At 37.7% G+C, this 72,089-nt stretch overlaps 2 protein-coding genes across 4 annotated transcripts; one reads left to right on the top strand and one right to left on the bottom strand.

Annotated features, from left to right (window-relative positions):
- Window positions 1-16,471: 16,471 nt before the first annotated feature.
- LOC126966292 (U4/U6 small nuclear ribonucleoprotein Prp31) lies at window positions 16,472-55,603 on the bottom strand. 2 transcript variants are annotated; one of them, XM_050810279.1, is made up of 9 exons: window positions 55,585-55,603; window positions 55,013-55,148; window positions 54,263-54,467; window positions 53,785-53,927; window positions 49,050-49,234; window positions 48,404-48,544; window positions 44,983-45,132; window positions 37,235-37,459; window positions 16,472-16,643 (listed from the first exon to the last, which is right to left on the bottom strand). In XM_050810279.1, exons 2-9 carry the CDS (start codon window positions 55,101-55,103, stop codon window positions 16,533-16,535), a joined length of 1,251 nt encoding a protein of 416 aa, XP_050666236.1. In that variant the 5' UTR covers window positions 55,104-55,148; window positions 55,585-55,603; the 3' UTR covers window positions 16,472-16,532. The 2 variants fall into 2 exon arrangements, with proteins under 2 accessions (XP_050666236.1, XP_050666233.1); XM_050810276.1 differs by lacking the exon at window positions 55,585-55,603 and adding an exon at window positions 55,239-55,577.
- Window positions 55,604-55,939: 336 nt separating this feature from the next.
- LOC126966403 (probable nuclear transport factor 2) lies at window positions 55,940-64,736 on the top strand. 2 transcript variants are annotated; one of them, XM_050810426.1, is made up of 5 exons: window positions 55,940-56,204; window positions 56,488-56,559; window positions 58,008-58,106; window positions 58,815-58,941; window positions 64,213-64,736. In XM_050810426.1, exons 1-4 carry the CDS (start codon window positions 56,097-56,099, stop codon window positions 58,923-58,925), a joined length of 390 nt encoding a protein of 129 aa, XP_050666383.1. In that variant the 5' UTR covers window positions 55,940-56,096; the 3' UTR covers window positions 58,926-58,941; window positions 64,213-64,736. The 2 variants fall into 2 exon arrangements, with proteins under 2 accessions (XP_050666383.1, XP_050666373.1); XM_050810416.1 differs by lacking the exon at window positions 58,815-58,941 and having other exon boundaries at window positions 55,953-56,204.
- Window positions 64,737-72,089: the final 7,353 nt, after the last annotated feature.

Genomic DNA, 72,089 nt, shown 5'->3' with positions numbered 1-72,089 from the left:
AGGCATGTCCTGTATATAATACTAATAATAATATATTATCATAATATATATTCTGATATGCTTGAGTCTACTCAAAGACGTCTTCTCGTATACGAGCTGACTACATAATATGAGGATTGGCTTTCTTACTTCAAGTTACTGAGCCTTGAGAGTCGTCACAATTAGGCTATCCTAACGACTTTATTCAAAATACTCGATGGCACAATTTCTACTACGCTCTTGTTGGATATTCATCTAAGAGTTTCCAAACGGTATTCAAGACATAAACAGCCTTTTACAGTGGTAAAAGGCTGTTTATGTAGGCCGTTCTGCAATAATAACGTGTCCTTCCATAACCCTATCTATAGAATTTGTCAATAAAATGCCCTACCACCCGATAATAGTGAAGTACCTGACATCCACAGTTCATATGATTGTAAATGGAAATCTAGTTTTTATAATTTCCTTAATTAGTTTAAATTATTTCAAAAAATCTGAATATACCTTAACCATAATTATTCAAGTCTATTTGTTGAAATATATATTTTCTCTTGTCTTTTTCTTTTGTAATATTACTTTAATAGTTATTCCTTTCTGCTAAACATGCTGTGTACACACCGTCGTGTGTAATTATATATTTGTTAAATAAAGATATAAATAAATATCGGCAATCTTTATTACGACGCGACGCTAGCCGGAATCTACGCGTGTAATTTTATTGTAACTGTGTAGTTAGTATTTACATTAGATTTTCCGTAAAAGTTACATTTTTATTATTATTTTTGTTAGTTTTGTTTTCTTGACTCCTTTAAAAAGTGTTTTTTTAAGGGAATCTTCATTTCTCAGGATAAATCCTTTGAAAAACAAAAGGATTCGCCGAATTTCCAATCCTTTATAAATATTCGAATATTCAATCAAATATGTGATATGGCCGGAAATGGTCGACGTTTTTAACATTAAAAAATCGAATTTGAATATAAAAAAATAAAATAATGAAGTTTTCATTTAATTCAATTCCCGTTCGGGCCAGGCAGCCGTCAGAGACCATACAGCCAAAAGTTTCTAAAGAAAGAGCCAGTCTAGTTACTTAACAAAATTGAACAGAAACAAAACGAGATAATAACGTAGATGTTATACGTATATGATTACTGTCAGTATTAATATTTCTTTTGACCGCACTTTATTGTTGCCAAAGAAAGCGGTAAGTGAGCGTTACATTAATTCATAAATTAGTAAAACCATTTTATACTTTTTAGTTTTATTTTCTTTTTATGTATAACGTACTTAAATAAGTATAAATTAACGAGAGTACATCGTCGTGACGTATTATAGAGTGTGTGATAATGAAAGTGAACCGTCAAGCAGTTTACATATTAACGTTGCAAGGCGCCCTTGAACTGTGGCAACATATTGTGGATTACTAAATCTAAGTGATTCTAGACACTCTCCGCAGATTGTTGCTCGAGGATATCTAATTAACAAAATATGATTGTTACAGGTGAATATACTGGGGAGATTGTAATAGTTCAGAAGAATTAATAGAGTTGGACGTTATTTTAGTTAATCCATTGCTATTCAAAATGTTATAAATGACAGCTCCTAATGATGGTTCGTCTAGAGACGAAACACTTGTCTGAGAGATTTAACGGACTCGAATTAATCATTATTTATAACATTTTCAATAGTATATTAAAGGTTAAGGTGGTTTGGTAGAGGTTAGATACATGAACGTAGATTAAAATTAAATGAATTATAGCGCGAATGTGAATGGAAGTGTTGTTAAAGGTCGAGCTGGAAGAAAATTGTTACGATTACGAGAATATATTGTTAAATGGAGACAGGGTTGGCCTCCGGGACCACAGCGAGGTGGTGAATGCTACTGCATACTAACGACTCACATGAAACCTACGTGCCTGCCCACTAAACACCACCTGAGGTTGGCTTTTGGCAAGTGTCCGCTAAGCCTTCAGCCAGCCGTCCATGCCACCGTTGCACATGAGGAATGACACCCTGGCCCATACGGCAAAAGAGAAAGCCGATCTCTTGTGCACTCTTTTCGCCTCCAACTCGACTCTTGACGACAACGGAAAAACACCGCCGACCATCCCGCGGTGTCAGAGCTCTATGCCTGAAGTACAGTTCAAACAGAAAACTGTTACGAGAGCTCTGTTTTCGAGCTAGAGGGTCACCAGTTGATCAACGACCGACAATACGGGTTTCGCCATGGTCGGTCGGCAGGTGATCTTCTGGTATACCTGACACATAGATGGGCTGCGGCTATTGAAAGCAAGGGGGAAGGCCTGGCAGTTAGCCTGGATATAGCGAAGGCCTTTGATCGTGTATGGCACAAGGCGCTCCTCTCCAAACTTCCATCATTTGGGCTTCCCGAGAGCTTGTGCAAGTGGACCTCCGGCTTCTTCACTGGGCGTAGCATACAGGTCGTTGTCGACGGATATTGCTCGAACCCGAAGCCGGTAAATTCTGGAGTGCCCCAAGGCTGTGTGTTGTCTCCCACGCTGTTTCATCTGCATATCAAGGATATGTTGGACACCTCCAACATTCATTGCTATGCAGACGACAGCACTGGTGATGCCATATACACGGGCCATGCAGGTCTCTCTCGGGAATCGTCGACCAGTGCCGGGAGAAACTTGTGTCTTCTATCGAGTCCTCTCTTGAGAAGGTCGCGGAATGGGGAAAATTTAACCTTGTCCAATTTAACCCCCAGAAGACTCAAGTTTGCGCGCTTACCACTAAAAAAACCCCATTTGTCGTATCACCGCTCTTCGACAACACTTCCCTCAAAGCCTCGCCTAGTATCGGAATACTGGGTCTCGAAATCTCGAGCGATTGCCAATTTCGTGGTCATCTGCAAGGCAAAGCCAAATTGGCTTCAAAGAAACTGGGCGTCATTAATAGAGCACGCCAATACTTCAAGCCGGCCCACATACTAGCGCTCTACAAAGCGCAGGTCCGGCCACACATGGAGTATTGCTGTCATCTCTGGTCTGGCGCACCCCAGTATCAGCTCGATCCATTTGACCGCATGCAACGCAGAGCAGCTCGAATTGTCGGGGAACCAGTGCTCTGTGAACGGCTGGATCACTTGGCGTTGCGTAGAGATGTCGCTTCATTGTGTGTCTTCTACCGCATTTATCACGGGGAGTGTTCCGAAGAGCTGTGTAACCTGATTCCTGCCGCCGAATTCCACCTTCGCACGACACGCCACAAGTTAGGATATCATCCTCACCATCTGGATGTGTGGCGGTCCTCCACAGTGCGGTTTTCAAGGAGCTTTCTTCCACGTACTACAAAGCTGTGGAATGAGCTTCCTTGTGCGGTGTTTCAGGGACGATACGACATGGGTACCTTCAAAAAAAGCGCGTACACCATCCTTAAAGGCCGGCAACGCTCCTGTGATTCCTCTGGTGTTGCAAGAGATTGTGGGCGGTGGAGATCACTTAACCGGTGACCCGTACGCTCGTTTGTCCTCCATAAAAAAAAAAAAAAAAACCTAACCCAAACTAAACCCAAAGGTGCAAGCGGCCCTTGGGCGTATCCGCTGGGATAAAGCGCAGAAGATACTATCTAATTGGAACTATGGAACTAGTGACATCAGAAGGATGATTACATAGGGGGAAAGAACCAAGAATAATTTTTTCCATCCAGTTTTTCTCCATTTATCGACATTCATAGCCGCACAGAACCTTATTTATTGTGTGAAGGCTTATGCTCATTATTTTCAGTCTTTACTTAAATTCTGTTTAGTTATCTTATTCTGCAGTGGTTATTCTATTACAATAACTATGTTTTATAAAACGTCTGTGTTTTGTGCCGCTCCATTATTCTTTATATTCTCTCTAAAATAAGTAGGTCTCTAGAAGTGTCAAATATCTGGACAAAAACCCGTCACGGTGACTACGTTTCCAACATTAAATTATAAGAAGTAACTTTTCAAAGTCATTGTTAATCCATTAAAAATACCGAACAAAGTCACACAGTTAAATAGCTTAGGACAAATATTTTTTTATTTAATCTAACTGCGATACAAGTATCTTTATTCAATCTGCTTACTGCTTGTATTATGTACAACGTATTATAAGAATCCTGAATGTCTCATCTTGAGCCACAACTGCCACCTAGTTAATGTTGTGCATACATTGATAAATTATAATTATTATTAGTGTAACCATCCATTCACATCCACTTTTTATTTAATTATAATAAAAGTTGAACTGTTCCTGTGTGTGTGTGTGTGTGTGTGTGTGTAGGTATGTGTGTGTGTGTGTGTGTGTGTGTGTGTGTGTGTGTGTGTGTGTGTATACAAGTGTGCTGTTACAATAATCATTGTTATATGTTTGAGCAATACGGCATACAACTGAGTTACAAGCATGATTCATTCTTAAATTGGTAATTAAAATCAAATATAAAAATAAATTTCATTGCAAGTCACATAAACACAAAATGGTGTTACAATAAGATTAGACAATATGTGAAGCCCTGCACTACAAGGGCAAAGCAACAATTTACAGCGGTTACAAACCAAATAAAACTAGGAACTTACACAAATAATATAGGAAAAGTAATTATATTTAAAACCATAATATTATATTATTACTAGTTCTCACAATTATTATAGCTTCAATATTCGGTTAGATAATAGCAGAATTTTTCAAATAAATATTTTTAAGTTAATAATTAAATAAGAACGCTTCTTTTAATTTTTTATATAGTTAAGGGTACGATTATAAATGTTTAGGTCTCGATTACTCTTGTGCGATGGTCGTTTGAGGTAATTTTAATTTCTATTACGTATTGCCTTTGTTATTGTGTATGGTAGAATGTAAGTCCATATGTTTACGTTTTTAGCGCCTATCATTAAAATCAAAGTCAAAGTTTTTATTTGCCAGTATTTTATTGTAATGATGAACAACATTTATATGTAATGATGTTACAATTTTAGTAGAAGGCATATGTTTCGTTTGACAGACATGCAAATATTTTAGTGGTTACGTTTGATGATTAATAATATAAAGAAATAATTGACTCATTTAAGTTAGCTAAAGTCAAGTTATGCTTAACTTACGATACAATATAGGTATTTACCTACACTTTATTATTATTGGTACGAAGTAGTAAAATGCGGCGCAGATCAATCTACCATGTCCGCATGGATGCTGTAAGCAGATAAATATTACGTCTGCATCTTGCGTGCCTATATTATGTCGTCTCGGCCTTTTTTGAGTTTTCATTCAAAATTTAAATTGAATCTAATCAGAAGTTTTGCGTTTTACCCGAACATATATAAAAACAAACAGACAAAAACTCTATAAAGTACTTTTCTGTGTTCGGTTTTGTTGAAAGAACATTATTCATTGTACAATTTTTACTTTTAAACAATTTTATTATAAGTATATTATAGATATGCGGTAAGTTATAATGTTACAAGTTTAGCAATCCGTGGCCACCACTGCCTACTGGCTCACCGTCTCATATTACACAATACCAAATTGAAATTCTAGAAGACCTCGGATTTGAGACGAAATACGTCTGTCTGAGTTTCCTTATTAGAGCCAGTTCTTTACGGACAATATACGAAGGCTTGATGTTTTATTATATTTATATAAACTTGGGTAGGTACTACTACAGACTTACAATATATTATGACTTCTGGCAAGATAGAAAAGAAAAGCGACTCATTTTAACTATAACCGATTTTGATTGACACGTCGTAAACTGTCCGCTACGCTTAACAAACCACTAGCTAAGGCACACATTGACAAAATCTATATGTTAGTGTATTGTAAGTGTATGGGTAGTACGCATTAACAATAACAAACTGCAGTAAGGATATAAAAAATGAAACAAACCACGTAGTTACGTTTAATTTAAATACCAAAATCGCTGAAACCTGAAAACGCTGCGGGGCTCGAACCTGCTCCTTCTGGATACGCGCCAGCATTAGAACATGGAAGTATTTTATGTTTCACTTATAAATCGCCGTAGCTAGAGAAATTACTGTGCTAATGAGATGTTACATAATGTCTAAAATCTAGCTATAGATGGCTTATGTCACAATTGAGATGCCGCTTACAAATTTTGGGTTCAATCAATAATCTACATTTGCACGGACCGTGCGATTGCGAATCATCATTCATTGCGATCGTTTTTGATTGCGATAATTTTTTTGCCAACGTTTCTCCCCTGCTCACTCACTCACCTCACTTTTGTGGGCCTGTTCTCATTTTCAAACACCCATTCACAAGATTGCTGTTTTTCTTAGGGTTCAAAACAATAGAATTTTGAGGCCTGGGAGGAATCACAGAATGCACTTGCTATCTTCTGTGATTTATCTAAGGCTTTTGATTGTGTTCAACATTCAACGCTGGTCAGGAAGCTATGCCATTATGGTATAAGAGGATCTGCACTCGATCTTCTGATCTCATATTTAAATAATAGGATTCAGAGGGTCGAGGTGAATGGCAGGAGATCTCCTGGGACTCCTCTCGGTATGGGGGTACCACAAGGGTCTATTCTTGGACCCTTCCTCTTCCTAATTTATATAAATGATCTACCTAACCTTGTAGAAAAAAAAGACAAGGTGGTATTGTTTGCGAATGACACTTCACTTATATTCAAAGTGAAACGAAGCCAAGTTTTATATGACGAAGTAAACAATGCTCTATCTGACATCGTGTACTGGTTTAGCGCCAATAACTTATTGTTAAATAATCATAAAACCAAATATATTAAATTCACCGCGCCAAATGTCAAAAATGTAGATGCGAATTTTTTATTAAATGGAGAGGTGGTAAAACCAGTGGAATCTGCTATATTTCTTGGCATTACTCTTGATTCCAAATTGCAGTGGTTGCTGCCCCATATTGAAGGATTGGCGAATAGGCTTAGTTCTGCAGCATATGCAGTTAAGAAAATCAGACGGTTAACTGACATAGATACGGCGAGATTAGTATACTTTAGTTATTTTCATAGTATTATGTCCTATGGTATATTGTTATGGGGCAGTGCGGCCGATATTAATACTATCTTTGTGATGCAGAAGAGGGCTATTTGCGCGATTTATAACCTAGGTCCTAAAGAATCATTAAGAGAAAAATTTAAAGAAATAAACAATTTGACTGTTGCTTCTCAATACATTTTTGATAATGTTTTGTATGTTCATAAGCACATTGAGGAATTTTCTAGAAACTGTGACATTCATAATGTTAACACGAGGAACAAACATAAACTTGTTATGCCTACTACTCGGTTGGGTCGAGTTAGTAAGTCTTTTGTTGGGCGATGTATATGCTTCTACAATATGATCCCAGAAAATGTGCAGAGCAGATGTGTTACGAAATTTAAAAGAATTGTTAAAAAACGTTTGTGTGGGAAAGGTTATTGTAGCATAAACGATTTTCTTAATGACACCACGGACTGGGATTAAGGCGAGCACCCTCAGGCTCTTTAATTATTAATGTTTATTGTACGATATTACATTGTAATCCATATTTTATATAAAAAAAAGCCCGCTGAGTTTCTTGCGCCCATTCTTCTCAGGTCTGAGGCGGTCTCTTTTGAATGGGTGGTAGATTTTGACGTTCAATAAGTGATTGTGAATCCTGTTTTGAATAAAAATATTTGAATTTGAATTTGAAAATTTGATAAATCTCCGTTTCGTCTCCTGTGACAATGTCATTAACAGAATTAGAATTTCCGTGGTCGTACTTCATTAGCATCTGTGAGCACCATTCCACGCGAGACCACTTCTTCTCCGCTGTCAGTTCATGAGGGATCCAACGACAACAAAGTTTCCAAACTTTCAATTCTTCGTGTAAAATTTTCTCCTCGTAAATAGTCCTCTAATTGTCTCATAGGTAATCCGCGGGTTTTCTCCAATTAACCGCTTAACAGTAGCCACATTATTTTCATTCTTCACGAAATTCGTCATGTAAAGAAACCCAACCTCTCTCAAATTCAGCAAACCATCGCCTCACGGTGCTCAAGCAAGGTGCTTCTCTCTCTAAAGCATCTTGAAGACGAGCGACACAGTCTTGCTAAGAGAGAGAACTTATAAAATCATCGCTCCAAAATATTTTCGATTTAATTCCATTTTCGTTGCGTACGTAGAACTTTGATGTGTGATAAAAACAATTGACAAATGATTTCCCGCCAATTGCTTTTTATTACTAAGAAAGTTGCAACGTTTCAAAAAAAATTTTTTTTTTTTTTTTTATGGAATAGGAGGACAAACGAGCGTACGGGTCACCTGGTGTTAAGTGATCACCGCCGCCCACACTCTCCTGCAACACCAGAGGAATCACAAGAGCGTTGCCGGCCTTTGAGGAAGGTGTACGCGCTTTTCTTGAAGGTACCCATGTCGTATCGTCCCGGAAACACCGCACAAGGAAGCTCATTCCACAGCTTCGTGGTACGAGGAAGAAAGCTCCTTGAAAACCGCACTGTGGAGGACCGCCACACATCCAGATGGTGGGGATATCGTAACTTGTGGCGTGTCGTGCGAAGGTGAAATTCGGCGGCAGGAATCAGGTTGAACAGCTCTTCGGAACACTCCCCGTGATAAATGCGGTAGAAGACACACAATGAAGCGACGTCTCTACGCAACGCCAAGTGATCCAGCCGTTCACAGAGTACTGGGTCCCCGACAATTCGAGCTGCTCTGCGTTGCACGCGGTCAAATGGATCGAGCTGATACTGGGGTGCGCCAGACCAGAGATGACAGCAATACTCCATGTGAGGCCGGACCTGCGCTTTGTAGAGCGCTAGAATGTGGGCCGGCTTGAAGTATTGCCGTGCTCTATTTATGACGCCCAGTTTCTTTGAAGCCAGTTTGGCTTTGCCCTCCAGATGGCCACGGAATTGGCAATTGCTCGAGATTTCGAGACCCAGTATTCCGATACTAGGCGAGGCTTTAAGGGAAGTGTTCTCGAAGAGCGGTGATACGGCAAATGGGGTTTTTTTAGTGGTAAACGCGCAAACTTGAGTCTTCTGGGGGTTAAATTCGACAAGGTTTAACTTACCCCATTCCGCGACCTTCTCGAGAGAGGACTCGATAGAAGACACAAGTTTCACCCGGCACTGGTCGACGTTTTCCCGAGAGAGACCTGCATGGCCCGTGTATACGGCATCACCAGTGCTGTCGTCTGCATAGCAATGCATGTTGGCGGTGTCCAACATATCATTGATATGCAGAAGAAACAGCGTGGGAGATAGCACACAGCCTTGGGGCACTCCAGCGTTCACGGGCTTGGGATTCGAGCAATAACCGTCGATAACGACCTGTATGCTACGCCCAGTGAGGAAGCTGGAGGTCCACTTGCATAAGCTCTCGGGAAGCCCAAATGATGGAAGTTTTGCGAGGAGCGCCTTGTGCCATACACGATCAAAGGCCTTCGCTATATCCAGACCAACTGCCAGGCCTTCCCCCTTGCTTTCAATAGCCGCCGCCCATCTGTGTGTTAGGTATACCAGAAGATCGCCAGTCGACCGACCATGGCGAAAGCCGTACTGCCGGTCGTTGATCAACTGGTGACCCTCAAGGTATACCAAGAGCTGGCGGTTAATTATGCTCTCCATAATTTTGGAGAGAAGGGAGGTAATAGCAATAGGCCTGTAGTTTGCCGGATCCGAACTGTCTCCTTTTTTTGGGATCGGATGGACAAGGGCTGACTTCCATGAATCAGGGACTACGCCTTTTGAATAAGAGTGCCGGAATAAACGCGTTAGCACCGGCGTCAACTCAGGGGCACACGTTCTAAGCACGATTGTAGAAATGCCATCCAGCCCGCTCGACTTCCTGACGTCCAACGAAAACAGAGCTCGCCTAACAGTTTTCTGTCGGAACTGTACTTCAGGCATGGAGCTCTGACACCGCGGGATGGTCGGCGGTGTTTTTCCGTTGTCGTCAAGAGTCGAGTTGGAGGAAAAAAGAGTGCACAGGAGATCGGCTTTCTCTTTTGCCGTATGGGCCAGGGTGTCATTCCTCATGTGCAACGGCGGCATGGACGGCTGGTTGAAGTTACCAAGAGCAGCTTTCGACAACGACCAGAACTTGCGTGTTCCGGTCGGGTAACTGGAAAGCTGCTCGCCAATTTTGACGACGTGCTTCGATTTCGCACGGGCGATTTGCCGCTTAAAAAATCTGGAGGCACGGTTATATTTCCTCTTCAGAACTTTGCAGTTCGGATCCTTTGAGCCCAGCGCCGCAACCCAAGTTCGATACGCCTGTTTTTTGCAGTCAGATGCTGCTTTAACTGACGCATCGAACCAGGGCTGTGATCTGCCACCGATCGGTACTACAGAGCTTGGTATAAAAATATCCATGCCCTGCAGTATCACATCGGCTACTGCAACGGCGCAGGCACTAGGATCATCTGAAAGGAAACAAACCCTGCCCCAAGGGTAGGATGCAAAAAAGGAACGTATCCTATCCCAATCTGCTGACTTGTAGTGCCAAACGCGGCGGGTCGCTGGTGGTCTGCGACGTTGGCGTCGGATAGGCACTACACTCCTGACCAGGCAATGGTCGGACGTTCCGAGAGGGGCGTCGACAGAGACCTGGTAACCATCGGGATGTGTAGTCAGCAGAAGATCTAATAAGGACGGCATGTGGCTATCCACATCCGGGAGCCGCGTCGGCGACTCAACCAATTGGGACAGACCATACGCCAATGCAAAATTATGCACAGATCGCCCTGCGTAGTCTGTGGTACGTGATCCAAGCCATTCGGCATTGTGCCCGTTGAAATCACCCAAGACTACGATTTCAGCGGAGGGGATCTGAGCAAGCACGTCATCAAATGCCGCTTGAACGCAGCCCATGAGGTGATCCGTTTCTGCGTTACCACTATGGGACCTGTAGACACACGCATAGATGCGGACGCGGTCCTCTAAATCTACGCGGAGCCAGAGAGTAGACAGGCCCCTACCCTCAAAATTGCCGAGACGGCGACAGCAGATATCCTCCCTAATGTACACACATACCCCGGCATGAGGCATGAAATTATGCTCAATTTTGTACCCGGGGTACGTTAAATATGACGTATCGCTAGGTCGAGATATCTGCGTCTCCGTAAAGAAACACAAGGCCGGCTGCGCCGTCTCAAGGTGGTGGTGGACGGCGTTTAAGTTGGAGTGAATTCCCCGGATGTTACAAAAGTCCACATTAAGCGTGGAGCGGGGTGCCGTGGTGTTGCTGCCCTGTTTGTCCTGTGACATACGCGGTACTGTGCCCTCCCCAGAATACGAGGGGCAGCTCGAGCGCGAATGCTCGGGGAGGGATTCTCCGGCTCTACAAGAGCCGGTACCCTCCTGGGGTAATTTATTTTTTAGGACCGCTCTCATATTTTGTTGGGGGGGGGGGAAGGACGGGGGGGAATGGCCTCCGGTCCTCGACATTAACCTATGCGAAACATAGCGGCACTAGGCCGCTACTTCACGCCGGTATTCTGTGCGAGTGTGGTAAGTAACTCGGACGAGTCTGGCCCGATTGTGCTGACGTCATAAGACAGCAGCGTGACTCTTCCACTTTCAAAAAGCCCGTAGTCGCCTCTTACGACACCCTTGGACCTGGGACTACCCTATTCTTTTTACGCCCCGAGGCAGCACAGGGCAAAAAAAATAACATTCGAAATTCAAATAGTTCCGATTAGCCAGAAGTGCAAAACTTTTAGTGTGTCCCTTGTGTGTTTGTTAAACTTGTTGTTTCATTAGGGTCTTCTTTATATTTGATAACCTGCTCATCCCCAATAAATACATATTAGTAAATTCACTTTACATGTCGCTCATTCAAATCTAAACAATTTGTTTTTGAACTTATACTTATTTTGGCTCGTTTGGGAAAAATTAACAGAATGAATTATTTAGATGCGCGCGTACATAAGGACACACACAAGAGTAACTTCTTACATAAGAACATGTACACTTTTTTTTCGTTGGAGCCACAACTTGAGAGATTAATAAACATACCAAAACTAACGGATCATGCGTCATTCAGCGGGTTGGCTAAGTGGTCAAAGCGCTCGGGCGTACCTGAGAGGCGCGGGTTCGAACCCCACATCGTCTATTAATAACTAGGTAGCACTGAAAATGTTTAGAAAATGAAAAACGGCTTAATGTAGAATATTGCCAATACTTTTATTGTTTTTCGAAGTAATCTCCGTTCCTCTCCACATATCATCACATTCGATGGAACGACGGAGAAAAGCATTTGGCCCATACTTCCATAGGGTCTCTTCTATGGCATTTTTGTACGCTTTCACCGCATCTTCAGGGATCGTAAAGCGAATACCTCGAATTTTATCTTTAGTTCTTGGGAATAAATAAAAGTCGCAGGGCGCCAGGTCAGGACTGTATGGCTGATGCCTCATTATCTCGACACCTGCCATAGTCAAATATTCAACAGTCCGTTTTGCGGAGTGCGCTGAAACATTGTCGTGGTGAAGGAGGATTTCTCATAATAAAGCTCTATAAGCGTTTTAGACTTTTGTGGATACCCAATCATTAAAACAATGTTTGTTGTCTACTGTTGCCTTTATTGGAACAAAAATCCTGTCAAATTCCTTACAGAAGGATTTGAAGAGTAAATTATAGTGAAAATTAACAGACTGAAGATTATTAATAAGTTTACTAGTAATAGTAACATTTGTAAAAATATTATCTAAACAGGTTGCTGTTGTAGAAGTGATTCTAGTTGGTTCCAAAAATATATTAAACAAATTAAAACTTTGATATAAATTTTTAAGGTAAGTACAATTGAGAGAAGGTTCGGATAAGTTTATATTGAAATCACTACACATAATAATTGATTTGATGGTTTTGAAATATTTTGATAGTACGATGAAGATAGTACATCTTCATCGTACTATCAAAATATATAACTAGAACCATGTCGCGTATTTTAAAAGATGACTTAGGACTTGCAGCCTATAAGGGACTTACTGGTCATTTCTTAACTTATAATATAAAAAAGAATAAGGTGGTAAAATCAAAAGAACTACTGAAGCGGTACGCAAAGGAAAGTCACAGAAGAATTTTGACAAAAAAAAACGTTTTAGTTTAAAAAAACCGACTTCAAAAACCGAAAGGTAAAAATAACTTAATAAGGATTTCATGTTTATGCACGTTTAATGCAAACGTTATACCTTTAATATTAATGAAATACTGCCTATTGATTTTTTTATTGACTTTTTTTTATTTTGTACTTTTTAGTGTGTGTAGTAGGTTGTTCTGTAATTTACAGTAGGATTTTTCAAGATTACTTGATAAGTTATTATTGTTTGATAAGTTGGTGTCCCTAAAACAATCCGTACGATTGGCAGTGAAGAATTTTCCCACGGAAAGAGTGCGTGCTTCAAAGTAATAAATGTTATTTTCAATAGATTTTTTTTTTCTTCAGATCGAAACACAGTAATGTTTACACATTACTGCTTCACGGCAGAAATAGGCACCATTATGGTACCCATAGTTTAGCCGGCATCCTGTGCAAAAGAGCCTCCCACTGGTAACTGGTTTAATATTCATAATACTAAGGAGCTAATGACAAGTGTGGCTGACTGTTTTACGATCTGTCAATAAAATCCGGTTACAGTAACAATAGATTCGCTTACCTTTCCTCTTCTGCTGTATCTCTGTTAGCGATGATTGTCTATACGCTATAGGTTACTGTATAGGTGTAAAACAGATATCCGGAACATTTATAACAAGAGTGTGCGTCCACTGCGCGCGCGTTGAACTCTTTATGTCCAACAAAATTAATATGTATTACTTATTTGAATAATCAGCAGATTTCTAATTATATTTTGATGCAAATATTGTATGAAAATTGTTTATTTAAATTATAAACTTGTAATCCTGTAATAATTAACATTTATAATTTTTAAGGAGCGTTTTTAACAATATAGAACATATTATATGTAATGAGAATACATTTGATTTATATGGATATTTCCATACAGTATATTATTATTACTTGATTTAAAATAAGGACAAACGTGCTGGCCTCAGCGGTGAGGTGATCACCGTCGACCATACACATTTGAAACCCGAGATAAGCACAGCTATAAGTCTGTTCAATAATTTTTCTCTATTTTTAACCGACTTCAAACAAGGAGGAGGTTCTCAATTCGTCGGTATGTTTTTCTTTTTTTTTATTGTTACCTCAAAACTTTCGACTGGGTGAACCGATTTTGATAATTATTTTTTATTTGAAAGCTGGTGCTTCCCGTGTGGTCCCACTGTAATTTGGTCCAGATCTGACAATGGCATCCATGGGAAAAACATAAGTCTTAAATTTGCTATACGTATTTTGATGATAAATATACGAATGACTTAATATCGCGCCAACCGCTTTCGATGATTCTTTTTTTTTTGGAAAGGATATGCTTCAAATTCAAATATTTTTATTCAAAATAGGATTTATAATCACTTATTGAACGTCAAAGTCAACCACCCACTCAAAAGAGACTGCCTCAGACCTGACAAGAATGGGCGCAAGAAACTCAGCGGGCTCTTTTTTATATATAAAATATGGATTACAATGTAATATCATACAATAAACATTTATAAGAAAATCGTTTATGCTATAATAACCTTTCCCACACAAACGTTTTTTAACAATTCTTTTAAATTTCGTAACACATCTGCTCTGCACATTTTCTGGGATGATATTGTAGAAGCATATACATCGCTCAACAAAAGACTTACTAACTCGACCCAACCGAGTAGTAGGCATAACAAGTTTATATTTGTTCCTCGTGTTAACATTATGAATGTCACAGTTTCTAGAAAATTCCTCAATGTGCTTATGAACATACAAAACATTATCAAAAATGTATTGAGAAGCAACAGCCAAAATGTTTATTTCTTTAAATTTTTCTCTTAATGATTCTTTAGGACCTAGGTTATAAATCGCGCGAATAGCCCTATTCTGCAGCACAAAGATAATATTAATATCGGCCGCACTGCCCCATAACAATATACCATAGGACATAATACTATGAAAATAACTAAAGTATACTAATCTCGCCGTGTCTATGTCAGTTAACCGTCTGATTTTCTTAACCGCATATGCTGCAGAACTAAGCCTATTCGCCAATCCTCCAATATTGTGGGGTGGGGCCCAGTGGGGGCCAGTGGGGGCCAGTGGGGGCCCCACTGCAATTTGGAATCAAGAGTAATGCCAAGAAATATAGCAGATTCCACTGGTTTTACCACCTCTCCATTTAATAAAATATTCGCATCTACATTTTTGACATTTGGCGCGGTGAATTTAATATATTTGGTTTTATGATTATTTAACAATAAGTTATTGGCGCTAAACCAGTACACGATGTCAGATAGAGCATTGTTTACTTCGTCATATAAAACTTGGCTTCGTTTCACTTTGAATATAAGTGAAGTGTCATCCGCAAACAATATCACCTTGTGTTTTTTTTCTACAAGGTTAGGTAGATCATTTATATAAATTAGGAAGAGGAAGGGTCCAAGAATAGACCCTAAAGGTAGTTTGGTTTGGTTTGGTTAAGTTCTGATTACGGAATCCATGACAAAGTAACGGACCTCTTCAATTCTTAGGAGCAAATTAACGATACTCGGCCGAGTCTTTTTTATGCTATTAGGATATTTAAGTCATCTACCATAACATAGGTCAAGTAATTGTCGTAGTCGAATATGATGATCAATGGGACTCCTTAACGATTTAAAGGAAGGGTACGATCTGCGGGAGAATTTCTAACTGTCCGTAATCAAATTGCAAAGCGCTTACGTTCATTTCTGCATTGAAAAATTTAGTATATCTACACATATTTAGACAAATTGTAAGATAGTGTGTAGTCGGTGTCATCCATAATAGGTTTGTAACTACATACATAGTTATAGGTGAGATGTGCTTGAATCGTGAGGAGGTGAGATGCGAGAGCGGGTAGCGGCGGAATGTCATCGATTACATATATCTATAGTTTTGGAATAGTGTATTTGAAGTCGGTTGTTTTTTGTAAAAAAAAATTTTAATGAAGTTATACTTCTTTAGGCGCGTTATGAAAATGATGAGAGTGAAATTTTAAGATGCGCGCATCACTGTAACACAAAAGTAACAGGGTGAAGTTGATTCCTAAAATTTTTTGACGTTTGCGACATTCGATATTTTTTTTTTTTGGTTTCTTCTAAGATTTTTACAATATTGTTCTTTGTAAAAACGTAGAATAGCACGATGAATAATTTTAAGGATTTTTGCTTTGTTAGGCCAAAGAAGTATTACTTCTTGCATACATACATAAGTACGCACACACTTTTATTTAAAGGGAGGGCAAACGGGTAAGAGGCTCACGTGGTGGGAAGTGGTGAGGCAACCACTTATTGAGGTAAGGAGTAGGGAAGACTGCAGCTGGCAATTATTTCCACATAATGTCTGTACCAGGCAAGAAGTTCCTCACAACACTCATCATCAGACATGAACTTTTAATAAAACAATCACTTCATAAATCATAATATTATATTGTTACACAAATAAACGTCATCAGTCGACTGTCACCATTTCAAGTTGTTTTTTTCCCGACTGACAGGAATCCGGACGTGTTTGAAAAATATTTGGCGTTTGCTTCGTTCACTTTAGTTTCCGCTGCTTGAGGGTTCACTATCTCGAGACCCTGTCAACAAATATTATTAAATGAGAGAGTGAACAGAAAAAATAATGTATCAAATGGAAAGCTCATGTACCTTCAGACGTATCATCAATTCATAGTATTTTTTAGCATTTTCCGAAACGGTAGTAAATGGTAAAAAGTATAACTTTTGACATTTATAAGTGTCCTATGGGAACAAAATGAATAAAATGAATAAAATGATTTGATCTGATTTTATTTATTTGTCCCAATGTTGATATGTTGACTTTAATAATTGAAAACAATTGTAACAAAATGTTGGAAACTGAATGTGAAGGTAATATTCTGTCTGTTTTGTTGTTGTTGTTCGTTTGTTGATGTCGAGTTTGTCTCCAAGGAATCTGTTTGTGGACTCTCTGGTCAAGAAGTGCTCTACTAAAAACAAAAATACTAATAAAACTAAAACAGACAGACTTAGATAAAAATAATATTGAACTTGAGCAAGGCTTAAAAACTAAACAGAAAAGAGTCGAGACCGTTCGTTTGAAATGATGGCTACTAATATTTCTCTTAAGATTAAAAAAAGCAACTTGAACGTGTTCGTATTGTATTAATGACAGAGATAGAATGTGTCGAATAGAACATACTTTACATGAGCAGCTGATGTTACGGATTTGTACTCAAAGTTACCGAATAATTGAACGGTACACCCGACGACTGCGTGTGGATCGGAGTCATTCATTGATGGCATTGTTTTATGAAGGACAATCATTGGCCGTCTGTGATATTGTGACGGTTGACGAAACAAGAAAAATGTAGTGCAGACTGATTAGTCAACACATGACTGCGCATAATCTTGCAAATAGTTCTTGTACAGAATTTTCACAAGGATAACGCTTTTGCATATTAAACAAAAGTAAAGGAAGGATATTGAAGGATGTCAGATATAACTACGTTCTATTTGTTTCTTGGTTATAATGGCATATAATACACACGTGTGGTTCGTGTTGCTGGTTTTAACAAGATGGCATCGGGGGCTGACGGGATTTTATTAAGTACGAAACTTTATAGTGAGACCTCTACATTCTTTTAAAAAAGATTGCAGATTGCAAAGGCCAGTACGTACCATCTTCATCAATATTTTGCTCGTCTCGTCACTTTTTCTCATAAAAAAAGTTTAAAGAAAAAAAAAATACTTTTGAGTTGATATTTTACATATAAGTAGAAAGTGTGCAGCCAACAGTAAATTCAATCAATATTTTGCCAATTGGTTAACATTACATTTGACTTCAAGCTCATTCAATGTCGAGATCTGTGCCACGCCAGATACAAACAAATAAACTATAACAATTACAATTTGAATAAGAATCGCCCACAACCAACTTCCATGACAGCTCTGTCAATCATGTCATAACTGAGTACTGAATGCAAGCAGACCCACAGACCTACATAACTTCACACACCATTTATCTCAAGATCACAACGGCGACCGATCATTACTCGATACGAAAGCAGAAGTCTGCCTCGTCATACGACGTAAACATATAAGCTAATAGTGTACGATGACTATTCATTTGTTGTTCGTAAGCGAACCATTTGATATCTTTACAAAGCCATCATTCGTGTTAATAATGTAAATAACGCTTGTTAGTTACGCGTCGCCTATTTAACCATTTAACCGTAATATACAGAGTCAAGAGCTTTCGAAAACCGAACCAAAATAAAAGGTAATACGTAATAGGTGGGTCTCGTGATCAAACTACGTAGCAACGGAGTTTACTCATTTGAAAATGACAGACTCTATCTGATAGACTATAGACATTGGTCTATAGTCTATCAGAACAAGTAATTCTACTTGTCCATATAAAGCACATAATGGCAAACGCAAAAAGTGTGGAATGCTAAAAGCGATTACGTAAATCCATCAACAAATGGAACATGTCTAAACGTTACTTAACTTTGACATTTAAGTAAACACGGCTCGAGCCGGCCGAACTGTTACGGTTATACTAAAACATATAACATTCATTTATAAACATAATATTTACATTTTACTTTATTACGACAGAACCAATTGTCAAACAGTTCTATAAGTATTTCCAAATCGACCAGAATCAATCGAAAGCGTAGGCGACTGACATATTACCCATTGTAACATATTTATATTGCAATGAAAGAACAACAAACATTATTAATGAGGAAGAGATCTCATAATAGTATTTGTGTCAGAACTTATATGTCAGGCATACTCTATGAATATATTACGATAGTAGTATAGACGATCCGACAGCCCGATAATGCATTACCAATTTTGATATGTCAATGTGTGCATTAGCAACTAGCATACTATTCAAAATACTAAGAAGCTAATGCCAAGCTTGGCTGACTTTTTACGACGTGTCAATCAAAATCGGTTACAGTAATAATAGATTCGGTTTCATTTTCTGTCTTCAAACATATATTTCGATACGACATTTGTACCTCCAAAAAGGCGCGCAAGGTAGGTGTCCTTAAAGGGCCAGCAACGCTCCTGTGATTCCTCCGGTGTTGCAAGAGAATGTGGACGGCGGTGATCACTTAACACCAGGTGACCCATACGCTCGTTTGTCCTCCTTTATCATAAAAAACACATCTTGCTGTATCTCCGTCAAAGAGGTTCCTCTCTCTCGCACGCTGTGTTAGTCTATACGGTAGTATTCTGTAACTCTATGGACTACAAGCTCCGGAACACACCAGTAATTTCGCAACAAAAACATGTTTTTGTAGACAACGGTTAGTACTTTCCGAATTCTCGCAAATGTTCTCTAAATGTAGGGCCATCTTACAGTCTCGGATAGCAATCTATCTATACTAATATTATAAAGCTGCAGTGTTTGTTTGTTTGTTTGTTTGTTTGTTTGAACGCGCTAATCTCTGGTACTACTGGTTCGATTTGAATGATTATTTCAGTGTTGGGTAGTCCATTTATCGAGGAAGGCTATAGGCTATGTTTTTTTTTTAAAATTAGGGATCCGTAATAAAATTGCTATTTTGTAACACAAGGTGTAAAATCGAAAACCTATTTTTGCGTGCGCTGCAAAAACTATTGACAATAGAACAAAATGATGTACAGGCTATAATATAGGCAATATTTGATTACTTATAAAACTATCGCGTGAATCATACTTTATATGGCAAAACATTGTTTGCCGGGTCAGCTAGTGTGATTATATGTGTGGCCACCGCCTCAGGTCATCTGCTATAACTCAACTGCGGTCGCCTGTAGTATAGAAGCACTTATCTCTCACTAATGTCCCTCCAGGGTCTAATCAAGATGCCCTTATTGTGTTGTCAGGGCCGTCGACGGCATGTCCAATCAGTTGGACAGTATTGAACGGATTATGTGAACCCACATTGCTTCATATATTAGACTCGTTCAGACATGTCAGCTGCTCAATAAATTATAAATCGATGTCTTGTTTAAAAAACTTTTGAAGCTGTGATACATAACTTTTTAATCCTGATATATCTGAGTGAAATATTACTAGTGTTGTTCTAAATTACTAGTGTTGTTCTAAATTACTAGTGTTGTTCTACCAAGATAGAAGACATTTCCTTGATGATATTAAGAGATATACTTGACACATGATGCCCGTTAACAAATTAACGGGTAACTTACCAAAGTAAGGCGTCATAACTACGACTAGTAGCCTAAAAGGCAGTCAAATTACTGGGCAAATGATATTTAACATCTTATTTCATAAAGAGATGAACACAATTGCGATGCCACTCAGGAACTCTCTTGAACCGAAAATTCAAAATTTTGAATACTAATTTAAGTATGCGTAGTAACCTAATGTGCTGTTAATGGCTGTTGGTCATCATCTTATAGAAACTCTTTGAAATAACCCTTGCATATTTTTTGCGACTAGATGTCGAGAAACTGCAGACATTTAGCGGTTGAACAAAGGAGTGAACGCACTATCAAATATCAAATCTGTGAAAAATATTATAAGAAAAAAATTATAGTAACAGGTGACTTTAATATTGATCTATTGAAACAAAGTAAACATTCGAATGAGTTTAGAGATTTAGCAAAAACGTATAATCTGACATTTCACATAGATGGTCCAACACGAGCTCAGTCCTGTGTAGATCAAATATTAAGTAATATAAATAGAGTAACAGCGCAATTGCTGCCTTTACACCTCTCAGATCATGACACAGCACAATTTATTAGTTTCAAAATATGTGACACAAAACGAAAATCGACTAAAATACTATTACGGGGCTAATATAAAAAAGAGACTACAGTGAAGAATATATTTTCAAATTTAAAAATTTATCTCCAAAATTTAACATTTTTTAACATATTTCAGGAACGTAATTTAAATCTGGCATTTAAAAAAAATTATGACACTTTCTGTCTTTTCTATAAGCTATGCTTTCCACTAATAAAAATTAAATTGAGAAATAACAGCAATAAGTGGATAACAAAGGGATTAAGAGTAAGTTGCAGTACTAAGCGAAATTTACGATACCGTTATTACCAAATGAAATCGGATATAAACAAATCTCATTATTTAAAATACTCCAAAATTTTGCGTAATTGTATACACAAGGTACAGAAAAATTGCAATATTCATTATTTGAATAAGAGTAAAAATAAATGTAAATCAACTTGGAAAATTATAAATAACCAGTTAAATTCTCAGAGTAGACGTACCGAAATTGATTCACTTACACTAGGTAATCAAACAATAACAGGCCCTACCCAAATAGCTACATCTTTCAATGACTACTTCAATAATATTGGTATACTCAATGCAAATCAAAATCAATGCTGTCAAAATTCATTAACCATTAGTCAGAATCCCTCTTCTATGTACCTGAGACCCATGTCTGAACCGGAAGTACATACACAAATTATGTCTCTAAATAATACCACTGCAGAAAGATATGACGAGATATGTACAAAAGTAATAAAACAATGTCAAGCAGAATTGGTACCCATGCTGACACATTTAATTAACATAATTAAATGTGTTAATTAACATTTCCCTTTCTTGTGGTTCTTTTCCTGAAGAACTTAAAATATCTATAATTAGCCCCCTATTCAAGAACGGAGATAAAAATAACATTGAAAATTACAGACCCATTACTCTCATACCTATCATATCAAAAATCTTTGAGAAATGAATGTGTTTACGGTTAAAGGAGTTCAGTTATAAATTTCATTTAATTAAAGATGAGCAATTTGCCTTTCAGAAAAATAGATCTACTAATGATGCATTCTATTCTTTATCACACTCAATTGCTCAAAATATTGACACAAAAACATTGACTACAGTACTGTACTTTGATATGTCAAAAGCTTTTGATAGAGTGTCCCATGACTTATTATTAAAAAAATTTGAGGCATATCGAATACGGGGGCTTGTTTTAGATTGGTTCCGATCATATTTAAAAAATAGGAAACAAAGTGTTATTATTACTCGGACTAATAAAATTAGTGAGAAAGAAACATACAAATCTGAATATACATTTAACCAGTGTGGTGTACCTCAAGGAAGTGTCCTGGGGCCTACCCTTTTTTGGTTTTATATAAATGACATTATAGACGTCACAAATAATAAAATATTTCTATACGCGGATGATATTTCGATAATTTTTTAATCTGACATTAAAAACTTTGATATTATGAAATTTAACAATGACATTATAAATAATATGGACAAAATGATTAAATGGCTTGGTGTGAATAATCTTAAAATAAATCTAACTAAATCGAACTACATGACATTTTCAAATGTTCTACGTAATAATTTAAAAATAGAATTATGGATGAAAAAAAGGAAACTTCATTTTTAGGTATTATTTTAGACAATGAACTTAACTTGCGACTTGTGTGGACACGATAGCCCCCTCTCATATTGAACATTCATCGAGAGCGGGAGGTGCAGCGGCGGAATCTGCCGAAAACCTAAAGCGGAGGAAATATGCATCACTCGGTGATGGATACATATTTGTTCCCTTTGGGGTGGAGACGATGGATCCTTGGGGTTCATCGGCACAAAAACCTCGTAAAAGAGCTATCCAGGCGTCTAACCGATTTAACAGGTGACCCAAGATCTGGTACGTACCTCTGTCAAAGGATAAGTTTGGTTATACAAAGAGGTTACGTTGCCAGCTTCATGGGCACCTTACCTGCCGATAGCGAGCTTAATGATATTTTCTATTTGTAATTAATTAAATTTGTTAGATTATTTAAGTTTTATTTTATTATTATTTATATAAATAGCGTTATTAATTATTAAGTCATATGTAAATAATTTGAAGTAAATATTTTAATAAAAGCATAGAATAAGTATCAAACTTAAATGGACATCACACATAAATAAGGTCTGTGGTAGAGTAAATAAATTTGTTGATGCCCTGAGGCGCCTACGAAAAATTACAGATTTAGGTACCACACTGTCAGCTTACCATGCTCATATTGCATCTATCTTGAGATACGGTCTTATAATTTGGGGTAATGGCGTAAACATCCAAAAAGCATTTATTGCACAAAAAAAATGTATCCGAGCGATTTGTGGGGTAGGTCCGTACGAATCGTGTAGACCGCTGTTTATTAAACTAAAATTGTTAACCTTGCCGTGCCTATACATTTACGAAATAAGCATTTTTGTAAAGAGACATAAATATCTTTTCACCACTGCCAAGGAAATGTATGACCGCGACCAACGATATCCAAATAGACTTGTTTACAAAAAAGCACCCAGGACTACTTTGTTTACAAAAAATTGTCATGCCATGTGTATTCAAATATTTAATAAACTTCCCGATGCTATTAAAATGTTGAATATCGGTCTTTTTAAAACTCAATTATATCAATGGCTAATTAGTTACAATTTTTTTGCTGTATCCGACTTTTTAAATTTGTGATTTTCTTTTTTTATAATCTTGTGTTTAACTATGACTAAATAATATGTATATTGTATATGACATGTATATTTTGTGTAGATACTAATATACTGTAACAATGAAATATTATGTGCTGTAATCTTAGAATTTTATTATTATACAGGGTGTCCCGTAATCAGTGGACCAACGGGATACCCGTGATAGGGGTGGTCATCATCTATCGAAAACACCAAATTTTACTGTTCTAGGGCCAGTAGTTCAAAAGATATGATTTTTTAAGCATTATTTTGAAAATTCTACCCTTATCAACACAAAAGTTGAAAAAAAATATTTTTTATTTTTATTTTGCCCTGTTTCTTAACTTAAGGTGGCTGAGGAAACATGTGTCTTCACAATTAAATCCATTTTTGTGAATAAATATTGCCAAATTAAAAATTAAAAACCAAAACATGCGCAAATATCAAATAACTAAATTTGCAACGTGATGTTTGAAGCAAGCTAGTGCAAAAAAAATGTATGACAGCCTTGCGGACCATTATTTAAAAAACATCTGCAGTTCATACTGATTCCAAAAAGGTATAATTAATCATTATTGTGAAACAATAAAAGACAATAATTATTTTAAATCAACATTAGATAGCAATTTCTTGGCGGAATTTACAATAAAACAAAAGTAAATAGTTAGAATTTTTTTATTTATTTCTTATAATAAATGTTCGAAATGTCTTCCTCTTACTCTAAGGCATAGCCGGCATCTTCTTATAAAATTTCTTTTTAAACTTTTTAACGCCCTTTCATTATTTTTGACTTTTTCACTCACCACATTCAGTTTTTGTCTTAGCTGTCTTTCGTTATCGTTAACGGTTTCATATACGGATTCTTTAAAATATCCCCATAAAAAATAATCCAATGGATTAAGATCAGGTGATCGAGCTGGCCATGGGATTGTACCTCCTCGTCCAATCCACCTACTTGGGTAAGATTCGTTTAAATATTCCCTCACTTGTCTGCAATAATGAGCGGGTGCGCCATCATGCTGTAACCACATCCTCTCACATACCTCCTGTGGTACATTTGCTAATAAATTACTTAAGTCATTTCTTAAAAATTGCAAGTACCGAGCACCATTAAGCCTCGGTGGGAGCTCAAATGGACCAATAAGTTTACCATCTAAGATTCCAGCCCACAAATTGACTCCAAACTGGTGCTGGAATCTATCTTCTCGTACAATACGTGGATTCACAACAGCCCATTCATGTAAATTATGAATGTTAAACACTCCAACTCTTTTAAAACACGATTCATCGCTCCATAATATTGAATTGAAAAATAGTGGATCTTGTCGGCATCGGCGAAGCATCTCTGCACAAAAATCTATCCTCCGTTGATAATCAGCAGGTAATAGTGCCTGCACTCGTTGAATATGATAAGGGTATAAACTGTTTCTTTTTAAAATGCGATGTACTGTTGTTTTTGCTATACCAGTACGTCTTGAAATACGACGAACACTCGTAGAAGGTTCTTCTGTCACTTCGGCCAGTATTTGAAGTTCATCGACTCTTCTAGGTCTTCCCACGTTGTTTGCAGCTCCGGGAATTCTGCCTTCTAAATACGCGTTATTTACACGGAGAAAAATTCGATGATCCGGATAGCGGTCGCGATTAGGATAGCGCTCACGATACGTACGGGCTGCTTGCCGAGCGTTTGCATTACACAGACCGTAAATAAAATACATCTCAGCATATTCACGAGGAGTATAGGTATTAGGCATTTTATAAAATCCGGGCAAACAGTATCCAAATCACAAAGACAAACAAGGTCCAATTCAAGCGTCAGTCACCAAAAAAAAGAGTCGTAATGGTAGCGAAGTAAAAAACACGTGTGCAGCTACGAGCTATGAGCAAGTCTCTGATGAAACTAAGAATAATTTGAAAAATTAGGGTGTGGGGATCATAGGCGTCGGCCAATAGGACCCCGTAAACGAAAAAGGTACCTGAGCGAGAAAGAGATAGCATATTGTGTTATCTCTCTCTCGATAACAAAATAATTCTCAGAATAGATAGCGCTTAAATGTTTCTCGCAATTGGAGTCTAAAATTGGTTATTAAGTTATTTTTTTTGTAAAATGTAATATTGTTATACCTTTTTGGAATCAGTATGAACTGCAGATGTTTTTTAAATAATGGTCCGCAAGGCTGTCATACATTTTTTTTGCACTAGCTTGCTTCAAACATCACGTTGCAAATTTAGTTATTTGATATTTGCGCATGTTTTGGTTTTTAATTTTTAATTTGGCAATATTTATTCACAAAAATGGATTTAATTGTGAAGACACATGTTTCCTCAGCCACCTTAAGTTAAGAAACAGGGCAAAATAAAAATAAAAAATATTTTTTTTCAACTTTTGTGTTGATAAGGGTAGAATTTTCAAAATAATGCTTAAAAAATCATATCTTTTGAACTACTGGCCCTAGAACAGTAAAATTTGGTGTTTTCGAGAGATGATGACCACCCCTATCACGGGTATCCCGTTGGTCCACTGATTACGGGACACCCTGTATAATGACATGGAGGTAATGTAATTTGCATGCCCTTTTTTGTTAATGTGTTGATTCGTATAGAATTATTTTGTTAACTTGTATACACACATTATGCAAATAAATAATTATTATTATTATTATTATTATCTGTATTAACTACACAGTATAGGACGTGATGACGCTCGCGGTAGTATTACAAGGGAACCGAGATTTTTCATGATCAATTAACGCGAGTTTCATACGACGTTTTTAAACATACATGAACAAATCAACCTCCGCAGCGTGGCTTTTTTAGCAAAAGCTTATACGTTTATAGCGGCGAATCGCAGCTTAAAAGAAACATATTCTATGTAGCAAACCGAATATTATTCGTATTTATAATGTATTACCATAATTAAAGAGTTACCATTTCAATTTCAAGAAGATATTTATAAAAGAAGAAACCCAATGTTTTGTATCTGGTCGCATAAAAACTCTTTGTTAGTGTTACAGTGTAGTGTGTGTATCATAACCGGACAAAATAATAACGCGTCGTGTACATACATACATACATATAACTTGAAACGACGGCGACGTACTGATCCAACATAATCTGCATAACATAAAACACTAATTACCACACTAATGTTTAATACTTTGTACTGTGATGTGATAAGATTTTAGAAAGAAAACCTTCTTTACGCACGCTAGACTTGGGAGCTGGTGAATGCATGACGACAGCGTTACGAGAAATGTGATCGGGCGAGGCGAACGGAAGTTGAGAGGGAGATATAAGTTAGTGAAGATGGAAAATTACAGACTTACGTTACGAATTTGAATGAATAATATCAATATAACATTACATCAGTCTTTGTAAAATATATTAATAGTAAGGAATAAAGTTAAATCGTTGCAGTGATACGTGTCGCGCGTAGAGATTACACGCACATACTTTTTATGAGAAGATGTGACGAAACGAACAAACGTTCACGTAATGGTAAGTAATACGCCCGGACCATTACAATACAGTGCCGCTCAGGACTCAACTAATAATTAAGCTTTACTCTGGGACGTATCACGGAAGACATAGTGTCATTTTTATATCCGCCTCCGATTGGTGAAGATACATCTTCGTGTGATGAATATTTTTTGAAAGAAAACAGATTTGACAGATTGATGGCAGTAATGCCTAGGACAAGGAAACTTTACAGGCAGTTGTAACCCTACATTGTTAAATAGCGTTAACTAAGTATGTAATAATGATAACACGTCAGAAGCAAGCTTACAAATAGGACAAAAATATGTTGAATTACTTTTAAGACATGTTATTACATTTTGTATGAAATAGGATAGAGTTTGTGTTTGTGGATACCGTTGCATCTAATGGAAAGTGATCACCGCTGGACATACTCCCTTACAACATAACACTCACAGAAGACATATGCCTGAGAAGTTCGTCTGCAACAAACTCAGTGGGACTTATTTATTGATATTGTATCAAATACGATCTACATATGAAATAAAGATTTCATGTAATAGCCTAGTAGCGATCGCTCTGAGATGGTCCCTTCCAGAATATATCGAATAAATCTATACTTAATCTATACTAATATTATAAAGCTGCAGTGTTTGTTTGTTTGTTTGTTTGAACGCGCTAATCTCTGGTACTACTGGTCCGATTTGAATGATTATTTCAGTGTTGGGTAGTCCATTTATCGAGGAAGGCTATGTTTTTTTTTTTCAAAATTAGGATCCGTAATAAAATTGCTATTTTGTAACACAAGGTGTAAAATCGAAAACCTATTTTTGCGTGCGCTGCAAAAACTATTGACAATAGAACAAAATGATATACAGGCTATAATATAGGCAATATTTTATTACTTATAAAACTATCGCGTGAATTATACTTTATATGGCAAAACAACGTTTACCGGGTCAGCTAGTCGTCCATAAAGTCATTTATGTACTTTATTACCATTTAACCATACAAAAGTGATCAAATTTCTTTCAAGAGTACATTTTCAAGGATCCTATCCGACAAAAATAAGATATTTTTCGGTAGAGTTTGTGATGAAATGAAACTAAATCTAACAAAACTAAAAATTGCCACAAATAGATTACTTCTTTATCTCCAATTAGCGGGAAATTTTTGCTTTGAAATTTTGTAGTCAAAACGATTGCCCGTTACCTCTTCACACATAATTGACGAAATGGGGCTTCATTCAGGATCATTTTTCTGCTACTACTTACATAATTTTGTCTCTTAAAAAATACGTAAGGAAAGCAGATATAATATTTTCAAAAACACGGGAAATAAATTAATGAATATGTTATAAATAATTTCAGAAAAAAATTAAAATATATCGTCAAAACTTCATATATTTTTCTGATAAGCATGAGCTTTAAAGTGTGGTATTAAGGGTTATTTTATTTTGTCACTCCGTACGCATTTCACATAAAGATCTATCGAAACAACGTCAGTTATTTCAATAGATCTTGTAATCATAAAGTATAAGACAATTATACGTTACATAAATGTAACGTATATCTGTCATGTATCAAACCTGAATCTAACTTTCAAGACCTATCCAACGATACTCCACAAGGTAAGTCTCCAGTATTTTTCTCAACTCCACTTTTAGGGGAGGTGTCCTTAGGAGGGAGGCTACGTCCAAAGCACCAGACAACACAAAAAATGGCGTGCGTACAAAGTACACATGTCAGAAGTGAAACTTATTTTTGAAAACCAATATTTAAATCTCGTTTATATTAATAATTATCCTAATCTGTTCTCTAAACCAATTGATTTTTGTCAATATTAGAAATTATTAGATGTTCTACTAATTATTATTACTTATTAAAACTGCCGATACACAGCTAGTAGGGAAGATGTTCTACTTACTCGCGGCCGCGCGCTAAACCTGCATGATACAACGCTAGTAGTGAAGTTGTTTTACTTCATAGCGGTACCGTCTGCTTCATGCTACATTCACCCTTTCTCACTCTATCTCAATCAGACTCAATCTCCCTCCCCTCTTCTTGGATAAAAACGTCCTTCATTTTCGTGACACTTTATTCCATTTCATCCGTAAAATTTTACCCTCATGCGGGCAACGAAGTTTCACTTCAAAAATGATCCCAAACTCGTTCTCTGCACCCTCGAGAACATCGAATACGATATCCATATTGTTGAAATTATAATTTTGCGCGGTGGCCATCTTATATTTCCAAAGTGATCCCTAATTCGTTCTCTGCGCCCTCGAGAACCTCGGATTCGATATCCATAATGTTGAAATCATAATTTTGCGTGGTGGCCATCTTGGATTTCAAAAATGATTCCAAATTCGTTCTCTGTACCCTCGAGAACCTCGGATTGGGTATCCATATTGTTGAAATCATAATTTTTCGCGGCGGCCATCTTGAATTTCGAAATGTATCCCAAATTCGTTTTCTGCACCCTCGAGAACCTCGGATACGATATCCATAATGTTGAAATCATAATTTTGCGCGGCGGCAATCTTGGATTTAAAAAATGATCCCAAATTCGTTGTCTGCGCCCTCGAGAACCTCGGATTCGATATCCATTATGTTGAATCATAATTTTGCGCGGCGGCCATCTTAGATTTAAAATAAAACTGCGTTTACTGCACACGACGTTATGCGACAGAATTGCCATCTAAAGTTCTAATATTTAACTACTAAACGAATACATCAACCAATTGTCAAATCAAACTTGCTAAAGTATCAAATTCATTTGATTCCCGCAATTAACTTTAAGTACCTACGTGTATGTGTTTGAGCGGTTTCAGTGTAGTGGTGCGATTCGATACCTCTCTGTTTTGAGAACGCGTCCTTAACTGGACCTAGTAGACCTAGAAGGCATAGCTAGTTTATATTTGGTCCTGGTATTGATAGAATATTATAGCTGTATTATAACGATACAATGGTTCCCGAAGCCAGTGAGGACATTCGTTTGTCTTTAATACAAAGGGCACCATCACCACAACACAAATACTAGCCGCGAAATGTAAACGGTGAAAGTTGTAACGAGTTCGTCAGAAATACCGATTGGTTCATTTCTAGACTTGTCTTTTCGTGAGGCCTCTGTTGGATACCAATGTACTAATAGTACTACAATGTGATAATGCACGCACGCACACACACACACAGTTCTCAACACACTACACAGCACGCGCAGGGCTCGTGCGAGTGACAGGTGACAGCACCGCCATGTCCGCTCGGGGCCTTGTTGACACTCGCGTCTGGGTGCATGCCTCGTTTCGAACGTTTGTACGTAGTTCGTAGTCCTTACTGCTTTAGCATAATATATACTGTGCCTATGTGTTACTTTAAAATCTCTAACTTTGCTAAATTTGTGTTAGCAATAGATACATTTTTATATCATACAAGTTGTCTCGCTAATAAGAGACGTTCAAAAATAAACTAAGAATGTATAAATTATCGTTTCAAGCAGATTAATAAAATGGTACTGGGATAAGTCATATTCGGCATGACATACAACATACATACATTACAGAAATCGAAGAAAAGTGAATATAAGGAGAATAGATTTGAAACGGGTACGATCATAAAACAAACAATACATTTCTTACTTTCCCTGCACATTGAAATATTATCTTGAGCGACATTTGAACCGTCCGTGGTTCTGAATCAGCATCATTACATTTTATAGCTCGTAAAATATACATAAAGCGCTCGCTACTGCCCGGGGAGAAAAACGAAGCCCGCTGAGCTTCTTGTGTCCTTTTGTTGCTTTTTCACATGGGTGGTAATTTTTGGAGTTTAATAAGTGATATTATTTTAACGTTTTTCAAACGTGAAGTGACGTTTAAACAAAATGGAATTTTTATTAATTAATCCAATCATGTTAAATATCTTTTTTTGGTGACTTGACTATTTTGTTATTAATTGGAGGTTTTTAATTACTATAAATTTTAAATTAAGAACTCTTTGGTATTTACCTCCAAATCAATACAGCTTTCCACGTGACTAAAGGATTTTAAGATGAAGGTGGCTAAGGACATGCAACGCACTTGTAAAATATATTGCATGTATGTGCAGAATGAGAAAGGTTTTAGGAGTTATTCTGCCATGTTGTGACATCATTCTAGATTCAGTTTTTATTAAAACAGTACAATCTCACTATCTTCCACTGCCGCAGTTTTACGATTATAATCCAGCTTATCGTTTTGATGCAACTAACAAAGATCAGCTTTCCTCGCAAACCGCGTAACGAGCCTGTTAGATTCTATCAAACAATACCAATTACGGAGACCACATGATCGATCCACTCCAAATCGTCAATGAGGCGGAACAGCTGATCAAATCAAATAGTTAAGATTTCTGATAGCCTAGTATCATGGCGTAGTGTGCAGAGGAATTGCGGTCCCGTCTATATTGCCTGTAATCAGCGAGAGCTCAATTGATTTAACGGTACCCGGCAACAACTGTGAATGGCAGTACATTAGCCAGGCGCGTGTCGGCGATCCCGTAGTTATTATTATTGTAAGGACACATGAATCATGTGACTTATCTACTTATAACCACATTTACCATTCTAAAGTCACCAGTGAGATGCTAAGCACAGGATATTGTTGGTATCTCTTAACTCATTGCTTTTTCTGCTACCTAAGATTGCAAAGTTCTGGATATTTAAGTACTTTGGTGTGAAAAATGAGGAATTGACGAATGTCATAGTGAAAAATGTTCGTAATATAGTTATTTAAAACAGCAGTATAGTAAAAAAAGTATTGCCGTTCAAATGTTAATTTTTAATTTATATAAGTAGTTGCAAAGTTATGGAAGAATTTCTGCAGTAACAAACTATATTATATTGAAATACACCATATGTATGCGTTGTTTCACGTCCGCTGTTCCGATTAATACTAAATCACTACTTACTCGATGACGGGTGATAAGTGGCACCTGTGAGGAGATATTTATCGTGGCTGTATTGCTTCTAGTAGGGTACCTTCTTATTTTAATTTGTATGGTTATTCTGTTTTTAATTATTTTGGCCTCCACTTTATGTTATTTACAATATTCCTATTGCCTTATATTGACAAGAGATATATAGAGAAACTGTTGAGCATTTTGCCTGTTCCTCGCAACACGATAAGTTTAACGACCCATATAGACCAGTGGTAAGTGAGCTTGCCCTCTGAGCATAGGACGTGTTCGAATACCGGTAGGTGCAAACATTTATATTATGATGAATATGAATATTAATATCTATTTTTGTATATATATCGTATTAAACATATATATGCACCCATAGTGCAGTCAATACCTATTTTGGGGAAAGATAATTTGTGTAAAAGATGTCAATATAATTTTTAGTATTAACGATTTCAGCGGTAGTTTCAAATTATGTAAGTGAAAATTAATTTAACTTAAAATATCCGGTTAACAACAAGCTATATGGACAACAACTATCAGCATCTAGGACACACGTTTAAATAATATATCCATATATAATATGTCAAATAAAATATATTATTATTATAAGAGATTTCCACCTATGTACTCCTCAAGATATCTCTGGAATAGTATGGTCAAAATTCTCATTATATAACATATGCAGTCGTAGTAATGCTACTTATAAAATCCACGTGGACCACAGCAGCCAGTTTATTAACACGCGAGATAATGTCCTCTCAATGACAATGGAACTTAATAGATGCTTTAATGTTGACAAAGTTTCTAATCGTTAAACAGTTATTTCTATTTTGCACGTGGCTATCTCTTTGACTTGCAATATCAAGTAAAAGCAGGTGTGTGTTGTTGTTACTAACACATTATCACCTCTCGACAATGTTGGTCAGGTACAAATCGAAATCACAGATTGGGTTCCTTACTATAGCCAATGCCGTAATAATAATTCCTTAAAATAATAATCCTTTATTTGCATATAAATATCAAATTGATTTGTCTCTTTGTAATAGAAACATAACAGGTTCCAGGATTCAGCCCGCGAAGAATTATAAGTACATTAAAGAATTTACGGGATTCCGGGAAACGCATGACCTACTGAACATATTTAATTTAAAGCTGCTGGAAAGAAAAAACACTTTATGTCGATATCTTTCATGTTTATTACGAAAAATTTCTTTTAATATTTCTAAATTAAAGGAAAATTATAAATTGTTCTAAAAAAAATTAAAAACATAATTTACTTAAAATCAACTGCTAATGGCCACTTAAGTGTAAATAAAGTAAACTCGATTGAAACACAAAGTAGGGATACTAACTTTTAAGAAAGGGCATATATTATAGTTTTTTCTGTAGTACATGAATGGTGACAACAGGTGTGACTACTGTATATAAATATGTTAATATTGAGGACTAAGCTATATGAGTAGATAATATAATGATGATAGAACTTCACTTACATGTAAGTTCGTTACAAAACTAATGTAATAACTAATGGACAGCATTGTATGTGATTTTTTAACAAATACAAAAACAGAAAACTGGCAGAATGTGAGCTGCCTCAGAGCGGGCGCCTGTTGGTTCCGCAGCGGTGATGGTCGGAAAGTGTCGAAAACAAAAGAAGACTAATTAGATAATTTTGATTAAATAAATGTTAATTGTCATAAAAGCCGAGTTGCAACAGCCATGCAGTCAGGGTAAAGTTAAACAATTGTAAAACAACATACAGAGACAGTCATCAGTGTGGTGAGTGGTGAGGACATCTGCAGCTCCGTCTCATAATCCAGATTAAACAAGTCAAATCCAGATTGTATTTCGTTCTCGACAATTTCCTTCTTCAAAAAGCAACCAAGCGTAAATAAATGTTAGTAACAGAATGTAAAGGAAATGATATGTGTCGGACTGTTCTAATGTTTGCTTGTGTTCTGGCCGTTCTTCTCATATAATCATAACCGAATTGGTGGTACTTTTTCACTTTCAATAAGTGATTTAATATCCTGTTTTGAATACACATATTTGAATTTGTTTGAAATACTCTAGCACTATCAACAAAAATATTTAAAAAGAAAAACAGAGAGACTTGATAATTATTATATTAATCTTTAAGAAAATAATTTTAATCTGGAGTTATAACGAGCCAAAAGTGCTGAGAACGTGAGTATGTAATGATATCTACTATTGTACCACTTAAGGATTTTAAAGATGTCTATTACAAGTGACACGCACAGGATACATGGTCACGGACCGTGTGACCCGCCTTGATTGTTGTGGAGTGATTCACGAGACACACCTGACTGTTATTTATTGTTAAACATATGAAACGATAATTAATACTTTGGTAACATATATCGCCTATGTTTAGTGGGAGTTAAATTCAATTTGAGTCACATATTTATTCCTTCTAAGACAATTGGGAAAAAATAATAATGTGGGCATGTGGCGCATCTGATGGTAACATACGACCGTGAACATCAGCACCACCTGAGGTCAGGAATATAAATATTAATAAATATTTATCTATCATAGCAGATACCAAGGTACTCACTACCACACCAAGTTCTAACTACACTATTAGCACAGCCCGCACATTGTATCACGCACTATGACATCTGACTGACTCTTTCCTTTAAAATAGACAAACTCAAAATTTCAACGCCTGATTTATCCTCTTAAGGTTATATTTTGTCGCAATATGTACAAATTTATTTGTAGCCATAAGACAGCAAGTATCTAAGTAATGTTATAAGTATCCATCGCTCGCTACCTGTAGCGGTGTGAAGGCCACCGAGGACGCGGTGCCAGCCACCTGCTGCCGCACGCTGGCTTCGCCGCCATAAGACAGCAAGTATCTAAGTAATGTTATAAGTATCCATCGCTCGCTACCTGTAGCGGTGTGAAGGCCACCGAGGACGCGGTGCCAGCCACCTGCCGCCGCACGCTGGCGGCGCCGCCATAAGACAGCAAGTATCTAAGTAATGTTATAAGTATCCATCGCTCGCTACCTGTAGCGGTGTGTAGGCCACCGAGGACGCGGTGCCAGCCACCTGCCGCCGCACGCTGGCGGCGCCGCCATAAGACAGCAAGTATCTAAGTAATGTTATAAGTATCCATCGCTCGCTACCTGTAGCGGTGTGAAGGCCACCGAGGACGCGGTGCCAGCCACCTGCTGCCGCACGCTGGCTTCGCCGCCACAAGACAGCAAGTATCTAAGTAATGTTATAAGTATCCATCGCTCGCTACCTGTAGCGGTGTGAAGGCCACCGAGGACGCGGTGCCAGCCACCTGCCGCCGCACGCTGGCGGCGCCGCCATAAGACAGCAAGTATCTAAGTAATGTTATAAGTATCCATCGCTCGCTACCTGTAGCGGTGTGTAGGCCACCGAGGACGCGGTGCCAGCCACCTGCCGCCGCACGCTGGCGGCGCCGCCATAAGACAGCAAGTATCTAAGTAATGTTATAAGTATCCATCGCTCGCTACCTGTAGCGGTGTGTAGGCCACCGAGGACGCGGTGCCAGCCACCTGCCGCCGCACGCTGGCGGCGCCGCCATAAGACAGCAAGTATCTAAGTAATGTTATAAGTATCCATCGCTCGCTACCTGTAGCGGTGTGAAGGCCACCGAGGACGCGGTGCCAGCCACCTGCTGCCGCACGCTGGCTTCGCCGCCATAAGACAGCAAGTATCTAAGTAATGTTATAAGTATCCATCGCTCGCTACCTGTAGCGGTGTGAAGGCCACCGAGGACGCGGTGCCAGCCACCTGCCGCCGCACGCTGGCGGCGCCGCCATAAGACAGCAAGTATCTAAGTAATGTTATAAGTATCCATCGCTCGCTACCTGTAGCGGTGTGAAGGCCACCGAGGACGCGGTGCCAGCCACCTGCCGCTGCACGCTGGCGGCGCCGCCATAAGACAGCAAGTATCTAAGTAATGTTATAAGTATCCATCGCTCGCTACCTGTAGCGGTGTGAAGGCCACCGAGGACGCGGTGCCAGCCACCTGCCGCCGCACGCTGGCTTCGCCGCCATAAGACAGCAAGTATCTAAGTAATGTTATAAGTATCCATCGCTCGCTACCTGTAGCGGTGTGAAGGCCACCGAGGACGCGGTGCCAGCCACCTGCCGCCACACGCTGGCGGCGCCGCCATAAGACAGCAAGTATCTAAGTAATGTTATAAGTATCCATCGCTCGCTACCTGTAGCGGTGTGAAGGCCACCGAGGACGCGGTGCCAGCCACCTGCTGCCGCACGCTGGCTTCGCCGCCATAAGACAGCAAGTATCTAAGTAATGTTATAAGTATCCATCGCTCGCTACCTGTAGCGGTGTGAAGGCCACCGAGGACGCGGTGCCAGCCACCTGCCGCCGCACGCTGGCGGCGCCGCCATAAGACAGCAAGTATCTAAGTAATGTTATAAGTATCCATCGCTCGCTACCTGTAGCGGTGTGAAGGCCACCGAGGACGCGGTGCCAGCCACCTGCTGCCGCACGCTGGCTTCGCCGCCATAAGACAGCAAGTATCTAAGTAATGTTATAAGTATCCATCGCTCGCTACCTGTAGCGGTGTGAAGGCCACCGAGGACGCGGTGCCAGCCACCTCCCGCCGCACGCTGGCGGCGCCGCCATAAGACAGCAAGTATCTAAGTAATGTTATAAGTATCCATCGCTCGCTACCTGTAGCGGTGTGAAGGCCACCGAGGACGCGGTGCCAGCCACCTGCCGCCGCACGCTGGCGGCGCCGCCATAAGACAGCAAGTATCTAAGTAATGTTATAAGTATCCATCGCTCGCTACCTGTAGCGGTGTGAAGGCCACCGAGGACGCGGTGCCAGCCACCTGCCGCCGCACGCTGGCGGCGCCGCCATAAGACAGCAAGTATCTAAGTAATGTTATAAGTATCCATCGCTCGCTACCTGTAGCGGTGTAAACGCCACCGAGGACGCGGTGCCAGCCACCTGCCGCCGCACGCTGGCGGCGCCGCCATAAGACAGCAAGTATCTAAGTAATGTTATAAGTATCCATCGCTCGCTACCTGTAGCGGTGTGAAGGCCACCGAGGACGCGGTGCCAGCCACCTGCCGCCGCACGCTAGCGGCGCCGCCATAAGACAGCAAGTATCTAAGTAATGTTATAAGTATCCATCGCTCGCTACCTGTAGCGGTGTGAAGGCCACCGAGGACGCGGTGCCAGCCACCTGCCGCCGCACGCTGGCGGCGCCGCCATAAGACAGCAAGTATCTAAGTAATGTTATAAGTATCCATCGCTCGCTACCTGTAGCGGTGTGAAGGCCACCGAGGACGCGGTGCCAGCCACCTGCCGCCGCACGCTGGTGGCGCCACCATACTGCTGCTGCTTCTGGAGATTCTTCTGCAGCGTCTTGCTGATCCTCACTTTGGTCTTCTCGTCGACCTGCGGCAGCCGGACGCGGCCCGTGCTGGACTTGCCAATGGTGCCTCGCGTGTAGCCCAGATCTTCTTGGTACGCGTCATCCTCAATCTGTCGGAACACAATATGATATTGAATATAATATTATATTGAAGACAACGGACACAGAGTGAATGTGGCAGGTGACGACGGCCTCGCCTAACAGAACGGTCGGTCGACAAATAATGTCATCATGTTCAGCCCACAGAGAAGATGGAAGAAGGTGCTTTTACTCAAATGGAATCGTTCTATAATTTTATGTTATTTTTTAAGTCAAATATTCGTTAGGCGCACTGTGTACTACATTTTGTAGGGATTGAATGAGAGAGAGCTCTCACGCTCAGCTATGTAACGAGCGAGATAAGGAACCCCAAAATACACAAATTAGCTTTGTCAACAAAATTAACAAACTAACTAAACACTGTATTATTACAAAAAGTTAAACATGTGCTGAACACTTGTTTTAAATAAGTTCAAAAAGCTTATATATTTAAACACGAGTTGAAGCTTGTCTAAGGTGTGTCTAACGGATACATCACAATATGGAATGTACCTATATTATATGATGACAGATAGATGACAGCTGACCAAAAATTGCGTTCCGTTCCTATAATTGTTCCTGTACACTTCAGTTTATGTTGTGCTTAACGACGTTTTAGTTAAACTATGTAGAACTTTAGACTATGATGTAATAAGGCAGAAACAAATGAACCCACTTAAAGTATCGTTAAATATCACGTTTATGATAAAAACCTTCGATTATGTTTCACTTATCTAAAAATAAACGATAATAATATTGTTGATCTGTGAATTGAGGTTAGTCGGAGCCGGTAATTGATAATAACCATTAACCGGCGTGTAACATTAACTCAGGTGCTTGTTTCTCATATTATTATTTATTTTAAAACAATATTCAACTGCCTGTATGTTCATTAATTTCTACACTTGTTACGTCATCTTTGCAGCCAATTAATTTGCTATAGTATGAAACTTAGATGTCGCAAAAATTTATCAGATTTTCAAGATAATTTGAGTCAGACTGTACCAATATTTTAATTGTACTATGTTGAAATATCTAGAATGTGCATTATTTGTATATTATCGGTAAACACTTTCCGTGTTACTAATAAACGCAAAGTAAACTTATTCCAAGTTTGAAATTTTACGGCCTTACCTTAACTTTATCGCTACAAATTTATATGACATAGAGAAGTAATTTTAAACTAGGAGTAACTTTACATTCCGTTTGTTAGGAAAATAGTTACGTCCTTACAAATAAACTTGGTATAAAGTTACACCTGAGAATAAACCAAGAATATGCTTGTTTTAGTTTATTCGGATGTTTCCCGCGTTTATTTGCATGGCTGCCTGACATTCGGAAAACTTCAGAATTATCTTATAATAGAAATAACTTATTATATGTATATGTGAGTAGAAGGTTCTTTTCTTTCATATTAGTACACAGAGCTTGAATGCCAATATTGTTGACTGTAATCTAAATTGGCGTAAGGAAAAAATAGCTACGTTAAAAGAGAGTCTAACAAATCTTTCTTTTATTAGACAGAGATTATTATTTTCGAATTGTTGTCATAATTTTCTTCTTCTTTCTGTAGTTATAAATATTGTTACGATTTAAAAACTTCAATTTAAGTTTAAATAAAATTTGCAACGCCTTTTTTATGTTATAAGGTTCGTCCATATACTGCCATATTTTATAGATATAGCGGTGGATGAGTGGAATTGTAAATAGTAAACGGAATGATTCTTGTTTCTTGCCACTGTCTTAAATAGAGCGGAACTCGGAGTGCGCCGGCGCGGGCGGTTAGCGCTAGACACGTTGCCATGGTTACGAACGTGACGGTTCCTAACTTTTTTACCAACGACACTTTTTTTTCTGACGTCACATCTGCTCTAATATATAAAATTCTCGTGTCACGGTGTGCGGGACCGAACTCCTCCGAAACGGCTTGACCGATTCTCATGAAATTTTGAGTGCATATTGGGTAGGTCTGAGAATCGGACAACATCTATTTTTCATCCCCCTAAATGTTAAGGGTGGTCCACACGAATTTTTTTTTTTTTAATTTTTGAATTTTTTTTTTTAAATTTGTTTGATTATGAGTCAGCATTAAAAAATACATACAACTTCAAATTTTCACCCATCTACGATCAACAGTTACTTTTGTATCGCGATTTTAATATCGGCAATACAACGTTTGCTGGGTCAGCTATAATATACATAAATTATGTGACACGTTGTTTGTCCGCGATGGACTCCTAAACTAATGAACGGACAATCAAAAATTACGAAATTTTGTTTTTTATTTACTTATAATTTACATACCTATGTTTTTTGTATTTGTACCTTGATTCATATTTTTTCATCGATATACAGAACATGACCTTAAGCAATGAGAGTGGCTCGATCGAACTTCTGATAGTCCCGTGGTCCCACACCGTGGCCCTTGTGTGAAAAGTATACAAATAAAAAATGTTTCACAATTGAGAGAAACTACAAGCAAAATGAAAGTGTACGCTCAAAGCTTCACAAGTGGTAGAAAAAGGATTTGAAGACTTAAGCCGAAGTGAATTGTGTACATGTAAAGAGTGCCTTAGATCGTGTTGTAAATAGTTTTAGTAATAAAAATATTCCTTGGAGTTTACATTGGAGGTGACCGAACTTTATAAGAGCTGACGACTGCTCAGACCCAAACCTTTGGACTATAAATTATCATTTATATCATTATTATAATCCTCTATAACAGAGAGATCTCGAAATTCGCTTGAAAAATAGATACGTGGCAAGAAAGATAAAAGGCCTGCATTGAAGCCAGAGGTAGTCATTTCCTAGGAAATTAGAAATAAGAATCCTTTTGTATTTATTTGAGACATCAATAAATTAAGTACAAAATATGTTTCATTAAGGTTACATACATCACGCCATAAATAATTATACCTAGTTTATAGCAATACTAAGTGGTTTCATTTAGTTATTATAAATTTTCGAACCGATTTTCCAAATTAAACTACAATGAAAGGAATACAATATTTAATTAATTAACTAATAAATATTTAACTTACTTATCAACACATCTTACTCTCTAATTATTAACAAGCATTATTTTAAAGTCTATAGTTTTATGTCTATAGTTTATTATTTTAAAGTCTATCCACAGAATGTAAACTAGTGTTATGTTATTTATTATTCTTCTTTCATATGATTTTGATCTATTTTGACGACAAAGCTTTAGTCACAAGGAGAGCAGGCCCGTTACACCAAAAAGATAAAATACAATCTTTTGAAAGTACAACTTTTTTTTATTAAATATTTAATTAAACACGAAGCTAAAATAATAAATACCTAATAATGTTAACATTGCATTAAATTGACGTAAGAACTATATTGTAAATGAAAGCTTTAAAGTTTTACTAGTAAATAATAGAAATTAAAAAAAAAAGAAAAAATATGAATCAAGGTACAAATACAAAAAACATAGGTATGTAAATTATAAGTAAATAAAAAACAAAATTTCGTAATTTTTGATTGTCCGTTCATTAGTTTAGGAGTCCATCGCGGACAAACAACGTGTCACATAATTTATATATATTATAGCTGACCCAGCAAACGTTGTATTGCCGATATTAAAATTGCGATACAAAAGTAACTGTTGATCGTAGATGGGTGAAAATTTGAAGTTGTATGTATCTTTTAATGCTGACTCATAATCAAACAAATTTAAAAAAAAAATTCAAAAATTATTAAAAAAAAAATCGTGTGGACCACCCTTAACATTTAGGGGGATGAAAAATAGATGTTGTCCGATTCTCAGACCTACCCAATATGCACTCAAAATTTCATGAGAATCGGTCAAGCCGTTTCGGAGGAGTTCGGTCCCGCACACCGTGACACGAGAATTTTATATATTAGAGCAGATGTGACGTCAGAAAAAAAAGTGTCGTTGGTAAAAAAGTTAGGAACCGTCACGTTCGTAACCATGGCAACGTGTCTAGCGCTAACCACCCGCGCCGGCGCACTCCGAGTTCCGCTCTATTTAAGACAGTGGCAAGAAACAAGAATCATTCCGTTTACTATTTACAATTCCACTCATCCACCGCCGAGCGTGACGTCACATTACGGCGACCACGGCCGCCAACATGTTGTTTATACTCAACAATTACAAACCGAACAAATGTAACCGTTTAGAGGAAGTGGAACATGGTAGGCTCAAATGTAATAAGATGATATATAAAAAAAACATTTTTAAAGTTTCGTACCTCATAAGGTAACTGCACCCTTACAGAATCACTTTATTGTTTGTCAGTCCGACTGTCCGTCTGTCCAGACTCAAAACCGAACATCATCTCGGGAACGCGGGGAGTATTCGAGTTGAAATTAAAACGATGTACTCAAGTCTACAGTCAGTACTCTTGGAGCTATTTAAAAATATAAAATAAAAGATACGACCGTAAATGTCGTATAGAAAAATATTTGGACAGTCAATATTTTCCATTGACCTATAACTATAAAATTTGGCAAGTAATACCGTTTATATTACTAGAATAGACTGAAAACTATACATTTATAATTATGTCTTAAGAACAGGGTTCTTAAAACAAGGAACGGAGGTTCAAATTTTGAATTAAGTTATTCGTGTCATGTGGGGTATCGTATGAAAGGGCTTCATTGGCAAAAGCTTTAACAGATTTTTATGATGTATTGTTTCCGATTTATTTTATTATAGTTATTTATGACGAATAATTAAAAAAAAACCTTTTCCTTTTTTTATAAGTATATAGGTAGGTACCTAATGATATGATGTACGGACACTTGGTGAGCAAGTCTGAGTGGCACTCGTGCGATTTTATTGATCTTAGAGTGACGAATTAGTCATTAGTGAATACCAGGCGATTACGACGAATTTAGCATAGATCGTCTTCAATACGCTGGGCCACATCTTCCCAGAGTTTTGTCAATGCTGTACAGCTTTTGTGTGAGTCTTAGTTTTATGCCGGACGAAATGATACGTACGGTAGTTGTGCCTATTGTAAAAAACAAATCCAGCGACCTGGCGGATAAAAACAACTATAGACCAATTTCATTGGCTACAGTCATCTCAAAGGTGTTTGACAGCATGCTTAATATACAGTCAAATAAGTTTATAAGGCCTCATGACAACCAGTTTGTATTTCAACCTGGATTGTCTGCCAAGAGTGCTATATTGTATGTTAAGCATGCTGTATGCTAAGCGTAAGACTCCAGTTTATGCCTGATTTCTTGACTTGTCGAAGGCATTTGATATGATATCTTATGGCGAAAAATTAAAGAAGTTGAAATACCTTCAGAACTGACCAATAATTTTAAAATTTGGTATGGAAACCAGGTCAACAATGTCCGATGGGCAGGAGTCTTGTCACGTCCATACGGGTTGGAGTGCGGGGTGAGGCGGGGAGGATTGAGCTCACCAACGCTCTTAGAGCTCTGTTCAAACTGAGGCGTATAACGCGCGGGAAGGAAGTCACTCGCGCCGATTATGTCAGCTAACTTGTATGGACGTCTTCAAATTGACGCGAGTAGTCGCTCAAGTTGAAGCGAAACAAAAGCGGGGCGCCCGGCGGGATTTCTCCACTGAAGAACCAAAACTGACACGCGGGAAGTCCGTCAGTTTGAGAGGCTAAGCGAGCGAGCGAATTACGCTAAAATGCGTCCCTCTTCCCGCGCGTTATTCGCCTCAGTTTGAACAGAGCTTTAACCTATATGTGAACGATTTGATTAACGAGCTCAGTTACGCTAGGGTCGGCTGCTTCAAGGAGCTTGTGTCTGTGAGAGGGTATTTACATTTAAATATATTGGTCCTATGTTGACTTCCAACCTCAGGGACGACACTGATATCGAGAGAGAACGGAGGGCGTTGTCGGTGAGAGCGAATATGCTGGCTCGCAGGATCGTGTGTTGCCCGAACAGCGTCAAGATCACGCTGTTCAGAGTCTTCTGTACAACCTTCTACACGTGCAACCTGTGGGCCAAGTCCACTCAAAAATTCTACTAAGCTCTTCGTGTTCAACATAGCATTGCTTTCAGGGTGCTGATGCAGCTGCTCCGATTTTTTAACGCATCAGGGATGTTTGCGGAAGCACGCTTTGACTGTTTTTATGCGACTATGCGCAAAAGATGTGGATCCCTGGTGTTTAGGCCACATATTGTGGGTGCACATAGAGTTGAACTAATTCCTTCTCTTTCCTACCTGCACCCTCTCCCTCCCACTTACGGAGTAGCGCGAGCGCAGCTGGTCGTTGCGTTCCGCGAGGAGTTATAAGTATTGAACTTGTCAACGCCGTGATAACTTATTAATGCGTCTCCTTACGTGTAATCTCGTGATCAAATGTCTTGTGATGCCTAGTTTTATGATTACTGAATTCGGGAAGAAAGAGTGGCTACTCAAAGAAAACGCCTATAAACTAAAGAAGGAACTTCGTGACCCGGGACGAGGTGGAAGAATCGCTGCTGCTCTGGTAAATCCTCCTGTCTCCTTTCCTCACGCCGGCCTCCTAATTCAAATTTTCACCTAGATCCAGCGCATACGCCTGGTGAGCAGAGTGTAGGGGCTGTACCGACAGTATTCTGAAGATGATTGCTAGCAGGTTAGAGTTCAAATATGCTATCCATTGCTGCAGTACTTCAACGGAATGGCGCACCAATAACACGCATCTTTGTTTTAATTAGCAATAGGTTTAGAATAAGTACTAACATAGAAAATAAGTTTGGTGTATTACTAACAAATATGAGTCACGTCACTTGAAATAAAGTTTATTATTATTATTATTCATGGACACATTCAAAAGATAGTGAGACGTGGAAATGTTATAAATTAGATTTAAGTTCATATTAGGTTAAATATCATTTATAATATTAATTGTGAACAGCAATAAAGGTTTATTTTGAGGTACAGATAGTTCACGTCATCTTGGCGCGCGGCTCTATACGAGCGTGTGCTTGTAATATGCAGCTGTCATCTGTGTGACAGTGACGCGACAGTCGTCCGAACAATGATCGTCAAGTGACACTGTCACAAAGATCAGAGCTGCATATTTACAAACACACGCACGCATAGTACCGATAGCAGCGAGCGCCAAGATGACTTGAATGAAGTATCTGTAACAGTATTATCAGAAGTCTTGAAGGTGATATAAATAACGATTAAATATTCCAATACATTGATACAGGTCAATTTATTTACAGCGCATATACAAACAAGAATCACTCCATGTAGATCCTTGTTTTCCAGATTCAGCATTGAGTCAATAAATTAAAACCAGTGATGTACTTAGATCACGTCACGTGGTCGTATATGATCACCCCCGTATAGTAAGTGCCATATTCATATTGTTTAAGTTTTTCCCTAAAGTCTAACCCCCTTATTCATAATAGTCTGCTAACTTAAAGCATTGATTTGATTTAATTCGCACTCTGTCTTCTTCTATTGACATAAGTCAGAATGAGAAAAAACACTCCTTAGCGGCTGTTTAAAGTTAGCGGACCATTATGAATAAGGGGGTTAGTATGTCTATGTAATTGAGATATAAGATTTTACACTCACGTCGGCGAAGTTAAGCCTGTTAGCGTTCTTGCGAAACTCAGTCATAGCATATCGCTCCTTCATCTTCCTGACACGCTTGCCACCTCGCTTCTTCCTGCTCTGCTCGATGGGTTTCGGGAGTGGCTTCACAAACTTCACTGGCGGCGGTTCCTTGAAAGTACGCCACACTGTTTACGAGTTAGTGGTAGAACTAGCTATATTTACCATACACTTAGAATATACCAGCGTATAAATCATTTGGCAGGCCGATACTTACCAATTTTGATTTGTCAATGTCACATACAGTAGCTAGTGTACTCCCAGATACGGAGTACTCCCATAGATCTTGCTTTGAAAATTTTCGAGACATATCATATGGACATATGACTTGAATGCGTACAGCCATATACTAACAATATACTGGCGTATAAACAAACAAAATATATTTAACGTAGATACAGCAACAGAGAAAAGCAAATATATTGCGACTCTAAGCCATTTTGATTGACAATACAGTCAGCCATACTTGGCAGTAGCTCCCTATCTCCTTAGTGTTTTGTGCATATTAAACAAAGTTGGCAGATTATCGTGCTGTCAGGTCGTGTATACGGACATATATTATAATATATTCAAAGTCGTTGTGTACACATAAGCAATATAGGATTTAAAGTTTAACTTGATAAATAGTTTCAGATTGACCCATCAAATAAACTTTTAGCTGCCCATGGACAGTGTGATGTAACCAGAGTCATATCGCCTGTGTATATATATAATGTGACACTATACTGTTTCATTCAATGTCCCTAAGTAGCAGCCAGATTATTCCACAAGTGGTTGTTGTATGGCAGCAGACAAGACCACTACACTAGGTATAACTTTATACTTTCAAAGTGATATTAATCGCGAAATTCTGGTTTAGAGGAGACTAAAAATCTATAATAAAAAAATGTGTAAGTGTTAACTATCATAAAAAATAATATTCAAATTCAAATATCTTGATTCAAAATAGAATATAATATCACTTAGTGAAATTCAAAAACCATCACCCATTCCAAAACCTATACCGCAGATCTGAGAAGAACGGGCGCTACAAACTCAGCGGGCATCCTTTTTATATAAAAACATGTTTACAATGTAATATCGTACAATAAAATTTATTATTTAATTGCATGAGGATCGGGCGGCCGCTCCATTCCAAATCTGTGGTGTTAAGAAAGTCATGTATGTTGTAGTAGTAACCTTTATTACACAAATCTTTTTTAACAATTCTATTGAATTGCGTAATACATTTGTTTTGAACATTTTCTGGGATCTTGTTGTAAAAGCACACACATCACCCCACAAAAGACTTACTAACTCGACTTAGCCTAGTAGTAGGCATTATCAGTTTATATTTATTCCTAGTCTTAACATTATGGTTATGACAGTTTCTAGTAATATACTTATATGTCTATGTACATAGCTAGGCTATATATTATTATCTCAATTATTCTTTAGAATCTAGGTTATAAATAGCGCAAATAGCCCTCTTCTGCATCATTATTATTAACTTTAAACACACCTAAGTACAATCTTAAAGTTAATGATATATACTTGTCAAAACAAAATAAGGGCCACCACGTTTTTACAGTATTCTCATGAATTATTGAGGTTTAAAGGTTGATCAATGTTTCAGTTGGATAAATTGATTGATTTTTATTGTAGACAGCATAAAATAATGATGCATTAAAAAAAGAAATTTGCTCCACTTTTTCTAAAAATTGACATTTTTGCAAAAATAATTACCTAGTGAGGAAAAAAATTCTGAAAAAAAAAACATAAAATGTTTCTTGATTTATGACTTTCCTCAATATCTAGTATGCCGTCCTCGATTACTAATGCACTCTTGAAGCCTAGAAGGTACATTCTCCACCAGGTGAACCACTGTTTCTTGAGGAATTTGTTCCCAGCTTGATTTCAGAACGTTTATTAGCTGTCTTTCATTGTGCACGGATTGGTTTGTGCTTCGAACACTGCATTTCAGTAAATCCCACATGTGTTTAATGGGATTTAGATCCGGACTGTTTGCAGGCCAGGCCAACACCTGTATACCAGCCTCCTCTAGGGCTTCTCTGGTGGCCCTAGCTGTATGAGCGCGAGCATTATCGTGCATCAGATGGAATCTTGCGCCGATTCTATGTGCATATGAGACCACATGGGGTCTTATGACCTCCTCGATGTAACGTTGAGCTGTTATTGTGCCTTCGTTTAGAATTACCAGCTCGGTTCTGCCTGACATAGAGATTCCTCCCCATACCATAACATTGGGGCCCCAAATCTGTCACTTTCATGGATGCAATCATCCGAAAATCGCTAATCGAAAAAACGAATCCTAATGCGACGGTCATCACTAAAAAATTTAACTTTGCACTCATCCGTAAACAATACAGTCCTCCAATCATTCATATCCCACGCCAGATGCTGCCTTGCGAATGATAATCGGTTTGCACGATGAGCACTTGTTAATGGTATCCGCACTACAAGTCTCCTGGAGAACTGCTGGTCTTCGTGTAAACGATTTCTAATAGTTTGATCACTAACACGTGTACCGGTCGCCTGCTGCAAACGGTTTTGTAACGAACGGGCTGTTATACAGCGTTCTCTACGCGCAGTCAAGCGCACGTAGCGGTCCTCCTGTGCTGTAGTTGCTCGAACTCTGCCAGATCCCCGTCTCCTGGTTAGTCTCCCAGTCTCTTGAAAACGATTCCAAGTATTCTGGATCGCTCACCGGGAAAAACCCAGCTGCAACGCCACAGAACGCTGCGAATGGCCTTCTTGAAGCAATGTTACGGCCCTAGTTACGGTTGGCAAGTCCATATGACTTCGAATTCTCGTCATAACTTTTTTAAAATGTTAATTCAGCCACTAGTCAAACGAAACTTACAGTGTTCCTGAGAGAATCGTCAATTTGACTGAGTTGAAATCCGTCTTAAAATCGGGTAGAATCAAGTGGTTGCAATAAATTATCTAAAACTACCCACTTTAAACAATTATGCGGGTGGAATGCTCAAAAAAAGTGTGTAAACAAATACGGTAACACCACAATAAAGTATCAGCTACTTGAGAATGCATAAAAAATAAATTATCGCTAGCGAGGCCAAAAAAATCAAGTGGCCCTTATTTTGTTTTGACTAGTATATAATAATCCAATTTGTATATCTAGTGAACATACTCGGCTCACATAATATATTCAATTTGTTATTTCTAAAGTGATATCCCTCACTTCTGTGACTCATTAAATCAAATTTGTAACCAGAATAAAATGAACGATGCAGGACTCGAACCCGCGACCTTTCGCGTTCCGTCCGAGTGCTCCTCCACTTCATCCTGCTCTTCAACCGTTCCTGAGTGCCACATCATTATATATATTATTATTGGTATTATTAATGTTGTTAACATGTACCTGTAATTTGTCAAGCTTCTTCTCAATACTATCACGAAGTTGTTTACCAATTCGTCCATCTGTACTTTCATGGCACGCATCAACTCTTGCAGCAAGTGTTAGCTTCGTTGATACTAGTTTTGCTGCCTTGAACCTTAACTCCTGAGAAGAAAAAAAATTACATAAATTCCCGTGCCACCTTCATCATTTTCGCATAATAAATCTGCAGCATAATAGGGTATATGCATGTAACATAGATTTAGTTCAAATGTTATTTTTATAATCTTTATTATTATTTAGTCTATCTTAAATAGTTTTTTCTTGTTAAATTTTCGCTGAATAACAAATATTAAATAAACAAAAGTGCAATAAATACGCGCGAATAATAAAACATCGACACGCAATGCTATTGGTTGTAGCGTAGTGTGACGTCAGCTATTAGCTAGTTGTTAGCTATATATTAAGTTTTGGGTTGGTTTTTATAATTCAATAATCTGTATAATTATTATTTACAGTGACTGAAAGAGTATTTATCAATCAGATAATCTTCCAAAAATAGACCCGTTTCTGATGCTATTTGATGACGCGTTTTTTGTGTTTCAAACCCAGATGTTATTTCTGATGAATTTGGAGTTATGAATATAATTTTTGTATATTTGTAACTTACTGGAGTTGCATCTTGTACAATTTCAGAAAAGTAAATGAAGCCGGTGTGTGGTAATGATGCTGCTTGAGAAAATCCCGAGAGTGTCTTCTTCTGTTGGCCAAGGGGTAGTACATTACAAGCTGGCATCTTTGATAATTTAGACAAACCACCGGCCACACCAAGAATTTTGGCTGCAGTTGATGCACCTTAAATATAAAATTATATTATATTTTCATGTGAAGATTTTGATAAAATTTATTATTTAATTGCATGAGGATCTTGACTTAGATTGACAACAGTTTTTTTTATGGAATAGGAGGACAAACGAGCGTACGGGTCACCTGTTGTTAAGTGATCACCGCCGCCCACAATCTCTTGCAACACCAGAGTAATCACAGGAGCGTTGCCGGCCTTTAAGGTAGGTTGTACGCGCTTTTTTTGCATGTCGTATCGTCCCGGAAACACCGCACAAGGAAGCTCATTCCACAGCTTTGTAGTACGTGGAAGAAAGCTCCTCGAAAACCACTGTGGAGGACCGCCACTCATCCAGATGGTGGGGATGATATCCTAACTTGTGGCGTGTCGTGCGAAGGTGGAATTCGGCGGCAGGAATCAAATTCAGCTCTTCGGAACACTCCAAGTGCGGTAGAAAACACACAATGAAGCGACGTCTCTACGCAACGCCAAGTGATCCAGCCGTTCACAGAGCATGGGTCCCCCACAATCCGAGCTGCTCTACGCTGCACGCGGTCAAATGGATCGAGCTGATACTTGGGTGCGCCAGACCAGAGATGAAACCAATACTCCATGTGTGGCCGGACCTGCTCTGTGTAGAGCGCTAGAATGTGGGCCGGCTTGAAGTATTGCCGTGCTCTATTGATGACGCCCAGTTTCTTTGAAGCCAATTTGGCTTTGCCCTCCAGGTGACCACGGAATTGGCAATCGCTCGAGATTTGGAGACTCAGTATTCCGATACTAGGCGAAGCTTTAAGTAAAGTGTTGTCGAAGAGTGGTGATACAACAAATGGGGTTTTTAAGTGTAAACACGAACTTGAGTCTTATGGGGGTTAAATCGGACAAGGTTCAATTTACCCTATTCCGCGACCTTCTCAAGAGAGGACTCGATAGAAGACAAAAGTTTCTCCCGGCACTGGTCGACTATTTCCCGAGAGAGACCTGCATGGTCCATGTATACGGCATCACCAGTGCTGTCATCTGCATAGCAATGAATGTTGGAGGTGTCCAAGATATCATTTATATGCAGAAGAAACAGCGTGGGAAATAGCACACAGCCTTGAGGCACTCCAGCATTCACGGGCTTTGGGTTCGAGCAATATTCGTCGACAACGACCTGTATGCTGCGCCCAGTGAGGAAGCTGGAGGTCCACTTGCACAAGCTCTCGGGAAGCCCAAATGATGGAAATTTTGAGAGGAGCGTCTTGTGCCATGCACGATCAAAGGCCTTCGCTATATCCAGGCTAACTGGCAGGCCTTCCCCCTTGCTTTCAATAGCCGCAGCCCATCTATGTGTTAGGTATACCAGAAGATCACCTGCCGACCGACCATGGCGAAACCCGTATTGTCGGTCGTTGATCAACTGGTGACCCTCTAGGTATACCAAGAGCTGACGGCTAATTATGCTCTCCATGATTTTGGCAGGGAGCAGGGAGGTAATAGCAATAGGCCTGTAGTTTGCCGGATCCGAACTGCCTCATTTTTTTTCGATCGGATGGACGAGGGCTGACTTCCGTGAGTCAGGGTCTTACAATAAGAGTGCCGGAATAAACGCGTTAGCACCGGCGTCAACTCAGGGGCACACGTTCTAAGCACGATTGGAGAAATGCCATCCAGCCCGCTCGACTTCCTGGCGTCCAACGAAAACAGAGCTCGCCTAACAGTTTTCTGTCTGAACTGTACTTCAGGCATAGAGCTCTGACACCGAGGGATAGTCGGCGGTGTTTTACGGTTATCGTCAAGAGTAGAGATGGAGGCGAAAAGAGCACACAGGTCATTCATCATGTGCAATGGGAGTCTGACGAAGTTAAAAAGAGCAGCTTTCGACAACGACCAGAACTTGCGTGTTCCGGTCGGGTAACTGGAGAGCTGCTCGCCGATTTTGACGACGTGCTTCGATTTCGCACGGGCGATTTGCCGCTTAAAAAATCTGGAGGCACGGTTGTATTTCCTCTTAAAAACTTTGCAGTTCGGATCCTTTGTGCCCAGCGCCGCAACCCAAGTTCGATACGCCTGTTTTTTGCAGTCAGATGGTGCTTTAACTGACGCATCGAACCAGGGCTGTGATCTGCCACCGGTCGGTACTACAGAGCTTGGTATAAAAATATCCATGCCCTGTAGTACCACATCGGCTACTGCAACGGCGCAGGCACTAGGATCATCAGAAGGGAAACAAACCTTTCCCCAAGGGTAGGATGCAAAAAAGGAACGCGTCCTATCCCAATCTGCTGACTTGTAGTGTCAAACGCGTGGTTTGCGACGTTGGCGTCGGGTAGGCACTACACTCCTGACCAGGCAATGGTCGGACGTTCCGAGAGGGGCGTCGACAAAGACCTGATAACCATCGGGATGTGTAGTCAGCAAAAGATCTAATAAGGACGGCATGTGGCTATCCACACCCGGGAGTCGCGTTGGCGACTCAACCAATTGGGACAGACCATACGCCAATGCAAAATTATGCACAGATCGCCCTGCGTAGTCTGTAGTACGTGATCCAAGCCATTCGGCATTGTGCCCGTTGAAATCACCCAAGACTACGATTTCAGCGGAGGGGATCTGTGCAAGCACGTCGTCAATTGCCGCTTGAACGCAGCCCATGAGATGATCGGTTTCTGCGTTACCACTATGGGACCTGTAGACACACGCATAGATGCGGACGCGGTCCTCTAAATCTACGCGGAGCCACAGAGTGGACAGGTCCCTACCCTCAAAATTGCCGAGACGGCGACAGCAGATATCTTCTCTAACGTACACACATACCCCGGCATGAGGCAAAAAATTGTGCTCAATCTTGTACCCGGGGTACGTTAAATATGATGTATCGCTAGATCGAGATATCTGCGTCTCCGTAAGGAAACATATGGCCGGCTGCGCCGTCTCAAGGTGATGGTGGACGGCGTTTAAATTGGAGTGAATTCCCCTGATACTGCAAAAGTCCACGTTGAGTGTGGAGCGGGGTGCCGTGGTGTCACTGCCTCGTTTGTTCTTGGTCATGCGCGGTTCTGTGCCCTCCCCAGAATACGAAGGGCAGCCCGAGCTAGAGTGCTCGGGGAGGGATTCTCCGACTCTGGTAGACCGGTACCCTCCTGGGGTAAAATCGTTTGAAGATACGCTGTCATATTCGGGTGGAGGGGTGACCACCGGTCCTCGACACTAACCTATGCGAAACATAGGTTAGTGTCCAGCGGCGTGAAGTAGCGGCACTAGGCCGCTATTCTCTGCGAGTGTGGTAATTAACCCGGACGAGTCTGGCCCGATTGTGCTGACGTCAAAAGACGGCAGCCTGACTCTCCCACTTCTACAAAGCCCTTAGTCGCCTCTTACGACACCCATGGGCCTGGGACTCCCCTATTCTTTTTACGCCCTGGGGAAAGTACAGGACAGTTAAGATGAGAAGAGGCTTGAAACAGTGTGGCATTACAATGGGTAACTTTAATTGACTCTCACCATAGTGACCCCTGTACTATCCATGCCAGCCATGTACCATTGTGTTTCAACATTACTTATTCATATGAATGTTATTTGACACATTATAAGAATGTCAACACTTTGTGAATCCTCTGGTTTCAAAAGAGAGTATTAGCCACGGCAATAGCGAATGTGTGACACTCAATTTTTTAAAATTAATTAATTTTTGCCCATGACATTTCAAAATTACAAACATTTTATGATGACATAATAATGCCTATTATTATGACAGCTTACATAATTTTCAATACTATATTTAAAACCATGATAACAATGAGAATTGGTCTAGTACAGTGAAAAGTGATGAGTGTGAATCAAATTATGTTATACTACGTTTTAGGGGATCTTTTAGATTCTCTGCAGCAAAAATATGGAATGACTTACCTCCTCCTCTAAAGAAACAAATGACTATCGAGTCCTTTAAAAAAAATACCGTTTTGCTCTACTAAAAAAGCATCTTGCTGCGGAGAAATTGGACTACTTCCACTGGAAATATCTTTCTCTAAAAGATTTGTTCTATGTACGGACATAAACACACACTCACACTCATGCACATACCTAAACACACACATACATACACACACACATATACACACACACACTTACATACACTTGCAAAGGTAAACAGAACACTTTTTTTTTTCTAATATTACATTTTATAAAAAAAGATAGCTTAAGTAGGTAATTGGGGAGCCCTAATACATTCACTCCCGCTCAACACCTTAGGGAGGAGGGGATGGCTGAAAAACAGTTCTGCATGGAAACATAAATCCATGATTCCATGTCCGGTGAAGCTGAGCCTTTTCCTTTTGCCTTTTGTTTCATCGCGTATCCTAATTGTTTACATTTGTAATGATTTGTATGGCAATAAAGAATTTTATTATTATTATACTTCAGGTTTTTTTGTGGTGTGTTACAACTTGGAACATAATATGGTAACTGTTGTCACATAACACTATGGGTGCATAATTCAGTAATCACTTTCTTGCTATAATATAATAGCTTTAAATGTGGACTAGTGTCATTCTATTGTACATATAGGTAGTATACTTGCCAACTATTGCTGTTATATTTGGTGCAATAAATGTCATCCGGCTCTCCACATACTCATATATTTGCAGCTTATAATTATTCAACTCTGAAGCCATATCACATGCTTCAATTACCTCTTCCAATTCATCTTCTGATAACAACTTTCTAAAATGTTAGCGACACACATACAAATAAATAAACTGAGATATTCCATGTGTAAAAAATCATCAGAATATTTGTTCCAAATAAGTTGTTTGGTAGATGTGTTGGAAACTTAATTATAAGTAATGAGTGTAAAATAAACAATATCTTAACATTACTTTTGTTAAAAATCTGTGTGGTTTTAAACAAGGTGTCTTTTAATAGTCACTGTTAAAGCTCCAAAGTTGTAGCTATATAAAAATGGTATATTCTTAACAGCATACCGGGCTTAAACATAAAACCACACACATTGTAATTAAGCGGAGAATATGTCAATATGTTGTACAAATAAGTGTTACCCTTGTGTAGTTGATGCAGTCACTGAGACAATCATGATGGTTGCCTGTGTCAGAAAACTCTGTAGTATCTCATTGCTCTTAGCCCTGTCCAGATCATTGCCAAGTTCTTTCACTGTGTGGATATATTCCAGTGGTGTTATTATCAACGATTCTAGCTCAGGGAAACGCTTTTGATATTTATCACGGACAAATCTGTGAATAATTGCTAAAAATGTTCAAGAATTAGGACATCTATAGCTTATAAAACATGATTTAAAATATAGTAATATATTATTATATATTAGATAGATTAATAATTTAATGATATGTTCACTATATAACTTGTAAACAAGCCATCCATAAACCAACAACATTGTTACAACAACCTCACACATAAGAATAGCTTCATCATAAGTGTATATACTGTGTTAAATAGTAATCAGAATTGTAAAATAGACATTTTATTTAATCAAAGTTTGTGTATTTTTAAAATAACAATTAAGAAGCACTATAAGATTGATATCTCAAGTATTTGTTATACTTTAAACATATTTTCAATGTAAGTGTTAATAGTATAACTCTGTGAACAATAGTTACATTTACAATTTTATAATGATAAGAACTTTATTTATAAATATTTTTTACTTTCTAATCATTTCTGTTATTTGCATGTTGTAGCTATGAATATGACTTTAAGCAAAATTGAAAATGAACAGTCATAGCATTATTTTCAAATTTTTTTTCTAAGATTATCAGACAGAGGTTACAAACCTATCTCTCCATCAATCTCAACAGCAATATTATTGGCCTCAACAATTAATTGATATTCAGGGTCTGATTCCATTAATCCAGTCACTTCCATTTTCTTACGGTCATTACCAAAATTTTTTTCAATTTCAGTGATTACCTGAAGAACATAAATGTAATCGTCAATCTAAGTTGTAAGTTACACATGTTATCTTGTCATCATTCATAAAACAACACAATGGTTAATTACTCTTTTTAATCTATCAGAATGTCTTAGTTTTGCTAATTCCCTAATAGAAACATTTTTAATCTCTTCTTCTTTAGGGACCACAGGAAAAGGTACTGTGAATTCAGGATTAACATCAGTTGTACTTTCAATAGCATCTTCTAGTTCAACATCATCATTCTCCTCCAAGTCAGCAAGCAACTCATCAGCTAAAGACATTTTAGATGCAGTTTTTAGAGTTTATGTATTTCTTTCTTTAAGTGGCAGCATATAATACAGTGAAAATAGTTAAATTAGTATATCTATTTTTATATATTAGATAATATTATGTATTTCTTTAATATAAATAGCTTTTAAAATATTTGTTTACAATTTACACACGAGTGACGGCCGAATGTCGCAGCGGGTATCTGCTGTCAATGTCACGTACATGTTGTTTTTTTTAAATCTTCTTCACTTTGGAAAAGCAAAGGCAGAGTTAACTTGACAGTTCACTTAATTATTTGACTTGAATAAATAAAAAAATTCCTATAATATAAATTTAAAAAATCTCGTGTAAATACACGAGATTTTTTTTAATTATGTAATTATCTTAATTTTAACCTACAATAATTATTGAGTACTCCAAAATGGAATGACGATTTAGGTTGATACTTGCGCTGTCAGCTTTGATTTGATTGAGCTCACTTGACGGTAGCTGCAGCCATTATATTTTTTTATTTATGAATTTCTTAGTTTAGATACTCCTGATACTGTATAATAATAACGAGTATTCTTTGATCCTATAGAACTGGAAGACTCAGCTGGCCGGCACAAAATTAAATTTGTCTCGTTGATTGTTCTCTATTGGGTTACCCTCTTAAGTCTGAAATATTATTTAGAATGGCGCTTAATCCACAGTACGATGCAATTGGAAAAGGTTTTGTGCAACAATACTATACTCTATTTGATGATCCCGCTCAAAGAGCTAATCTAGCCAATATGTATAACGTAAGTAGACAAATAATTTTCTCATAAGTCATAAAATATAATACCAATCGAACGAAGCTGCATTGAAAATTTGTTATGTTGTACTTGCAAGATAATGCTATTTTATAATATAAATATTTTAGGTTACTGTACTCCTGCCGAAAAATATTATTAATTGCCCATTATCTTTTAACCTGTGAGTCAACATTTTCAGATAGATATACTTAAATATCTTGTCATTATTTAATATAATATAAACAAATTTTATAGAAGAAACATTTAATTTTTATGGTTATTGTTTAAGGTTGAAACTTCCTTTATGACATTTGAAGGAGTTCAAATACAAGGTGCTGCAAAAATAATGGAAAAGCTTAATGTAAGTAATTGTTTTCTATTTTAACTGTGAAAAATAATAACTGTAACACATTAATACAGTTGATATACCTAATATAGCATGTATTATATTTCATAAAAACAGTCATAATATTTATTTTTTAAATTTTTCTTTGACTGTCTAAAACCATACAAACAAACATAGCACAAGCAGCTCTAATTTGCAGAGCAAACACTATATAAATGTCAGCAGTATGATGCTACAGCAAAATACCATGTCATGATGCTGTCAAAATAACAAGTATACTAATCAAGCGCTAGCAACATTTGTGTACTCTCTAATCTTTCTAACAGTGTATGCTGCAAAGCTGAGTCTATCTGCTAGTTGGGCAAAATGGGGACCCCACTGAAGCTTTTTATCTAATGTGATACCCAAAAGGACCATAGTGTCCACAAGTTCCAATCTCTGGTCATTCATAAGTAAGCTGGTTAGTGCCTCCACTGTGTTTGTAATGAACCTTTAAAACTTTGTTTTTTTACTGTTTAAGTGCAGATTATTTGTCTCAAACCAACACACTTTAAGACTGCATTGTTTACCTCATCATTAATATATGTGCATTGACTCACTTTAAAATAAGTGAAGTATCTTCATCAAACAATACACTCTCATGGCTATATGGCATAGCTCTGCGGCATATGCCGTTAGAAAGATTAGAGAGTACACGAATGTTGCGACCACTAGATTAGTGTACTTCAGTTATTTTCACAGCATCATGACATATGGTAATTTACTGTGGGGTCATGCTGCTGACATTGATATAGTGTTTGCTCTGCAAAAGAGAGCTGTTCGTGCTATATATCAGCTTGGTTATAGAAAGTCTCTCAAAGAAAAATTTAAAGAAATAAATATTATCACTGGTCATTGTCAGTACATTTATGAAAATTTAATATACATTCACAAAAATTGTCACCTTTTTGCTCTTAATAGTGATTTTCATTATTATAACACTAGAAATAAGGGATTGTTTGAAACTAATTCTAGTAGGCTTCATAAGATACATAATAGCTTTAAGGGTAAATGTATACACTTCTATAACAAAGTCCCAGCCACTGTTCAGGCATTATCTATAAATAAATTTAAATGTTTTATAAAAAAATGGCTCTGTCGTAATATAGTAGTAGCTGTGAAGTACAGCTGAATATCTAAATGATCGGAGAGCCTGGGACTAGATTGTGATTATTTTAAAATGATAGAAATGACTGTACAATATTGTATATTTTTATTGAAAATAGCGCAAAAAAACAATGCTGGGAGAGTTTCTTGCACCGCTTCTTCTCTCTCAGAGCGCCATTTGTTTCCGAAGCGGTAGTAGTATCTAGTATATTAGAAATGACATCAAAAAGAATTCTAAAGGAATCAATTTTGAGACAATACATGCCTTTTATGCCTTTTTATATCCTAATATATTATTTTGTATTTAATGTCTTCAGGCCTTAACATTCCAAAAAATTGGCAGAATAATAACATCGGTTGATTCACAACCAATGTTCGATGGTGGAGTTCTAATTAATGTCCTAGGCAGACTACAGGTATGTACTATCAAGTCTATTTTGAATTGATATGGTCTCCTAGAATATAAACCTAGAAGAAAAAAATATTGACACCCAATATCCAATACTTCTAAACTAAATATATGATGCACTTTTGAATTACCTATCTGTAAAATGGATGAGAATGTAAAGCTACATGTCTGTCAACAAGTCTGATTATTTAGATTGTATGTATGTGTAGCAATGAGGAAAGTAAGTATGTGTAATTGATTATATTGTGTGGACTGATACTGCTATCTTGCAAGCTCCAATTTCCATGGAGACTCATACTGTACTATCAATTTTTAATTCATCTTATATTTTGTAGGTAGATTATTACAGCCTCATGCAAGTGGCACTTCAATTGCGCTCGTCACCTTGAGACATATGATGTTAAGTCTCATTTGTATAGTAATTTCACTAGCTATGGTGCCCTTCACACTGAAACATAATAATGATTACATATTACTGCTTCACCGCAGAAATAGGCGCTGTACCTATAATCTAGCCGGCATCCTGTGCAAAGTAATTTTATTTTATTTAAGTTGAATTATTACATTACATTAAATTTAGACTCATGGAAAATGTTATGGAAACACCTAGTAGGTATAGAAACCACATAGTAGGTATATACTATATAGATCCAAATAAGTAATAGTACACAATTGTGATGTTAACACATTTTTAATATATTTTTGTTTCACATAGACTGATGAAGATCTACCACATGGATATTTACAAACATTTGTATTAAAACCAATAGGGAACTCGTTCTATGTTGAACATGACATGTTTAGGCTGGCACTACATGATATGTGATTGACTTCATAGTAAAGTAAGCAGTGTTTGCCCCTGATCATTTGCACTGTATTATTGTACAATAACCTTGCTGTGATACAAATAATAACCGACTAAACTTTAGTTTTAATATGTTTCGAATTTCTTAATTAGATTCACTCATTTTCACATAAACACACGGCCACATTATCTCTAGTCCTCGCTGGAACGTGATGCCCCCCTCCCATTCCCCTTTCAACTCCTCGCGCTCGTCCTGTTGCGTCAGTACGGTTTACAGTTTCATTACCGTTAGGTACATGTGATATTTTTGTACTATCACTGCTTTGTTTTTGAAGTTTTCATTGTTACATTTGACTGACTTGACTTTTGTTAATAGTTAATTAGATAATTTTTCATCATTATAAGAAGCATCACAACACAACACTTTTACATCAATGTATAATACTGAAAATATAAATAGTAGGTTATTAATTAATAATAAAGCTTGTTTTGCACACCACAACAAAGTGATGATGTCACACCAACAACGTCACGTCCAGAGATAATGTAACCGGCTACAAATAAATTTCTGAACACATTAATAAATTATTTTTTGTGATATGAGTGAAATAGTACAGCTAAAGAAATTATATTAAAAGTTTATACGATTATTATGTGAAAATACTTTTCTCCAACCTATTACCAAATTAATTTTATAGTATTTAAGTCCTCAGCATGACCTTCATAGTATTAACTGTGTGCTGACAGCTAACAGTTTGTTAATTAATAATTGCTTGTGTCAATCATTTGTCATCATCATTACAATATACCTAGGTACGTGGTCTGTAGAGTTGAGACGTACTAGGCAAAATGCAATACTAGGAATGACGGTGACTTTTACTTAAAAGTAACAGCGACAAATACATGTTACAAAATACTAGCTGTTATTTTAATATTATCTGTGATAATATACTAGCTACTGTAGTGAGGCGTATATTTTTCGTTGTTTGGTGTTACTTGTTAGCGCCATCTATACGTATTACATAGTACTTTCTCTTGTGGTAACTTCGAATTGCAAAAGTTCTGATTAGGTAAAGCTGTACAGACCTATTAATTATTTTTATAGTTTTGATGTAATAAAAATAATCATTATACTTTCGTATTCATTATTTTTCATACTACCTATGTTTAAACAGAGATCCTTACCTAGTACACAATTAATATGTGCCCTTATCATATGAATAATTCAACAATAAAGTAGAAATAAACATCATAAAAATATATTATTCAGTAGGTACTATCAAATTACCAATAAGTATAGGTTTTTTCTTTCGAAGAGGTGAGCCGTATTTTCCTGCTCGTAGGCACAATATAACTGTGAATAAATACGATTACGAAAAATGATATCAGAGACAGGGTCTTCCATTTGAAATTTGAATTCCATTTCAATATTTTAATTAGGTACCTACCTATATTATCTTAACAATAGTATGTTAAATAAATGTATGAAAGTGATGTATCTATTATTTACAAATGCGTCTAAAAGAAAAATATTCAGTAAACAATAAAAGTAAACAGGGTTTTTCTTATCCCACATATTTTAAAAGAATAGTTGAACCATAACTATTTTATTACCTATTGAATTAAAAATAATATAACAGACCTACAAATCACACAATTATAGCTGTATCAAAATACTGTTAACCTTAATACCTACTAAATACTCCTAATTATTTGTTCAATAACAGGTATTACTCAAATATCAGCTGTTATTAAATACTTGTTCAGTAAGAGTTGTTACTAAAATACTAGTTGTTATCAAATACTTGTTCAGTAACAGGTGTTACTCAAATAACAGTCGATACTAAAATACTAGGTGTTATAAAATACTAGTTGTTACAAAATACTAGTTGTTACAAAATACTAGTTGTTACAAAATACTAGTTGTTACAAAATACTCCTAATACTTGTCACTGTTATTAATGATATCTTGTCACAGTGACAACCGGTGATATTTTAATACCTGTTACAAATACCTGTGACGATAAATACGTCTCACCCATAGTGATCTGTCTATTTCACACTTATGGATCATTTTGGATTGTGTTGATCTTAATTTTATAAATAACAGGTACGGCCTTACAAATAAATATGATATAAAGTTATACTTGAGAATAAAACAAGAACTGAAATTGAGCTAAAAATAGTATTTTACCGACTATATCGCCACACGCAATGATATTATGTTTGTTTTTGACAGAATCGCTTACAATATGACAACATTAAAATGCCGTCTTGTGTTATGGGAAGATGCACTAATTACAAAAATAAAAAAATCATAGAATTACATACTACAGTTAAGAAATCATGAATTATAACATTATATTTGATTTCTGTAACAAAATAAATATGACGCCATGACATCGCCGCTCAGCCGATCCAAGTCGAACGCCGCAACGCGACTCGAGTCTCGAGTGCGGACCGTAGATTAACGTACAGAAATGTGCTGATGTATGATAAATGAAATGAAATAATAATATTTTTTTTTACATTTTAATTTTCTGTTACTCTTCCCGCTTGGAGCGCTACTTTCCATACATTAAATTTTTTGCGAGCTTTATATGAGAGTGCCTTGGCCACCGCGAAAACCGTTTAGGGGCCTCATCGATGCGCATGTATGTTTGTGTGAGTGTGTCATTTCGAACGTTTGTTGTAGGTAGCCTCCATACTGTTACATAAGTCTATTGTGGTATTACTACATCATAGAACAATTGTTTGCGCTGTTGCCGACTTGTGCATTTTGACACGATTATGACCCTATTTTGACTTAACAGAAGAGAGAAAGCCTATATTTCGTTTAATTGTCAACAACATTCTTATTCTATTTTCAATTTATTACAAGTATAACCATACTCAATATAATGGTAGAATAGAGTTGTTATAAAACATTTTTATTTGTAAGGCCGCTAGTATTTATTAATTGTGATGACAACATTATACAGAAGATATATGTTGAATAAGGCTAACCAAATTGTGTGACACCACGGGAAGTCCGTGTCGAAGCCAATACATGAAACAGAGGGCTTGGTTCTCGTATAGTTTTCGTTCTCCGTTCTCGTGTAATACATAAATATTTTTATCTTCCCGCTAATAAAAAATAAAATTTTCGAAGATTCGGGATGTTATTGGTCTTTCCCCGTTTTTCGAAAATCGAGTTTTCCCCACGATGATGTCTGTATGTGTGTGTCTGTGTGTGTATGGATGTATGCAAACCAAATATAACTTTTCAACGGCTTGACCGATTTCATCGCAGTTGGCGCCATTCGAAAGGGCTTGAAGAAACTCAGATTTTGAATATATTTCGGACTGGTAGATTTTAAGAAATCTCAATTCTTGGATAACTTTGAAATTGAATAACTCTTAACATCGAAACACCACGTCGATCGCAACCAAGCTGGTCAAAATAGGTTGATTCGTTCGTGAGTTGTCGTTGATGAACGAAACCGAATAAAGTTTTTTTGTTTTGGAATTACTTCGAATTTGAATTTGAATATTGAAACTTAAAAGATTCTTTTGATGAATTGCGTAGAATGCCGCCAACCAACCAACGTGATAATCGGTTAATTCATGCAAAAGTTATTGAGGTTTGAAAATTTAAAAAATAGTGTTTTTATTAAACTTTTACCAGACTTTTGAGCGTGAAGATCTCAAACAACACAACTCGTCATAAGTACAATTAGAAGCATTTAGATATGGAAATAACGGGAAGTTGCAGGGATGGCCTTTAGTTAATAACTGGATTTTCACATTATTATTTTTCAAATTTATTAATATATCTCGAAGTTGCCTACATTCTGTCAATAAGCACGCTCACGGGAGACCTGTATGTAATGTACGTTCTTGTATTTCTTTACGGTTCCAAACCATGGTCGGTTCGTGCAGGGAACCAAGAGAGCAATGAGGCTTTTGCTAATAATAATAATATTGATGTAGGGAATATTATGTATTGCGTGGACTGCAAAAAGTGCATCTATCCAGTCTCACTCAACCAACTGAAGATAACATCTGTTTCTGTTTTGGTTACATAGAGATAATATAAGTTGAACCGACCTACATTATTGGACAGGAACTAAATCCATCGGTATTACCTAACATAATCAGTTATCTTATTCAATAATGACAATAAGTCTAAAAGACTTGAAATCTTCGCATTACGTTGACGTCTGGCATTCCACACGCGCGTTTTGCTAGAAATTTCTTGCCTCGCACAGCCACTTTGTGGAATCAATTACCGTCTGCGTTTTTCCCGAACAGATACGACTTAGGGACCTAGAAAAAAGCATACTCCGACCTTAAAGGCCGGCAACGAATTTGAATTGAAAGACACACCTGTTGTTGCGAATGTCCATGGGCGGTTGCCTCACCTCTCCTCATCCCGTGGGCCTCTTGCCCGTTTTCCCCATCTTATATAAAAAAACTTAGAGGTCTTAGTTACCAGCTCATAAAATTAACATTACCGTCGAATTTAAAATATTTGAATGTAGAATATTTGCACTCAGCTATAGCTCGCACTATCAATGCTGTGTTAGGAGAAGACACAGCTCATTAACGGACTGTGGGTTTTTGGTGTAATCGCTTGCATAGAGAAACCTCTACTTGAAGAAGACCAATTACTAAGGTAAATAATGATGAATTGAAGGCGATCGTAGAAGCTCGTACAGCGCAGCTTACCCATACGTGGTGGTCACTTCATGGTGTAATTCACTACAGCTTGTTCAGATAAGTAATCACAGTTCACACACAGCAGATGTCTATGGCACTGAAGTTCAAACGTCGATGGTGAAACTCGCAGTGTCATCGTCACCGCTATTGGTCCATGATAACGCAAGACTTCGTACGACTCGAGGAACTGCTTTAAATCTACATGACCTATATTTAGAAACCATCCGACATCCTCCAGTACTCGCTAGATCACCAAACACTACCTACATTTTTACATCGGACATTTTGCGTCAATCTACTACTACACAAACTACTGATCCGATCGAAATAATGCTTATACCACTTATGGTATCTTCTCTTCTTAAGGTTTACTATATGATATGTTGATGATTACTAATTAACCTCTATACAAATAATTCAGCCAATGATATTTCATTACATATTATGATAATTCATACAATGAGTGGTCGCGGGGGGTTCTTTATAAAATATATACAAGACAAAGTTTGTCGGGTCAGCATTTGTTAAAATAATACGATAACTATTGTAAGTTTAATACTAGTGTATTTATGAACTATTCCTATTGACCGTGGCGTTTTGGTTCCAGTGTGACGACGACCCGCCTCACCCCTACGTGCAGACGTTCGTCCTCAAGCCGCTCGCTGACACCTACTTCGTCCAACACGACATCTTCCGCCTCGGGATCCACGACATAGCTTAATTGTAACACGCCGCTCTACTATAATGAACAAACGAACCATTTATCAAGCTAACATATTTTATGTTGTTTAACTAGGTTTAAGATATGATAATAAAACGTAATTTAACCCTGACCATAATTAGTTTTCATGTCTGGCTAATCTTTCGAGCGTTTCTCGGGTTGTATGTAAAGAATTAAAGTTAAAAAAAATACCTTTATAATTGTTAAAGCTGTGAAGATTGCAAGTTTTGTTTTGCGAGTCTCCCAAACATTTACAAAGCTTGATGTAACAATTACATTCTTATTTTATCAGCCGGCGGCGTAATGTAATAAATTAAATACAAATACTTATATTATAAAATCAATGAACTAAAACAGGGGACTTTTGAGTTAATTATGTTACAGTGTAATAAATGATTAATTTTCTAAAAGGTTTTTTATTTATTTTACCACATTAAATTTACATATCATGGATTGAAATAAAAAAAAAGTGTGTGTATTTATGTACGCACGCTAGAAGTTATAGGTACTTCTTTGGCCTAACAAAGCAAAAATCCTTAAAATTATTTATTCCTCGTGATATTCTGCGTTTGTAGAAAGAACAATATATTCGTTTCAAATACACAGGTAAAAAAGAACTGGAGTGGAAGTGAGTTTAGGAAAATCAGTAGTAATCAGTAGAATTGACAAAACCACTTGTGGGTCTGGGTTGTGAAGTATCCTTCGACAACTATTTCAACTCGCCCATACTGCAGTACAACCTTGCGAAACTCAATATCAAGGCATGCGGTACCGTTCACTTACAGCGAAAAAATATTCCTAAAAATTTACCTGCCGATTTATAGGGATCTGAAATGAGGCGATATATTTTCGACAATTTTTGAAGGTATTTCATTTATCAAAAATATCCGCGCTTATTTTCTGATATTCTTGATATAGCCATGAAAAATGCGTATGTAATTTATGCAAAATTGCATGAAGAGCAAAAAGTTGAAGGTTCTTTGCTTTCATCATTGGAATACCGGCAGATCATAGAGCTATGATAGGAGTATTTTCTGCAAGGAAAAATGCCCTACCATCCACATCAATGACAAAGAAGCGAATACAAAATTCGAGTAGCCGCTGCCGCAAAACATCATTAGAGACTCATACACCCGGGAAGGCTGTTCATGGATCAGTCAAGTTTGGACTGTTTGATACGCCCTGTCACATTGCGCAGATGAAGAGTGGCGAACGGCAAAAGAAAGTCATACAATTCATTCATAACAAACATCGATCTTATTACACAATTATATTTGCAATGCAAACAATTCATTCAATGAGCTGGAGCCGGACACTGAATACTGATTGGTCAGGTAGTTATAAAAACGCATCGTCATTGGTCGGATAGCGTCCATGCCTATATCATAACAACTACATTGGTAATATATCGTACTGTGGAACCTGCTTTAAAGCGTCGCCTAGTATAGGAATACTGGGTTTCGAAATCTCGGGTGATTGCAAAAACCTTGGTCATATGGAGCGCAAAGCCAAATTGGCTTCCAAGCTGGGCGTCAGAAATAGAGAACACCAATACTTAAAGCCGGCCCACATTGTAGCGCTTTACAAAGAGCAGGTCCGGCCACATACGGAGTATTGCTGTCATCTCTGGTCTGGCGCAATCAAGTATCAGTTCGAACGCGTGCATCGCTCGAACAGCTCGAATTGTTGGGAACCCAGTGGTTGGATCACTTGGCGTAGCGTAGAAACATAGCTTCATTGTGTGTCTTCTACCGCATTTATCATAGTAATTTGTTCCAAAGAGCTGTTTCAATTACTCACCGAACAGAACCTTGGAAGTAAAATGTATGTTTCAGACGAGGAGAAGCTGACGATAGACAGATAGTCTGTGTGACGCTTGCTACAGACACGTGGACCGGCGTGCCAACTGTCCCTCATACCGGAAGAGGCCCTTCAAGTTGCCTGAGGCGCCGTTGCCGACCTCGCTGATGAACCCCACGTGAGTCTCACAAGTATCTGGGTGCCGGGTATTACCGGAACGTGAGACAGTCCATCGTAAGGGCTAATTTCCACTTTGTTTTCAAAATTGATTTCTTGAGACTATTTTTTGATGTTAATTACATCACTCTGAGAGAGAATAAACAGCGCAATATTTTGTGACAATAAGGGACGACATGCCTGTCCATTACAATGCAGTGCGGCTAAGGATTCTTGAAAAACCCAAAAATTCTGAGCGGCACTACAACTGCACTCGTTAGCTTGAGACATAAGATGTTAAGTCTCATTTGCCCAGTAATTTCACTAGCTACGGCACCATTCAGACTAAAATACAATAATGCATAAATTACTGCCTCATTGCCCTCAGTCTAGAGATCAGATCTACTATCGTGAGGTCATTTGAATATTACAGTGACAATAAATATATTAAAAATAATTGGCAAATATCTTAAATTTGGCGGGAAGCGATGTGCTTAGCTTTGGTCGCATCATAGACGCCACGCCCATACCCCTCAAAAATTGGTTGATACTGTCTTCATAGTAATACACTAACCTTCAAAAGTAAGTATCACACTTTTAAAATTGGAATAACGTTTTGAGTTCACAAGATATACTTTCGAAATAAAAAGGACTCCAAAGAGAATTTAATTTTGTACATAAAAACTTTATAGTCGGTAACCTTTTTTTAAGAATTGGCTGAAAAAAAACTTCAAAAACAAAACCATTCCTTTTTCAAAGTGGACGTTTCCGAATTACAATTTTACCATTCACATTTTTCTTTCTGTTTTAAATTTTTTTCAAGATGGATGGGTCTTGTTTTAAAAATGTATGCTAAAAAGCACATAACATTTATTTATCATGCCTCTTTCAGTTGAAGAATGTGCTAGGATCATGGCTTTTCTGGAACTAGGCATCAGTATGCGTCGTACTTCAGAATGGTGGGTGTGACGGTACGAACGGTCCAGAAGGTAAACCGAAGGTACGAAGAGACTGGACACCATCTGAGGAGACCTTGTAATGGCAGATCCAGGTGTACCAGTGCCCGAGAAGATCGTTATATTATTTCCACTGTGTTAAGAAATCGCCACCAAAATGCAGTTGAAGTCCAGCAACAGCTACTTCAGACCCGGAGGGACTACATTAGTGACAGTAACGTGAGAAGAAGACTTGCTGAAGCCAATTTGAAACCCCGAAGACCAGCAAGTGGCCCAAAACTCGAGAGTCAGCATCGAGTAGCGAGACTGCGATACGCCCGTGAACACATGCAGTGGGATGAAGAAGAATGGTCAAGAATTTTGTTTGCAGATGAGTCTCGATTCTCCCTTTACACTTCTGATGGAAGGCGAAGTGTTTACAGGCGACCTGGTGAGCGATACCTTCAAGCCTGCATCTCAAAAAGAGTCCAATACGGTGGAGGCAGTGTACATGTATGGGCTGGCATATCTTCAGAAGGTCGCACAAAGCTAGTAGCCATAGAAAATGGCACCCTCACTGGGCAAAGATGTGCTCAAGAGATTCTCAATGAGTATGCAGGGCCGTATTTAGCAAATATGGGTAATGGATCGATGCTGATGCATGATAATGCCCGGCCACACACGGCTCATATCGTACAAGAGTATATTCAGGAGGTCGGTATCAGCGTGATGGCTTGACCATCAAGAAGTCGTGATCTCAATCCGATTGAACACGCCTGGGATGAGCTTGGGAGGCTAATCAGAAATCGCAGACCACCACCTACTCCCTGTAGTTTGGATTGTTGCTCTATCCTTTTTAAATGTCTTGGCATCACCCTTTATTCTAGCATATATTTAACTTCTCTAGTTTTATATATCATTTAAGATTCGTTCAGTGAGAATCCACTCATTTTGTTGTCCGCGATCTTTTCAGGCCTAAGTCATGTCTTTGAATGTTAATGGCAAAAATGTATTTTGGAAACACTTTAAAATATTAGTGAGCAAAAAATCATAATGATAAACATCTGGCAATCAGAAAACAACATGATTGTAACATGCTCGCCTACTGTAAGTGGTAAGTAACATATGAGACTCCTTATTTTGAATCTCAGTCTAACTTTCGAATTAAGCGTAAGCATTCAGACGATGAGATTAAAACACAAGTGTCAGATATACAACAGCAAATGACGCAAATGATGGCTTTACTTAAAACACAAAATGAAAATTTCTCAATTATAAGGCTAGACATTTTAGGCATCCAAAACACTATTACCGAAATTAAGTCTGATATGCAGTTAACCAAAGACAAACTAGAAGGAATAGTAATGGATCAAAAGGAAAATGAAATAGAACTCAAAAAAAATTCAAATTTGGCACAGAGTTCGGAAAAAAACATAACGTCCCTAGAGAACGATCTAAAAAACCTACAAAAGCAAAGAATTCCAACCATATCAACAATTAGTAATGATAATCAATCATATAATTCTATCTTAGCAGAGTTTAATGAGCAAAATTTGAGACGAAAGAATATAATAATAGCTGGTATACCAGAATCTGTTTCTATAGATCGAGATGAAAGATACACATACGACAAAATTGAAGTAATGAGTACCATTAAAACAATAACACCTGACTGCTCTAGCCCTATTAATATTTTCTGTGTTGGGAATACAAACCAGACAAAATACGCCCTATCAAGTGTGTTTTAAAACAGAGGAAACAGCTAAATGCCTACTCCAACTTAAGACTAATAAAATAAAAAATATTCTCGGATCAGACACCATACCACCAGGCTCATTTTCAAAATCTGAAAGAGGAACTTCAGCGCCGTATTGAGAAAGGCGAAGAAAATATGTGCATGCAAAATGCTTCTATGCAAATGCACGTAGTATCGTGAAACCAGGTTAACTTGATGAACTACAATGTGTTATTCACTCTTTCGCAGCAATCATACATGTAATAGTATTGTCTGAAACGTGGATAAAAACCTAAGAAGAAGCTAAACGAATTCAATTACCTGGTTACACTCACTATTATCAGTACAGACATAATGCTTATGGTGGTGGTTACTAGATTCTTTTCCTTCTCAGCTGAATCTAAGAAAAAGAGCTATAGTATTTGGTGATTTTAACTTTGACCTATTAAACCCAGACAAGTCAGTTGAAGCTTATAAAGATTCCCTGAAAGAAAATGGTTTCAAAATTTTAAAAAATCAAGAGAAACATTTACTAAAAAATTTTTGTCGATCACGTCTCTACGAACTTGAATGAAAATGGGTTTCACTTAGCTGTTATTGAATCATCGATGTCAGACCACAAACAGATTTACTTTGAAGTAAGGAAATATCGACCAGAAGGTTAAAAATTATACACAATGAAGTGGTAGATTATAGAAACCTCTATGAGGCAGTTAGCAATGCCAAAATATTCAACAATAACCATGATTACAACATTTTAGAGGATAAAATATGTACATTAATTAAACAAAACAAAACGCACTAAATTTATTAATCCACCGAAGCAAGACTGGATAAGTAAAAGTATATCAGATGATATTAATCGTAAAAACACACAATGGCATCAACATAAAAAAAATTCTGAAGCTAAAAGCACCGCAAACAATTTTGTAAAAGCTAAGAGTGCCATTGCAATCAGAATCCAAAAATTGAAAGCAGATTACTATCACAAGAAGTTCTTCAATTGTCAAAATAAGCCTTCTAAAATATGGAGTTTTATAAATTCTCTGAATCACAATCAAGTACAATCCGTACCCCCTAAACTAAAACATAATGACACGGTATATCTGAATGGAAATGATATCTGCCAGGCTTTTAACGATTTCTTTTCTACTGTTCAAAATTAGCGGAAGATATCCCTTTTAAGTACCATAACAATAAGACCTACACAAATGCTAGTATCGCCAATAATATTACGTACCCAGGTCTCAGTACTATTAATTCAGCAACAGTAGATGAAGTAATTACTCTAATAAAAAACTTAGACTCTAATACAGAGCATGTCCGATCATTTAGATATTCAGCAGTGGAGTAATAGGATTTACGACAGAGCCATTTTTTTATAAAACATTTAAATTTATTTATAGATAATGCCTGAACAGTGGCTGGGACTTTATTGTAGAAGTGTATTTATTTATGCATTTACCCTTAAAGCTATTATATATCTTATGAAGCCTACTAGAATTAGTTACAAGCAATCCCTTATATCTAGTGTTATGATAATGAAAATCACTATTAAGAGCAAAAAGGTGACGATTTTTGTGAACATATATTAAATTTTCGTAAATGTACTGACAATGAACAGTCATAATATTTATTTTTTTAAATTTTTCTTTGAGAGACTGTCTATAACCAAGCTGATATATAGCACGAACAACTCTCTTTTGCAGTGCAAACACTATATCAATGTCAGCAGCATGACCCCATAGTAATATACCGTACGTCATGATGCTGTGAAAATAACTAAAGTACACAAATCTAGCGGTCGCAACATTCGTGTACTCTCTAATCTTTCTAACTGTATATGCCGCAGAGCTGAGTCTATCTGCTAGATGGGTAATATGTGGACCCCACTAAAGCTTTTTATCTAACGTGATACCCAAGAAGACCGTAGTGTCCACAAGTTCCAATCTCTGGTCATATTTATAAGTACGTTGGTTTGTACCTCCGCTGTGTTTGGTGTAATGAACCGTAAACACTTTGTTTTTTTACTGTTTAAGTGCAGATTATTCGTCTCAAACCAACGCACTATCTTTGAGAGTGCATTGCTTACCTCGTCATCAATATCCGCACGTCGCTTCACTTTAAAAATAAGTGAAGTATCATCAGCAAACAATACAATCTCATGGCTATCATCTACCACAAACGGTAGATCGTTAATATATATAAGAAACAAGAAAGGACTGAGAATAGAACCCTGTGGAACACCTATTCCCACAGGTTTACCGGAAGACCGTTTCCCATTTACATCGACTATCTGAACTCTCGCTTAAATATGATTTTAACGGATTTAGGGCTCTATTTTTCACTCCATAATGTTTTAGTTTTAGGAGTAAAGTTTCATGGTGGACGCAGTCAAATGCTTTTGACAAATCACAAAAAATGCTCAATGCATCCTGTGACTCTTCCCAGGCGTCAAAGATGTGCTCAATGAGTCTGGTACCCGCATTAATTGTTGATAAGCCCCTAGTGAAACCAAACTGATTTTTGTTCATTAATTTACAAAAATGCATTTGTAGCTGTTGAAACAAAAGTTTTTCAAAAATTTTACTAAAAACAGGCAGCACTGAAATAGGTCTGAAATTAGCAGGGTCAAAAGAACTGCCCGATTTAAACAAAGGTATAACTTTGCTGTACTTCATGAGGTCAGGGAACATATCCTCATCTATGCATTCATTAAATATTATTGTTAATTCAGGTGCTATAATGTCAAGTATGTATTTTACAATATTAGTCGAATGGCCCCATAGGTCTTTTGTATTTTTTAGGGTAATTAATTTGAAGATTTTTATTATATCGCTACCTGTAACATACTTAAATTTCAAATCAGTGGAAGATACTGGTACGTGTAATTTAAGCTTATCATATGCTGCTTTTGGCGAAGAGTTAAGGTCTTTGATCGTGACAATCGGGATTTCGGAGAAGTATTTATCAAATTCATTTTCAATTTCTATTTCCGAATTTATAACGCGATTATTAATATTTAAACAGATAGAGGTGTTACGGCAATTCGATCTACCAGTTTCATTATTAATTACACTCCAAGTCGCTTTTACTTTATTATTACTGTTTTTAATTTTATCTGCAATGAAACGTGT

The sequence above is a fragment of the Leptidea sinapis genome, chromosome 1 (assembly GCF_905404315.1).
Source record: "Leptidea sinapis chromosome 1, ilLepSina1.1, whole genome shotgun sequence".
NCBI lineage: Eukaryota > Metazoa > Arthropoda > Insecta > Lepidoptera > Pieridae > Leptidea > Leptidea sinapis.
This window is presented reverse-complemented; position numbering and strand designations above follow the sequence as displayed.

What these genes read in the sequence shown, in the direction of transcription:
- LOC126966292 (XM_050810276.1), bottom strand. Translation starts at nt 55,433, where the DNA reads ATGTCTTTAGCTGATGAGTTGCTTGCTGACTTGGAGGAGAATGATGAT. An exon ending in AAATATAACAGCAATAGTTG is followed by an intron (nt 49,235 to 53,784) that starts GCAAGTATACTA and finishes TTTATATTTAAG; the next exon opens with GTGCATCAACTGCAGCCAAA. An exon ending in AGAAGCTTGACAAATTACAG is followed by an intron (nt 45,133 to 48,403) that starts GTACATGTTAAC and finishes CGTACTTTCAAG; the next exon opens with GAACCGCCGCCAGTGAAGTT.
- LOC126966403 (XM_050810416.1), top strand. Translation starts at nt 56,097, where the DNA reads ATGGCGCTTAATCCACAGTACGATGCAATTGGAAAAGGTTTTGTGCAA. An exon ending in ATCTAGCCAATATGTATAAC is followed by an intron (nt 56,205 to 56,487) that starts GTAAGTAGACAA and finishes TTATTGTTTAAG; the next exon opens with GTTGAAACTTCCTTTATGAC. An exon ending in ATGTCCTAGGCAGACTACAG is followed by an intron (nt 58,107 to 64,212) that starts GTATGTACTATC and finishes TTTTGGTTCCAG; the next exon opens with TGTGACGACGACCCGCCTCA.